Source organism: Rattus norvegicus, chromosome 9, assembly GCF_036323735.1.
Source record: "Rattus norvegicus strain BN/NHsdMcwi chromosome 9, GRCr8, whole genome shotgun sequence".
NCBI lineage: Eukaryota > Metazoa > Chordata > Mammalia > Rodentia > Muridae > Rattus > Rattus norvegicus.
The window spans coordinates 19,125,866-19,197,954 of NC_086027.1; the positions used below are offsets into that span (position 1 = coordinate 19,125,866).

Sequence of the window (72,089 nt, forward strand, 5' to 3'; positions counted from 1 at the left end):
GAACCATCACAGGCCTCAATCAATGTTGGTTCAAAACTCCGCTGGGGATGGGCAAAGGAAGTGACCAGTTTCTTACTCACAATGACACTGCTCAATAATTGTTTCTGGAGGGGCACCACATGCCTTGTAATGAGGCGATAGCTACTTCTCTGTAAGCAAATCATCCAAGGACCCCTTTAATAGAATTATACAGCAAGCAGCACAAACACAGGATCAGTGGAGGAACAGGGGCAAAGGCCGGCATGTAAACAGGTTCAGGTGACTTGGAGACAACATTCCTGCCATCCAGTCTGACTCTCTCAGGAGCTCTGGAATCATGGGTGACTCTGCTTGTTGGTAGTGATAACGTTCACAGATAAGGGAGCAGGGAGGTAAGGCTAGGGAAGGTTGGGAGAGAAAATCAATGTGTGTGTGTGTGTGTGTGTGTGTGTGTGTGTGTGTGTGTGTGTTCGTATAATGAGAATTTGATTAGAAGACCTAATACTTTGGAGATATTTCTCAGTGGGTAAAAGCATTTACCACACAAGCCTGATGATCTAAGTTCAATGGCTGGGATCCACAAAAATCTGGATACAATGGGACACAGCTGCAGTCCCAGCATGATGACAAGATGGGAGGTAGAGACCAGAGAATTGACTGGACAGATATGGACCAGCTAGTTTAGAGTGCAGAAGCAGAGAAATAAGAGAGACCCCCCCACACACACACACCCCAACAAGGTGAAGGTGACAATTGAGTTCAGAAAGTTGCTCTGCTCACCTGTGTCCCGTTGCATGCGTGAGACCGTACATGTGTGTGAGCACATGCACATACACAATAACACACAAAGAAACAAACAAAATACAAAATAGCATTGATTGAATATAGTTTTAAATAAAAATACCTTTCTAATTACATTTCTATTTCTCTCTCTCTCTCTTTGTGTGTGTGTGTGTGTGTGTATGTGTGTGTGTGTAGAGATCAGAAGTACCTTTCCTCATTGAGCCATCTTGCCATATCTTTGCGACAATTTCAAATATTCACATGTATATTCATATGTCTAATGTAATTGGTAGGTATTTTGCTTCCTCATTTCTTCAGGTTTATCTGTTTAAGAAATCCAGGAAATACTGGCAGCTTCTTGCTTGGAAGCGGAAATGCCTGTTTTTACTACCACCTTAGACTTCTCTCTCAGGGAGGGGGGTTTCTAAATAAATCCTGGTGGTGGTCGCACATCCTGTTTCCTGCCCCTTCCCTGCTTTCTTCTGGGGAATCAGAGCCTGTCTGCAGGCTCTCCCTGCAAAATCCCCCTTCTTCCTCAGAGGCAATAGGAAGGGACCCCAACTTGGCCTTGGAGTGTGATTCTCCTCGGAGCCCTCATCATGTTGTCTGCCTCTGGTACATGGACCATGAACGTCCACCATGCTGCTGTCATTTGATAACCCTTCTCAAAAATTCTCAGCCCTATCAATCTGTCTCTGTGTCACTCTTAAGCTCCACGTTGAAAACAATCGAAGTGCTTATTTCTATTCGTCCTCTAGTTTTACTTCATAATGTGGCCATTGTAAAAACAAATCATTGTAAAAACAAATCAATTCTCCCAAGAAATCTGCCAAAAGAATAATTGAAACTACCAAGCCTGTTTCAGGGAAACTTGCTATTAACACTACAGATCCTTTTCTTCCCTGCTATAGGCGGTGCCTTGCTATGTTAGCCACAGTTTTTTTTTTTTTTTGTTTTGTTTTTTTTCCGAAGCTGGGGACCGAACCCAGGGCCTTGCGATTGCTAGGCAAGTGCTCTACCACTGAGCTAAATCCCCAACCCCCCATTAGCCACAGTTTTAAAGGTTTGCTATTTCTGGTAAGTCCACATTAAGCCTACAGAGCCCAAATGTCTATAGTTCTGCCTGCACTATGGAATTCTGTGACTCTTACTCCAGTGCTCTCAAAGATGCCACTATGCTTAACAATAGATGTTCAGGAGTGAAAGCTAATAAAACTCCATATACCACTGGGGAAAAACATGGTTCCTTCCAGCTAGGATATAAACTGCTGGGATACGCTGGAGACAAAGGGCCCAATCCTATCAGCAGACCCTCTGGCAGATACCAAGCGGAAGAAGGAGGAATGAAAGAAATGAGGTTTAGAACAAGTTACGTGGTGTTGGAGGGTACTATACGGCCGGATGAAAGAATAAAGGTTTTGAACATCCTGCAGAGTGTGGCATCACCAGATCCCTCTTCAAAGATGGCATACACTGCAAATTACTTAGGTTAGCGGTATTCAACATGAAATGGCCCTTCATGGAAAATACAAGTGAAACCACTGCTGCTACCAAGGTGAGCGTCCCGCTCCAGTGGAGGGGAATCCTCCCACTATTCTGACATTCCTAGGTAAGGCAAAAGCTGGGAACATGCCCACTCTGGATGGAATGAATCTGATAAAAAGAAGACCTAGTTACCAGAAGTCACAAATGTCTATACCATGAGAATGCTCCACTATAATCTAGTTGAGGAAAGAAAACAAAAGTCTTTTTAGATTTCCTGTTCAGTGCTTAAGAGCTGCTCTTGCAGAGGACATCAGTGTGGTTCCCAGCACCCACGCGTGCTGGCTAACAAATGTAATCTTCCAATCAGCTCGCAGCAACTACTGAATGATGGGGGTAAGTACATTCCCGAAGAGCTAGGGATCTTAGTGTGATGGGTGTGTAAACAAGAACGTGTGAAAGGAAGGCCCATCTGGCTGTGAAGGAAAACTCTTGAAAGACACAGACTGCGTCTCTTCAGAGAGCGATTGGCTGACTGGAATTTGCGTACCGTGTGTAAAACCCAACCAACCCCGTTTTTGAAGAAACTCCATTTTGTGTGAGACCAGAGGCTAAACTCCAACTCCAGGAGGGAAATCACACCTGAGCAAACATCCTATGACAACAGTAAGGCTATAATAGCAGGTCCAAGGTACATATAGATAACATAAGACATCTTGCAGAGAGTCCCTATAATTCAGTTCCTGCAGATTATGCTAGATATGCAGTTTCTAAAATATTAACTTAGTGATTTATATGGAAATCTCCTGAGTTTTCTGTAACCACAAGAAAACCTCTAAACCCCTGGTCTCGGGCTCTCCCTCTGACCTGCTGTGATGGTGAGAGTCTGAGAGACCTTGCTCAGGAGTTTGCAATAAAAGACCCTTGTGTGTTTGCATCGGGATTGGGTCCTTGGTGGTCTTTGGGGGAGCCTGTGACTTGGGTATAACACTGTGGAGAGACTGGGATACTGTGGGTCCAGAGGCTAATCAGCCACCCCTCCCTACTTCTGGATCAGAAGTGACATATCATGACAATGATAAAAAACAACCAAGCCTTTTAGACCCTGTGGACTTAGCTTTCTTCTGCTAAGTAGACCCTACCAAGTAGCATCTCGGGCCTGCAGAACCCTCCCCATCTCACTGCACCTGCCTCTCTAATGTTTCCACCCATGTATTTTTAAATTGCCCTGATTTACAATTTTCTTTGTTCTGTAAAACTATTTTTAAAAAAACTTTATGAAACTGCTCCTAAGTTGGAACATGGAATTTTGGGTAACCTAAATCTGTGGTTCTGGACCCTGTTCACTCAAAGTGGAATAAACTATCTGTTATTCCCTGTAAGATTTTGTGTGTGTGTGTGTGTGTGTGTGTGTGTGTGTGTGTGTGTGTGTGTGTGTAGATAGAACTATAGTTACACTCTTTCCTTTGGGCTTTCCAGTTTCTAAACTGTCTCAGCTATAACAATCCATGCTACTAAGAATCACAATGAACTGAGCTTAGAAGACTTTTAAAAAATGCTAACTTGCTGTTTTGAAAGTGTACTTTAGAAAACCAAACATTTTTATTTACGTGATTAACATATCTTCAGAATTAGCGAAGAAAGGGGTTTGGTACTATTAGATAGTTAAGTATTCAGTGCCTATAGATGACATTTTGTGTAAGAATGTCAAGACAACTTGATTCATTAATATGGTAATAACCAAGGATGCATGCAGTTATTTTCCTCTCTCCAGTCTGTCCAGATCAGTCCACTGACTGCTTTGCATCCAATCACAAGAAGACTTTCAAGATATCCCATTATTCATTAATCTTGATTCATCTGAGTTTTACTATTGCTGCTTTTTCTAATCTGACCTTTAATTTTTTTTTTAATTTTCAACTATGTGTCTATGGGGTTGAGGCTATTTTTGCATGTGTGCAGGGACCTGCAGGGGACTAGGATTCCCTAGAGCTGGAGTTACAGGTGGTTGTGGACTGCTGCATGTAGATGCTGGAAATTGAATTCAAGTCCTCTGGAAGTGTTCTTACGGTCTGAGCCACCTCTCCAGTGCCGTATTTCATTGTTGATGACTCCTTTCCCTTGTGCTTTGGTTCTGATGAATAACTGTGACCCAGGATCACATGCTCAGGTTACTTCAAATACTGTGTTCCAGGGAACAGAATGAAAGAATTCACAGATCAACTATTCAAAGCACAATGAAGATAGTGTATAAGTGGGTTACAGCAGAGCCGAATGATCTACTACAGGTTTCAAATGCTACCTGGCGGCATTCTTTAACCTTTGGGTGGTAGAAGCGTGTGTTCTTGTTTGTACCCTCCAAAAAGGTTTACCTAATAGCCACCATACTAGGTCAAACAGAGAAGTGGGTAGTGAAAGATAGCCAGTACACTTAGGCCCTATACACGCAACATCCCAGCTGTCCCCACTTCTCCGGTGCAGCACTGCACCTCTGGGAAACTCTTTGGCTTCTATCAGTCGGGCCAGTTTTAACAAATCTACCACGAACCTCATTGATATTGGAAGCTGATTCCTTTCATATAGTTTAGAAGCAAACTCAATCCTAAACCTTTGTTTACCTCATCTGAGAATTAATAGGGTAGAAGTTACTCTCTGATAGGCAGAAGCCTCGAAGCCTTCCAGAACCGATAAATTCAATGCGATATCGTTACTACTTAATTCCACCAATCTACTCCTACAAACTGGAGTTCATATGATTGATAGATATGATCATGTCACATTTGTCACACACTCTTGCAAATCTACCTGCATGGTTATCATAGGACAGGGCAACTGGTAGTCAGGACAGGTTGATCAGTGGCAGAAAACACAGGCAGCTACAAAAGGTTGATCGTCTTATCCAAGAATTTGTTTTATCTTATTTCCCTAGAGCTGCAGTTACAGGTGGTTACGAGCCCCTCAGTATGGGTACTGAAAACCAAACTCAACTCCTCTGTAAGGGCTGCAATTGGTCTCAATTTCTGAGCTATCTCTCTAGTCCCATAGATAGAAATATGATAAAATCGGAGAGTTATATAGGTTAATAGGATGACCTGAATTTTAAAAAAAATCCTGGAGAATTTTAATTGGACTCAAAATACACCCCAATGTTTTAGCTCAGCTCTCATTCAGGGAGTAGAGATGGTATTTACCGGCCTCCCTGTGGTGGCCTGGGTAAGAATGGTGCCCTATGCTTATAAGTTTGAATATTTAGTCCACAGCTGGTGGAAATGTTTGGGAAGGCTTAAGAGGTATAGCCTTGTTGGAGGAGGTGTGTTACTGGGGGAGGGTCTTGAGGTTTCAAAAGTATAAGCCATTCCCAGTTAGCATTCTCTGACTCATGCTTGTGGATCAAAATGTAAGCTCTCAACTACTGCTCCAGGGCCCTGCCTGTCTGCTGCCATGGTCCCTGCTAGAACTGCCATGGACTCTGGAGCTGAATGAGCCACATAAACCTTCTTCTACAAGTTGCCTTGGCCATGGTGTCTTATCACAATAGAAAAATAAGACAGAGACCACAACCGTCTTTCCCTTCAACACAGAAAATAGGAGACTCAAGATCAGAAAAGACTAGAGTACAGAAGTTTGGAAAGGGTTATTTTTCAGAATATTCAAAATTAATATCCTCTAAACTTTTGTCAATTTCCTATTTTTAATATTTCCTTTGAACTTCGATATGGCTTTGAAAATTATTGAAAAATTATTCAAAAGCATTGAAAATTTAGAAAAGTACCCAGCTTATCACTTATTTATATTTTAAAATTCTAATGATAAAGGCTAGAGCGATGGTTCTGCTCTTGCAGAGGACCCAGGTTCAGTTCCCAACCTTCATATGGTGGCTCACAACCATCTGTAACTCCAGCTTCAGGGGATGCCCTCTGCAGGCCTCTGTGTGCACTGCACGTATGTGGTGCATATACCTGTCCAGGCACGCACAGTTATAGTGTGTTGCTCATTCATGATCTTTAATTCTATTGCCTAAAACTTAAGTTAATTTAGGAATATCAAGTATACCCCATTGAGAAAACCAGTGAAGCCAAAATATCTTTAATTAGATTTCCTCTACTTTCCCAAATACTTGTAAGTTAAATTACCACAAGCATCAAACATAAAAACAGCTGGGGCACCAAATGGCAAGATTTTTCTCCAAACATTTCCTACTTCCTTGGGTCCCTGGTTCACATTTTCTCTTAAAGACTCTCCATGTGAGCCAGAGATCCATGCTTCAGCTCGGGCTTATGTGTCGCTTTCAAGAGTGGCTCCCTGTGGTCATTCCTTCCCACTGTGCCTCCAGCCTGCCCAGAATGCTTAGGAAGGCACAGGTCGATCAACACTTATTTGTATGTGTTGTGTCCTGGCTGACCCAATGACGTTCCTTCCAAGCAGAAATAGGATGTGTTTTGCTCAGCGTCCTTAGGAGGTCGTTACATACACACCGTGAAGCATTCCCCAGCCTACTGGGTTGGAGGAAATAAGTGTCTCTTATCTTTAGTGTCTTCGTAATAAAGCACGATACAATCCCTCAACCAAAGGCAGGAGAAGGCACAGGAAAAAAATGCAGAGTTAGATAGCCGAGGAACAATAGGATGAATGTCAGACAGTGAGAATTTTGAAAAGAAAAGTCAATGCCCTGAAACTGAATGCTGTCAAAGAGCTGAGTGTTACGTGCTGGAGGCACTCAGTTCCAAATGGAGCAGCCTATGCTCTACCTCTAAGGCTCATGGAACATGAGAGAAGAGGGGGGCAGAAAGGACATAGGGACCAGAGGACAGGAACTGGGCAGCGGGAAGGCCCCTTCTGTACATGACATGGACTCACTTGCCGTTGTGGTTATCTGCACAAAATCTGCCCACGATTGGGCCTGTCAACATTTCACACAAATGGGGGTGCCCAAGGATGCCTTTACCATTTAACACTCATTTCTTTGTTGCCATATTCACAGATGAGTTGCACTTGGTCAGATGAACAACCTTCCATCCATGCTCAGGCAAGTAACTAGATTAAGAGGGCCACACAGAAAAAAGATGATTTGAATGGAGGAGAGGACTTGTTGAGAGGGGATACGAGAAGGAAATTGCAGTGGAGGTCACTAAAATTCATTGTGTGAGTGTCAGAAGCCACCACAATGATATTTAAAAATCACAATGTGTATGTTACAATGAAGACTTTGAAACATATATGGAAACAATATAGGATCCAGGTAACCAGCTCAGAATAAATCAGTAGACCGTCGACCAAATCACTGGTTATCTAGAGCCCAGTGACATCAGCCCAAAGGGGCAGGTTTTGCCCTTGTACCTTCAGGTGCCTGAAATTGTCAAAGCAAACCCGACCCTCACCTCGAAGGGAATGAGAGCTTATTCTGAAGTTAAGTGTGAATTTACTCTCTGACATGACCACAGCTTAAGACCACACAGTCAAACTGCCCACTAGTATTGTGTTCCAACATGGTGACAGTTTCATGCAGTTGTACATTTCTAGAAAAAGGAAAGTCCTAAAATCAAGTAAATGATGGAAACATCTGGAAGGCAAGTTATACCACAGCAGGGACATAAAGGTCTCGGATACTATCTTAGCATCTGTTAGAAGTCTGTGGTCTGTTAGTGTAGTCCCAAGGGATTTACAGTCATAAACATGACAGATCAAATGCAAGGATGGGCAATGCATGAGGGGATAGAACAGGTCATCTGACTCGAGACTCCCAACCTTCCAGAGCTCCAGTCGCATAACTTCTAATCAGTCAGCTTTGTAGAACCTTTTTAATTGTGGCTTTTCTGGAAATAAGGAATAGCTGTAGGAGCCCTCGAGCCATCTAAAAGCAAAGAATGAGTTGGAGGACCAGGTAACAAAATCAAATATGCTAACATCAAGGAGAGTGGCTTAAACAGCCTCTTTCCTGATAGGTGCAGATCAGAAAAGCTCTGGTGGGAGACTTAAGGCAAGGCTAGGGAGAAGAGCAACATCAGACCACCTCCAGCAATTTTAGACATAGGGAACAGACCAAGGGGGCTTGCAATGGACAAGACTGGGGGACATCACCAAGGCTGCTTCCACGGACTCAGCACTCTCATGCTTCTTTTCCCCCAACATAATACTTTCATTGATTATTTGGAAATTTCACATCACTGTACCCTGATCACACTTCCATGTCCTCCCATGCCCACTACCCCACACTTGTTTACCTCCTCCACAAAAGAAAAAGGAAGGAGGTACATTTTAGCACTCCTATCACAATGTTCAAGAGTTCTCCTTGTAGTTTTCTTTTTAGGATGCTGCTTTGGGGTGGGGGCAATGTGGGGTAGTGGTAGGGGTTGTCACAGAAGCCTTCTATGCCCTTCTTTCTTGACTGTGCATCATCTGTAGCCATCAATACCACTGCAAGAGTGGCTTCCTTGCCCTTTACACTCAGTGGTAGCATGGATCCTGGGTTTCCTCATGACTTCTGGCAACAGCATGGACCACGGATATCCACATGATCTCCAGCATCAACACATGCCAAGAATCTCGTTCAGAGTCCTTGAAGGATATCCAATTCATTAGATGAACCATTCTTCATCTTGAATATTCTGTCACTGTTAAGAACCAGGTTGATTGTTGCCCACCATCACCTGTCATCTCTATTCAGCAAGAGCATGTTTCCACCACAGTGTTCTCTCATACATATCACTCCTACTGTGTATGAGTTCTGCCTTTCCCCACCATGCAAGCACCACTCCACCTCTCCATCTTTCTCCCACCTCTCCATCACATACTCCTTTGTTATAGTGGCATTGGAAGATGGCTGTGTGTCTCACAGTAGACCCTTTTACCCAGCAGCTTTACATGTAAATGTTTGTTACAATGAGACATTGGTTTGGCTCAAGGCCTCTCTGGACCCTTCCTGGTACTCCTCTCAGATATTCTACTGTTGCTCAGAGGAGAACGTGGAGATCCCGCAGTTCTGTTCTGTAGGACCAAGCCCTTCACATGCTCCAGCAGCTCATATATGGAGTAGATGTTGGGGTGGACCAACTCAAAGCCCTGTATCTGGGGCTGGGTGGTAGATGAGTTGGCCATCCCAGGCTTTCACCAGGCCAATCAGAGCGCCATTAACCCTCCCGCCATGCTTTCTATACGGACTGCATCAGTTCACTTCTGCTTGGTCATACTTGGCATAGTAGAAGTTGCTATTTATGTTTGTCACCCAGTCTGGAACCTTGAGGTTCACTAGGGCCTTCAAAGGTCTGCATCTGCCAGAGTCTTCTTGCTCCAGGTCAAATTTTCGTGAAACAATCCAAGCTTGATGACGGAGTGAAGATGAGAGTCGTGGGTGGACCTGACCCTGGGGCCCCACATATGACAGTTACGGTAGTAATACTCAAATCAGAAATCTCCTGCTGTGTTTGATGAAGATCCTCTGGCCTGGTTCAATGTCTGAATTCTATAGCTGTCCAACCCAAACTACCCCAATTTCTTTCACGGGAATGGATACCTAAATGATGTCTCATTCAAGGGTAATCGCTTTGGGAAGAACAGGCCACAACTCATTCTGTGTTTATTGATGGTTATTCTAGATTTCTTTCATCTTGGCCTTCATTTGTAGGCTCTAGATTACTTATTTGATGGCAAACCCAGACATCATCCTTATCCTTAGACCTCCTCTGGGTGAGACCTGGTTAGCAATCTTTGCCAGACTTGGCTACTCGAATTTTTATTTTCCACCTTCCATAGGAGCACTGAGTGTTATCTAATGAACCCAGGGAATCCACTGGGACTCATGTGGCAGCTGGCTTGGCACTTGACTACCACCATTCCATTATATAAAATTTTCATCTTTCGCTAATTTTTTGCAAGATGACCTTGCAATACTAACTTTAGTGGAGCTCTTATCTCTTGCTAAAAATATATCCTTTCCTTCTTGGTACTAGAATTTAAATATTTACAGCTATGTCAGTGAGTCTGAGGTTTCCCATGTGTGTCCTTCCAAGAGGTAAAAAAATGGCCACCCCTCATTTCAGTATCTATACTCTATCTACTGGTCACAACAAATGATGGCTGTTCGTTCAAGTGACATGGACATTGAGAAAGCTCATGAAACAGATTTGGACAAGGGGTCATCCCTGAGTCTTGGCCAGCAGCCTCAGCAAGAGCAATCGTCTCTCGGATCCCACACTGGCTCCATCATCAACTACAGTGATTGATACCTGCTAGTGTCATAGAGCCAAGCTGAACAGGGGACTGAGGGAAAAACCTACTCAAAGTTTAAGGTGATGGGGAACTCTTTTGTTCCATCCAGACCCAGTGTCTGAGACTGGCTCACTGCTGTAGCTTCTCCTTGGTCTTTCATACTTGCTTAACTCTTAATTTAATCTACAGAAGAAAGCAACAATGTAAGCTTACTTTCTAAGTCTGTCCAAGTCATTCAGACTTTCAGAAATTGATCTGACCACAAAGTTGGTCCAATTTGAATATCTGATCGTCTCCAGTGAGTGTCTGGATCCACTGAGCACAAGGTCTTATTCTAACAGAAAAGTCATCAATGGTTTGAGCTTTTCATATCAGGAACATACCTAGCATTTCACCTGGACAATTGAGCACTGTCCATTTCCCAGGATATAGTTCCTCAGGAAGGACATACATGTTATAGTACTGTGGATTTCTTTAAGTGGGCATTGAATAATGCTTGGCAAGTTGAATAATGGAGAGGAATTTTCCATTTTAGTCACTTGTTATCAGACTCCTCAATTCAGTTTTTTTCAGTACTGCTTTGTGTTTAAACCATAGACACTGTGGATAAATGTGAAATGTTTCCTGTAGCTGTTTGTGTTCTAGTACTAATTATGTTTCCCCAAAACACTGTTTGCATGGGAACATGCGCACATAGGTTCTGGGAACCTGCCACCAGTTGGTTCTAATTGGTAAATGAAAATGTCGGCAGCCAATGGCTGGGCAGAACAGACGGAAGCGGAACTTTAGGATTCCCAGGCTTAGGACCAGGAGGAGGAGGAAAAGGAAGAAGAGATCTCCTAGTGTGTGGAGTAGAGAAGAAACAAGATCCTTGAAAAGAGTGCAGGTCAGAGAAGCATAGCCACCATGTGAAGGAGCCGGGATAGCATGATCTAGGTGGGCAGCCCTCTGGGTCCAGAGCAGACAAATAGAACATAGAATTACTAAGTAATAACTTGGGATTAACCCTGTGGAGGTTCGGCAGTGGCCTAGCTGTTGAGCTTTTAAGGCATATTGAAATATAAAAGCTGTGTGTGTATCTTTCATTTGTAATATAGACCATTGAGGCAGGTAGCGAACCTACTGATGGGATTTATTAATTAAAATATATTACTAGAGTTTCCCCAAAACTCATGTTTTTAAACATTTGGTCCCTGGCAAGTGGCACTGTTTGGAAAGGTTATGGATTCTTTTGAGGTAAAGTCTTGCTGGAGGAAATGGGTCAATGGGGGTGTGGCTTAATGCGGAACAGTGAGGCCCCTGTTCATTCTGTTCATCCTAGGGAGATGCAATGCTACCTGCTAGCTGCCTGTTCCTGCCTCCAGCTTCCCCTACTGCCACGATCTTCTCTTCACTACGGTAGACTGTGCCCTTTGAACTATAAGCTAAAATAAAGCCCTTTCTCCGACTTTCATCATCCCTGGACCACAAAGGACAACTATTGCAGCTTCTCAATGAAGCTGGTGTTCTCTTGTGTTTTGCTTTTGGGGGAAACGAGTGATCCTGAGGTATCTTGGGTTTGTCATGACTTCCATGGTCACACACAATGGTGCTCTATCCATCACGGCTTTGTCTGAGCACCTGACCCTTTTCTCAAAACCGTGAAGGTGGTGGAATATGCTTGTTAGTTTTTCTGTGACCTTGTCTCAGGAAGCATTCTATTGTTGTGAAGAGATGGCATGACCAGGACAACTCTTATAAACAAGAGCGGTTTCAGAGGTCTAGTACATTATCATAGTGGGGAGCATGTCAGCTTGTAGGCATGTGCTGGGACAGCAGCTGAGTGCTATACCCTAATCCATAGACAGGGAGAGAGAGAGAGAAAGTGAGAGGTCAGGGAGATGGGGCCTTATACAAGATTTGAAACCTTATGGTCTACCTGCAGTAATGTACTTTCTCCAACAAAGCCACACCTCCTCATCCTTCTAATCCTTTCAGAGTTCTGCTCTTCGGTGACTAAACAGTCAAATATATGTGCTTATGGGTCATTTTATTATTTAAATAACCCATTCATTATCTAACCCACTGTAGAACTTGATACAAACTAGAATCACCTGGGATGAGAAAACGCCTCTATCAGATTGGCCTGGGCCTTTCATTAATGATTGATGTGGATGAATGCAGCCCACTGTGCATGGTGCTACCAGTGGGAAGGTGGTTCTGGGTTTTATATGAAAGCAGCCATGGTGAGCAAGACAGGTAAGCCATGAGGGAAGCAGAGGTTAATTCTTAATAGGGAGATAGCTTTGAAAAGAGCCCCAGGATTGGACCAGGCTAACCCCCGATTACCTTTTGATCCAAGATGGGTTACTTCAGGGTTCTTTCTTCCCAAAGAAACCTTCTTGTTGGCTCGGTTTTTTTCTCCCTCTCTGGCAGACTGGCAGGCTAACACACATTTGAGACGTACACGGACCTACACACATAAAAATTCTATGAGTCCTTAAAGAAAATGTAGGCACACAAACAGAAGTAGATCCAAAACACATTACAGAAAAATTTACATAAAGACACCAGTTAAGCCAAAGTAGAGGATATCACAGCTATCATATCTTAACATGTCAGGCAAGACTAATGGAGCCAAGAGGCAGTATTGGAGATGATCACTTCGAAATCAGTTGTTTACCTTGAATGTATATCACAACCTCATGTTGGACTACAGCAACCAACTTACAGTTCAAGGTGAAAAAGACAAAGGCCTTAAGTGTATTTGGCCATTAATATATCTCCCTAGTAACTGATGGGAAAGTATAATCAGTAATGATATTGATTTGACCACTGCACACCACAGCAGTGCACAGAATGCCTTCTTTTCAAGAGAAAAAATAAAAGCAAGTTCAAAGCAAATTATACTGAATAAGCTTCAGTTAAATATGAGTGAAGATCAATAAAAATCATTGAAAAATCATTCTGTTATCTGGAAGATAAGAAACTCGTTTATAATATAATCCATAGGTCAAAACACAAGTTTATGGCAAAAACCAGAAAGCATTTTTGGTGCAAGGTACTGTTTTTGTTTACGATGTAGGGAACCAAGAGAACCTCACCATCTCCTAACAAAGCCAGACACTCTCCACAAACCTAAATTCCTTGAGTTGGTAAGACAGCTGATGTCACTCAATAACTTGATGGAATTAGATTTCAAAGAGCATTAAGATCCTTGGAGAAGCTGGACATAACCTAGCTTTACTCTTGGCATAAATTAGTCATAGAAATCACTAAGGGAAACGTAAAGGAATTTTACTGCCAAATCTAGACTGAAGTGTGAAGCTCCTGAGGGTAGCTCCTTTTTACTTTGCCTTGGTAAAACTTCTTGACAAGAAACAAATAGATGAGGTAGCATATATCCTGGTTTATGGTTCAGAAGGACCATCCAACATGACAGGGGAGATGGTAGAAGCCTCCTGATATGGGTACTTGGAAACAACCCGGTTCTTCTGCAAGATCTCTTAATGCTGGACAGTCTCTCCAGCCTTGAGCTATTGATTTCTTAATGTCAATGGACTGCCAGCACTCTGTTGTCCCAGTGAAGACCTTGGCTGATAAAAAGGTCCATTTCCTAGAGAATTTCTAAAGGGAAAAGGAGGGATGCCTCCAAAGCTAGCATAGTCTGATCCATAAATAGAACAGGGAAAGCATGTGGGTCAGCACCATCAGTTAATGCGGACCCAAGAAGTCTAAACATATTGGAAAACCAAGCAACGAAGGAGTAACAGATAGGGACCTAGTAGGATGTCTCAGAAATGCAAGGGAGATCAATATAGGGAGAGGGGATCAATAACTTACTCCATTAACGTGATGAGGCAAAACCCACATCTCAGATCTTATGCAAACATTTATAGCTTTTCAAAGTCATAAATAAATAAATTTTGTCAGGTTAAGAAATTGAAAGGAAATTTCTAGAACTTGATTTAAGGAATCCCCAGAGCTGCCTGACCCCCACCTCACCCTCTTAGGATGATTCATGGAAAGCAACCCAAGTTTGTCAGGAAAGTGTTACTGCTCGTGTTGCTGTTTCCATCATTAGAACGGTGCCCTGGCCATCAAACGAGAATACTGCTCATGTTAAAGGGATAACTGTTTAACTATAATTGCTTCCAGGTCCAAGGTTGTGCTAACATTTACTGTAAATGTCAGTGTAGGGAATGAGGAAACGTTGATAAATAACATAATCATGTTTTGGATGAAGTCCAAAGATGTGCTTAGCTTAGGCCAGTGCTGTGAGACTCCTTGGACAGATCCTAGTGGTGAGTAACACAGACAGACCTCTGCCTAGGATCACAGACACCTCCTACCTCCATGGGGAAGGCCAGCAATAAACTCCTGTGGTCCTTGTGCAAAGGCAGAGAAGGACCCATTACCATCTTAGACTTGGTTCCCCATGCACCTACATGTACTCTGACTTACTGCTTACCAAGACTAGCTCAGTGCTAGTAGCTTGTGTAGCCAGACCCCCTAGAGTTCCCTTTAGCTCAGAGTAAGCTTAAACAGAAAGGAGAGAAGCAGTTGTTTCTAAGCTAAGTGACCGGTTATAGCCAGGTTTCTGGACCTAAATCCCATCATTTTTCAAGCAAAACATGTCTATTCCATTACAACCAAAGACTCGTGGTAGGCGCCTACTCTCTCCAGCCCCCAGCAGAAGCTGCTCTCAAATCTATAGCCTGATGTGTTTTACCGTTCTTGCTTTGTTCTTTAGTAATCTTAAGCAGGGGAAAAAAAGGTGGCTTATGGAATTGACTAGACCTATAATTAAACTCAAGTATTTTGTAATGTTTTTCAAAAACATGTGTTTTCAAAAAGACAAGTATTTAAGGTTATACATTTACCTCTGGGTATTTGATTTATTCTTTGACCCAGTAATTATGAAGCAGAGTATTTTAAATTAACAGGGTGTGGGAAATTATTTGAAATTGCGTGAGTTCTCTTTTATGCATGGATATGTAATTCCAGCTTTTTGAAATTTGATATTCTTTGGCCTGGTATAGAATTGATTTTTACTCAGTTTTTCACGGATGCTGAGGAAAATGTGTGCCCAGTTAACAGGGTCCAAAGTTTAATGTCTAATTATCAATTTACCATAAATCTCCATACTTTTTTCTACTCTGAAACATCAGATGGGGGACGAGCCAAGGAAGGGTAGCTGCTTGACCTAGTAACTATATTTCTAAATCTTTCCCAGAATGTTTTCACATCCTTTTTTTAAAGATGACTATTTTAGGCTATTCATTTAATGTTGGGAAATGTTAGCAGCCAGGTGATCGTCAGAGAAAATGAGGCAAACCCACAGGAGTTAGCAACCACGAGCTGTCAGGTCTAACAAGCGTGGCCAATCTCAGTGTTAAATTTAAGACGATCTTCATGCAAAACTATAGAGCTCAATGCACCGTGTAAACGTCGCTCACCACATACCTGAAGCCAGGCCACTCCGCCCTGTCTTTGATGGTCAATGCCATAGCAGCCACAAATAGACTTTTGTAGACCCAGCACACACCATACCCATCTGGTTTTGTCGATATTATACTGGTGAAGTAAATGGCACTATGGTTGCCTACAGTCACCTCTGTCTCCTTTAGGAGTGTCAGTCACCCTCCCCTTACTCCTGGGATGTGACTTTGCTTTGGTTTGTCTTTTCCACAGATGAAAATTGTGGCAGGAATGGGGAATATAGATAGCCAGTGAGATAACTGTTGGATAGATCTATAACTTAGACCCATAGAATTGGATATTTAACTCATCTATAATCGACTGTCAAAGAGAGTTAAGAGATAAACACTTAATAAAATTTCACCTCACTTAAGAAAATAATGTGGCGTCTAACAAGAAAAGGTTGGCTTGGCAGCTGGCTTGGTTGACAGCTGCTTGCTATGCACGCAAGAGGCCCAGAGCTCAGTTCCCAGAGCGTGCATCACAGAGCTGGACATAACCACATGTACTTGTAGTCCCAGCACCAGGGAGGCAGAGACCAATGTTTCTGCAAGGCTTGCTCTTCCCCACCCAGCCAGCATAGCTTAACCAGCAAGCTCCAGGTCCAGTGAGAGATCCCACCTCAAACACAAAAGACCGCTCATATGGGATGATACTGAGGTTGACCTCTGACTCTGCAGGTATAAGATGGGTCATTTTCACAAATGAATTATTAAGAACCATTTGAAAAACTTAAGGGACAAAAGAGGACATAATTTGGGAAGACTTTTAGGGGACACATAACAAAATAAGCATTTTAGAGTTCCTGGGGAGATCCCATAATTCACAACATAATGGGTCTGACAGGTTTGCACCTCTGTAGCCAGACTTCCAGTAGAGGGGTTGAAAGTTCTCATAACCTAAGGAATGCTCCTCTTATCTCAGGAAACAATGGCTCCAATTCCTCATTATACATGAGTTCTGCCTGCTCCGTAAACATTTAAATGGGGTCATGAAATACGCACCGTCACCGATCTGTGTCACCACACTTTCCTCTTTGGTTTCTCAGTCCTCCATCACCTCACTCAAACACACAAAATCAATTCTCTGCGCATAGTCCAAGCGAAGGGAATTTGCTTTGCCAATTAGACCTTACGGAATATGCCAATGCTAAGTCAAGCTTACATTCCTGGAAAAAGCTTCTGACTTTCTACTTTGTATTAACAAGAGGTGATGCTTGTATTTTATTGATGAATTTTGCATCTGCGTGGGTGAGACTTGGCCTGTCCCCCACTGACAGCCATCATCCAAGTTCTGCTTTTCCTTGTTCTTAAATTCTTCAGAGTCCCCACTGTTTAACTTTCAGGGGCAATGCTTGACCTCTCCTTCAGGGTATGTGTGCACGTGTATGTGTGTGTGTGTGTGTGTGTGTGTGTGTGTGTGTGTGTGCGCGCGCGCGCATGTCTGTGGGAACCAAAGACCAATGGCTTGCCTTAGTTTATAAAGTCATTTTAACCTCAGCATGGGTTAGTAAACTCCTTCCTGCCTTTAGTCTGGAAGGTTTTGGGAAGGAAGATTAGCTATGAAACAGTTTGAACCTGACAGAATTACTCTCATGGCTATAGAGAGCTTCGTTTCTATTTGGTAAATTTCTATAAGGAAATGTGTTCACTTCATCCAAGTATTTAGGGTTATTGACAAAGTGACCTTCAGTTTTTCAAGCTCTTGACCTTCCTGCTTTCGGTTCCTGAGTGCTGGATTCCCAGCATGCTCTATCCTACCGGCACACATCCATGCAAGGTTCTGCTTCCGGGTAGGATTATTTTACAATAGCCTGCTTTGAATTTTGTTTAGTAGCAGATGCTGGGGCCTCAAATGCAGGTGTGTTACTTGGGAAATGGAAGAGTAGTGAGGAGGAGACAGAGAGAAGCCAATACACTATGCAAGGATACCCACGCGCTCACCACCTGAATCAAACTTCAGGGGCAAGTTCTCAAGCTGTCCCATTTAAGGATGAACTCGGTTACTGTGATGGTTTGTATGTATGTGCTTTGCCCAGGGGGTGGCACTATTATGAGGTGTGGTCTTGTTGAAATAGGTGTGTCACTGCGAATGAGGGCTTAAGGCTCTCATCCCAGCTGCCTGAAAACCAGTATTCTGCTAGCAGCCTTCAGATGAAGATGTAGAACTTCCAGCTCCTCCTGCACCTTGCCTGCCTGGATGCTGCCATGTTCCCACCTTTATGATAATGGACTGAGTCTCTGAACCTGTAAGCCAGCCTCAACTAAATGTTGTCCTTGTAAGAGTTGCCTTGGTCAGGGTGTCTGTTCACAGCAGTAAAACCCTAAGACAATAACTTTTCTGTCTCTGTGATAAAGCACTGACAAAAGCAACTTAATGGAAAGGAGGCAGGATCTTCTGGTTCAAATTCAAGAGCACAGGCCATCATGTTAGGAAAAATCAGAGGGGCAGGGCCTGGAAGCAGCTGTTTACATCACAATCTAAATTAGAAAGTGAAGGGTAAGGAACATTGCTATCCACCTGGTTTTCCCCTTTCTATGCATTCCTGGGCCTAACCAAGGGAATGGTATCACCCAGAGTGGGCAAATATTCCTACCACAATTAACCCAATTAAGATCATCTCCCAATTAAGATCAAATGTCCAGGGATTTGGATTTTGTCAACCTGACACTAAGTACCACCAATCACAACTCGCATGGTACTGGGATATTTGTACATGTGCACCAGTCTGTTACTCTTTCAAATCTATTCCAAAGACTGGAGGAGTCCACAAGTCATTTAGCCAGACCTATGCAAAGTCAAAGGGGCTTTTATCTGGTTTTAGTACAGTCCTTGGGTATACATGCAAGACCGGCAACTAATAATAACCCGTGCTCGCTGATGGAGTGAGACTTGGGAGGTAGGCAGTGGTAGCAGAGTCCAGCACACTGACAGTTTATTGTAGAATCCATCAGTCCACTGTATTTCAAGGGAATCTGCTAGCTTATGTATTCTATGTCATACACACACAGCATCCGAAGAAGTAGAAAGAAACAAATTTGATGGTAGGAAAAAAAACTGACGCTAGTTCACTAACAGAAAATGAATGCCTGACTTCTCTTTTCTACCCTACATCCTGTATCTGGAGTTGGATACTCAGCAGTTATTAATGTATATTCCTAAGCTCTACACATTTTCATGTCAATCTGATCTTTCATGAAGAATTTCAATGTTTCCGAAGTTCCAACCATGTGGGAGTCAATCTAGATGAGGGAGGGAAGTAAGCCTTATTTGGGTCAGTGAGGGTGGTAGCTATGTATAGCAGGTCCTTCTGGTGGCCGGATTCCTTTCTCTGGGTCCACAGAAGACTGTGCACACCCATGGCATGCTTTCTCTAGAAGGTCCGAGCTCGCCCAATTTACAGAGCAGCTCGATACAGTAGTTAACACTTCTCAGGAAACTATCAGTCATTAGAGAATGGGAGGTGTGGGATGTGTGTTGCCTCCCATCCTACAGAGGGTCAACCCAACTATTATCCTCAGTGATCTGTGCAGGAGATCCAGGCCCAGATGTCCATAGCAAGAACCAGCTAAGCAATGTTCTTTTTATTGATTTTTATTTTTATCTTTCTTCCTACTCATTATGCCTACTCTGGGCTCTCTTCCAAAATCAACCTCCTGCACGCAAGTTTTCTCAGACCCTGGTTTCTAGGAGGGAAAAAAACATCAAAGAAGACAAGGTGATGAAATGCCTCGGAGTCTATAAACTGATGTGTCTCCTAGTCGTTTGTAAGTATTCCACATATATTTGAGAATATATAGTTTGAGATGTTGAACTTTATCTGCTGAGCCATTCTGCCAGTCCAAAGACATTTGCTGTCAAGCCCGATACCCCAAGTTCAATGGGTAGGACCCACATGGTGGAAGGCGAGGACATGAGCTGTGCAACACACACACACACACACACACACACACACACACACACACGCACACACACATACATACACACACGCACACACACACACGCACACACACATACATACACACACACGCACACACACACACATACACACACACACGCACACACACATACATACACACACACGCACACACACACACGCACACACACATACATACACACACGCACACACACATACATACACACACATACACACACATACATACACACACATAAATACACACACATACACACACATACATACACACACATAAATACACACACACATACACACACATAAATACACACACACACACACATACATACACACACATACATACACACACATACACACACACATACACATACTCACGCACTCACGCATGCGTGCACACACACACACAGAGAGAGAGAGAGAGAGACAGGGAGAGGTAGAGGGAGAGGGAGAGGGAGAGAGAATTTCTCTCTCTTGTATGTGTGTACAAAAAGTGAAAATAAAATGTATATTTAACAAAATATTTTAGGAAGATATTGCATTCAGAGACCTATGTGGGTCCCTCATGTCTATGTGGGTCCCTCATGTCTATGTGGGTCCCTCATGTCTATGTGGGTCCCTCATGTCTGTGGGCATCCTTCGGGTCATATTAAGTGCTTGTTTATATCTTCAGTGTTCTGACCTTTACCTGCCTGACCTATCATGCACACAGCACATAAGAGACCTGAGAGGTCCCATTTCCCCTGGCTCTGGGCCCCTGCCGCAATGGCTGATTGACATCCTCTGCTCTGACCCACAGCATGTTCATCCTACCACTTCAGCTCCTACTCTGAGTTTGCCTGTTTGTGTGGGGATAAACTATAGCAAGCCTAGACCCCTGCGCAGAGCCCATTCCTGTGCAAAAGGGATATAAAAATGGAGATGTTACAGAGGTATCTACTGATGGTGTGGCAGGAGGAGCTGAAGATCTATTCTTTCCTTCTCTCCTCAAACTTTCGGGATTGTTTCTATTACATTGTGAGAAGACCTGTCAGTAGCGGGCAATGAAGAAAGAGCATTGCGATGTGGTTCCCTAGCTATGACAGGCACTCTCATCTCGAGTCCCATCTCTGGTTCCTTACTCATGTAAGCTAAAGCCCTCAGTTAAGCTTGGACTCACACGAGTGGGCAACAGGAGTCAATACAGAAATGTCCCTGTTACCCTTAAAAAAACATGTAGGGTGAGTACAGGTGCATGCATCCCAAAGTGTGAATGTGGAGGTCAGAGGCTAACGTGTGGGAGTCCGTTCTCTCCTTTCACCTTCCCATGGGATCTGAGAATTGAACTCAGGTCATCAGGCCTGCACTGCAAGCGCCTTTGCTTCCTGACTCGGCTCACCCGCCCCGATGCCCATCCCCCAACTCCCACGAATGATTGGGAAAGACATGGCTCTATTGTTTCTTAGAGATCCAAGGAGAGATCAAGGCCCTGTGTTATAATCACTTCTGAGATCCTCCCCATTCCAGAATGAACTAGATACAGAAAGGGGGTGTGCTGGGCAACGTGTGGTGTTAGCTCCTGAGACAATGAAGACAATGATTACACACAAATTTGGCTTTACAGCTTTTATTATATATTGATTGTGTGGGGAGGGGAAGATGTGTACCATGAGAAGGTCAGAGGACAGCTTGTGGGAGCTGGTTCTCTCCTTTCAAATGTGGGCTCCAGGCATTAAACTTATATCGTTAGGTTTGGCAGCAAGTGCCCTTGCCATAAGCTATCTCATGGCCTCTGTTTGGCTCTTTAAAAGAAATGCTCCTAGCAACCTTGAAGATAGACTGGCAGGCTCAGGTGAACCAGATCCTCACAACAGGAGACCCAGACAGCCTCAATGACCCTATTTCCTGGTACCTTCCTCTCCTGTTAGGACCTTCCAGATTGAGTTAATCAAGACAGAACGACTCAACTTGAATACAGGCGGCACTGTCCCATGAGCTCGGGTGCTGGACTGAATTAAAGAGGAGAAGCAAGCTGAGTACCAGCATTTCCGCTTTCCGATGCCACTTATTCTTGTTTCCTTGTCTTCACTGTATGTAGCATGTAATTTTAAAAACCCACGCTAAATCTGGCTAGTCGCCGGTATCTGCGGTCTCTGTCCCTAGCAATGGCCTGAGACCATGACCACAGCCCTCATGTTTCATCTAGCCAACGCCTCTCCCACAAACGCTGGCTTTGCCTCCCCAGAGCACTGAGATGGCTCTCCCACCAGGCTAGGCTCCACTGTGGTTACCTCTCCCCTGGAGCTTGGTCCTTTGCCCAATCTTCCCGTTCCAAAGCCTGGCTGAATTCCACCCTGGCTATGTTCTTTCCCTCTGGCCCATCTGAGTCGCCACAAATGGAAAACATGAGACAATCTTAGCTTAAAACCAACAGATGACACAATGGCTGCGCTCAGAATCTATTGTCCTAAACACATCAGCTATTTTGTTAGAAATCTTCCCAGGTGGAGGTTGCCACTGGGTCTAACAGTTCCCAGCCTACATTCTGCCCCTCTCACACTTTCTGCCTCACCACAAAAAAGTCCTTCGCTCCTCCTGGGTTCCCTCTTCCTCTCTCAGACCCAGAAAGCCCACCTCCTCTTCTTTGCCCAGCAATTGGCTTCTTGTTGTCTTTATTAGCCAATCAAATAATTAGGGGAAATTTCCCTACACTTCCCTGCCATGCCTCCTTCAAATCATGAACCCAAATAAAGACCTCTTTCCTTATGTTGCTTCTTTTCAGACATCTGATCATAGTAACAAGAAAAGCAACCAACATAGGTGAGTTTTTGCACGTCTACTAAGAAATACATGAGCGGAGGCTGTCTGGTGTCTCCTTCCTAGGCAGGTACCAATGGAATAGAACATGTTCTTTGAATTCTCAGATAGTCTAAGAGACAGGTGGGTTCACTGTGAGGTGAGATTGTCTTTACAGACATGGTCCTCCCAAGTGTGTCACACACTAGCCCTTAGTAATTTAAAATGTCTAGTTTGGCATTTTGTCCTAGTTTCTAGGGCGTCTACTTCAGAATACTACCCAGAACTCAGGTTTTCTACGATTTATTAAATTAATGAGCAACTAGATAGGGATTTCCCATCTATATGGTCACCTCAGAAATATGTAGATGATGATGTTGTCTTTTATCAGCCTAAGGCCTTGCTCAGAGATGCCTGTTCAGCTTTCTGGCTGACACCCCTGCCAGGAGTGACTCAGTGTTTAAGAACACTGCTTCCCCAGCATGCCTCTGTCCCTCCTGAGTGAAGCTGTGGCCTTGGAGTGAACCATGTTACCTCTGCATCCATCAAGGGTAGAAGATCTGGTCTGGTCCCATGGATAAGGACCAAAATGTCTGTGGGCAAGCCTGTGGTACTTTTTCTCGAGTAATGATTGGTGTGGCAGGCCCTAGCCAAGGGCTTGGATTGGTGGATGCTATAAGAAGGCAGACTAGCAAGCCAGTAAACAGCACCCACCCTCTGTGACCTTTCCACAGTCTCTGCCTTGACTCTTTTCATGATGGGACTGCACCACGAGGACTTACAAGCTGAAATAAACACTTTCCTCTCCAATGCTTTTGATCAGAGGGTTTCTATTGTTGTCAAGGTAGTTGCCTCTCTTATTCTTTAAGCTAATCTCTCTTAAAGCTTCTCTCAGTTCTAAAGGGAAGCATCTCCTTGCTTTTAAGGCCTTGCTCTGATTTTGTTAAATGTTATATTTTCTTTTCTATAATGTTCACACAGAACCCTGTCATGGTCAAGGTCACTTCTCCTAACAAGCTACGTTGGTTATGTTGACTCCTTTCCCCAACCAGCAGCCATCTGGCTTCTTGTCCCTTCTCTAACAATGACCTGCTTGGTCCTCACAGCATTGAGAGACCAAGTCTTTTGGGTTCAGACTCCCTTAGAGAACCTGACCTAAGGTTGAACTGAAGTAAACTAACAGACCGGAACCTAGCACCAGTTTCCAGGTTATTTCCCAACATGTCTGCCTCCTCAGGTTACAGGCCTGTCCTTGGCACTTCACTTCCTAACAACCACCAGTCAGGAGGAAAGCAGAGTTAAGTTTATGGTTTGACTCTCAACACCAGACAATTATGTATTCCGTAATGGCCCACCAATCTGTGTGTACCAGGCTGGATACCCCTTTCTTGCCTCTATAAATGCTTGCCTAAAACTAGGCTCAGGGCTCTACCTTCCTGCTGCATCAGGGTTGGCTGGGAGCCCAAGCTCGACCTTGAATAAAGAGATCCTAATGCGATTGCACTGGATTCCGCTCTTTGGTGGTCCGTTGGGATTCACAGATGTTTCCTGGCAACAACGTTTTAGTGCATTGGCTGGGAACTCCAAGGTCTCCAGGTTACCACCTGGAGGGTCTCAATATCCATGAAGTCTTTCTGAGTCTGTGCGTCTGTCCATGTGAGTATGTACTGTAATTCCTGTCTGTGTTTTTATCTGTTCATAAATTCTGAGTGGTGCCACATCTGTAATTCTGTTCTGAAAAAAAAAAAAGCCTTAAATCTGAATCTATGGCCAGAGGCAGTTAAATCAGACATGGTAGGCACCACCTTCCGGTTGGTTTTTTTTTTCCTTCTGGTTGTTTTTAAGGTGACATGTGACAGTGCAGAATACTTGGAACTTTTCTTATGTGTTGTCTTTGTTGCCTATGTTATGGGGTGACTTTCTGACGGACATTTAACATGGGACGGACGCCTTCAACTCCACTATGCTAAAACTAGGGGACAGAATCTTTCCATCAGGAAAACTTTTTCTCCCCAGACAATAGGCAGCCCCACCTTATTCAACCGTCGGGTGGAACAGCAACTCTACAAGCAGCCCCACAGCAGGCAGGGGCGGGGAGACCTGCTGCAGAGACAAGCCGCCACGGTGGGCTGCTTCCCTAGCCTGAGTCTGTCCTCCTGCCCTTACGTGCAACAAAGAAACCAACTGTTGGCATCAGAACCAGCCTTACAGTCATGGTCACAGCTGCCTCCCAATCCAGGGATGCTGTCAGCCCTAGGTGACAAGACCCTCGTGTGTCTGTTGCCAAGGCAACCGCCACACATTTCTATCATTCACTTCACCTGTGCATCTCACCGTACGCAGTGGTGGGAATGACTACGCAGAGACGCCAGCCCCTTTCCCCCTTATTCTTCACCCCCTTTTCTCCTTCTACTTTTCCTCATTTCCCCCAATAAACCTCTTCTCGTGGAGCTGTACTGGCCTGGTGTGATCTGACCAGATACGAGCCGCCTTCTAACACAACACCAAAGTCATCACTATTGGCCCTTTGCCTCTAGTAACCTATATAACTGGAGAACTCAGAACTCTCCCTTTCCAGTAATTAATCTCTTGGAGACAGTCCTCCTCACCCACCAGCCCATTTGAGATGACTGCCAGCAGCTTTTGCAGGTTCTCATCACCACAAAATAACATAACATAACATAACATAACATAACATAACATAACATAATATAACATAACATGACAGAGAGAGAATCCAGGTAGAGACCAGGAAACTGGTTCCTGGCCCCATGAGGAAACCCACCCGATTAGGACTTCAGCACCATTAAAGGTAAGGAGAGACTCCAGTTCTTACTGCCAGTCTCTGTTGGCAGGTCTCAAAGCAGCTATAAGACAGCCCAGCAATTTGGTCAAAGATAGATAAGATATTAGATAGAGAAATATGAAAGTTCTTCAGCTTTCTTAAAAAGGGTCACAGAGACATTCCAAAGAGAAAGCCACAGCAGTTCTAGCTTTTCTCAGTCAGGTAGTACCAAATATTAAGAGAAGAAAAAACAAAAGAAACAAAAAACAAAAACAAAAAAATCTCCAGAGGCTTGAGAGATTAGGAGAAAAGGTTCTGAGAAACTTAATGATAAAGGTAGAAAAATGTTTAATAAAAGGGAAAGTGCAGGAGAGACGGGTGAAAGAGCAGAGGCAACAGACTCATGACCTGGCAAATATCCTGTTGCCATGTCATATATGCCTGTATCCATGGTTACCATGGATGCCATGTTGGCATCCAGAGGACTGTAGGAGACTTCTGAGACAAATGGTTTCTAGAAACCAATGTGTTTACTCAGACTCTGGCACCAGGCCACTGGTCTATCTGTGTAGATGTCTAAAACAAATGGCGTCTAGAAAAAGATGTAAGGGGAGGCCCTAAAAAAAAAAAAAAAAAGGTCCCACTTGGAAAAGAACCAAGGTAACCCTAAAAATAAAAGAAAAACCCACAGGCTTCCTTGTGGATAACAGAGAGTAAGGTTCAATCTTGCTAAAACCTAAAGATTAAAGTCTCTTCAACTGTTTATAAATGACCTCCTGGTGCAGCAGAAGCCAAACAAAAATGCCTAGAGGAGACCCAGGACTTCTTGGAGGCCCTGGGAAATTTGAACTATGGAGCTTCCGCTAAGAAGGCCCTACTGTGCCAAGCACAGGTGGCCTCCCTAGGTCTGGGGAATACATATTAAGAAAGTCAGAGGCGACTCCCCGAAGCCAGAAAGAAATCTCTACCCCAGCTTTGGGGTTGCTAAAAGTGACTAAGCCTTTCCATCTCTTTATGAACAAGAGATCTGAGGTAGAGAAAGGGGTATGATTCAGACTCTGAGGCCTGGTACCAGCCAGTGACCTACCTGTCAAAGAAATCAGACCCAGTTGCCAGGGGCAACTGTTCGTACATCATCACAGCTATGGACCTCTTGGTCCAAGATGCTGGCAAACTGTCACTGGGCCAAAGTCTGACCATCACCGATGCCAGAATGATTCATCACTCGTCTCTCCTTTTAAATGCTCTTTTAAATAACTCTTCAGGGCCCAGCTTCCCTAAGCCCTGCTCTCCTACTGCCTGGCCCAGACCTCAGTGGGCCTCCATGACTGCTGTACAGTACATACAGTACATGGACAGACGCACAGACTCAGAAAGACTTCATGGATATTGAGACCCTCCGGGTGATAACCTGGAGACCTTGGAGTTCCCAGCCAATGCACTAAAACGTTGTTGCCAGGAAACATCTGTGAATCCCAACGGACCACCAAAGAGCGGAATCCAGTGCAATCGCATTAGGATCTCTTTATTCAAGGTCGAGCTCGGGCTCTCAGCCAACCCTGATGCAGCAGGAAAGTAGAGCCCTGAGCCTAGTTTTAGGCAAGCATTTATAGAGGCAAGAAAGGGGTATCCAGCCTGGTACACACAGATTGGTGGGCCATTACGGAATACATAATTGTCTGGTGTTGAGAGTCAAACCATAAACTTAACTTCTGCTTTCCTCCTGACTGGTGGTTGTTAGGAAGTGAAGTGCCAGGGACAGGCCTGTAACCTGGGGAGGCAGACATGTTGGGAAATAACCTGGAAACTGGTGCTAGGTTCCGGTCTGTTAGTTTACTTCAGTTCAACCTTAGGTCAGGTTCTCTAAGGGAGTCTGAACCCAAAAGACTTGGTCTCTCAATGCTGTGAGGACCAAGCAGGTCATTGTTAGAGAAGGGACAAGAAGCCACATGGCTGCTGGTTGGGGAAAGGAGTCAACATAACCAACGTAGCTTGTTAGGAGAAGTGACCTTGACCATGACAGGGTTCTGTGTGAACATTATAGAAAAGAAAATATAACATTTAACAAAATCAGAGCAAGGCCTTAAAAGCAAGGAGATGCTTCCCTTTAGAACTGAGAGAAGCTTTAAGAGGGATTAGCTTAAAGAATAAGAGAGGCAACTACCTTGACAACAATAGAAACCCTCTGATCAAAAGCATTGGAGAGGAAAGTGTTTATTTCAGCTTGTAAGTCCTCGTGGTGCAGTCCCATCATGAAAGGAGTCAAGGCAGAGACTGTGGAAAGGTCACAGAGGGTGGGTGCTGTTTACTGGCTTGCTAGTCTGCCTTCTTACAGCATCCACCAATCCAAGCCCTTGGCTAGGGCCTGCCACACCAATCATTACTCGAGAAAAAGTACCACAGGCTTGCCCACAGGCTCGTCTGCTGGGGGCATTAAGTGAGGTTCCTTCTTTCCAAGTGACTCTAGCTTGTGTCACGTTAATGTAAGATTGAGTAGCACGACTGACACATTGTCAGCATCATGACATGTAAACATCACTATTAAACCGTGGCTTTTCCTTTCTGGTCCCCAAGATACCACATTAATTAATATGAAAACATAAACCATTCCAACTTTTTTGCTTTGTTTTGTTTTTCCGAGACAGGGTTTCTTTGTGTAGTCTTCGCTGTCCTGGAACTTGTTCTACAGACCAGGCTGATCCAAAATTCAAGAGTCCCACCTGCCTCTGCCTCCAAGGGCTGGGATTAAAGGCCTGTGCCGCCCATGCCCAGCTAAAACATTCCAACTTTTAAAAGTTACAATCTTTTTAAAGAATTCAAACCCTTAAAAGTTACATGTCTCTAAAGCATCCAAAGATTACAACATTTCCAAATGTCTATTATTTTTCTTGTTTCTGTTTGATTTTTTTGAGGCAGGGCTTTTCTGTATATCCCTGGCTGTCCTGAAATTCACTCTGCACACCAGGTAGATGAGGCTGGCCTTGAACCCAGAGATCAGCCTGCTTCTGTCTTCTGAGTGCTAGGACCAAAGGGGTGTGCTACCAAAGCCCAGCTCCAAATGTCTCCATAAAATAAAATAAGTTACTAATTTGTTACTTGGAGACAGCACAGTGTCAGTCATGTCAGAGCAAAAGCAAAGACCAACAGTGTAAAGTTCAATGCTAAGACTTATGGCTTTCATGGTTTCCAGACTCCCAAGCACTGGCTGTGGCACATCTGTCTCCGCCATCTATAGCACATACGTGTTGTCTCTACCAACCATAGCACGTGCAGCTTGTTTCTTAGACTGAGGCCGGCCCCACTTACAGTTGCTGCTGATCTTAGTGGGACTGGCATCTACAAAATGATGGGAGCTCCTCTGAAGCTGAGGGTTGCCTTTGCAGTAGCCTCTCTTGGACTTTCTTTAGGGACATTGCCACACGGTGCCAAGCCTCAGTCTTGCTCCATTACCCGTTCAATAATAGGGCTGAGCCTTTAGCAATGGCTTTTCCTGACTTTTCTTCATGGACTTTAGGAAAAATGTCCCAGTATGTTAATTTTGTAAGCCCAAATGATGGAACCATATATGATCAAAGACTTGGATTATAGATGAATGATAGCAGAATCTGTTGCATATAAGATGCTTAAAAAACTGATGATCTGAAGTTTAACAGCCAGACCACTGTTGGAACCAGCACTGGAAGGGGTTAGTGGCATCATTTACTTAGCCAGGAACTTAGCCGGGAGCTAAAAATGGGGAACTCGGTAGTAATTATGGGGTCAGTGGGGGAAAAGGTGAGACTGTTCTAAAAGGGGTGACTTATCATTAAAAAACTTCAAGTATTTTCTGACTATAGAGGAACCAATAAGAAGGTGAAACCTGGACTGGTGAGATGGCTTTACAGGAGAAGGTGTTTGCTCCCAAGACTGACACCTGGAATTATTCCTTGGGTCACACATAGGAGAAGGACTCAAGAGTTCATCTGATCATCACATGTGTGCTCACAAACACACATGTGACTAGAATTTCAGTTGTATGTACAGTAGAGAGTATGTTCTGCACCACAGGAAAACCAAAGTAACAGCACTGGGAGATAGGAAATTGAAGGATCAAATTGTGCCCATTGTGGGATACAGGACCAGAAAGTCAGATGGGTTGAGAGTCAGTGACGAACGCCATGTTTGCAGGATACCTGCTCAAACACCTGCCACGGATCACTCATCTCAGGGCTGCACGGTAGTTCAGATTCTTAGAAGGAATAAAAAGGGTCAGGGATATAATTCGTTGCTAGAGGACTTGCCTGGGATGCACAAGGCCTTGGATTTCACCCTTAACACTGCATAAACTGGCACGTGCTTGCCTGAACTCCCAGCATTAGTGAATGGAAGGCAGGAGGTCAGGGCTAAGGTGCTTGTCACTCAAACGTGGGACCTGAGTTCAAATACCAGCACCCACATATTCAAAAACACTCTGAAACACGGGAACTATACAAAATAACTTTCAAAACTTCGAGGTCACAAACCAAGGAAAGAGGGACCGGTGAGCTGGCTTAATGGGTTAAAGCATTTGATGTGAGAAGCACCACCATTTACGGGGTTCATGGTTTCCAGTCTCGCAAGGCTGGCTGTGGGCCATCTGTCTCCACCGTCTGCAGAACATACGTGTTGTCTCTATCAGCCACAGCACGTGAAGCTTGTTTCTTAGACTGAGCAACCGTCTCAGTCTAAGCAGGAGAGAACTGTCTCCACGAAGCTGGCCTCTGGCCTCCAATGTTCACCACGGGAGGCCCATATCACTCCCAGTGAACGCAATGTTAAAAAAGCAAGGTAAGGAAAACACGACTTGACCAGAAATGACAGGAATCTTATACATTTGGTGTGGTAGAACTAGGCAGAAAGATAAAATTAGCCTAGCAAACCCTTGGGTGCTTAGGTAGCATGCTAGAGACTTAGGTCAAAGACAATAAGCCTTTTAAAAGTGGATCCTTCCAAAGATATCTTTAAGACAATCGCTTTTGCTTCCCCTCTTTATCAGTGACTCTTCCAGTCTTAAGGCTCACCCTCCTATTGAATGGTATTCCGAACAAGTAAGGCCTGTGTGATAGAGACTAAAAAATAATAGCTGTTGTGGTTAAGGCAGGGAGAGGTCTGAGATATGTCTGTTCCCCTCACAGCACGTCTCTAACTTAGATAACTCTATGGTAAGTTAAAGGATTCCTTTAAAATACCCATCAGCTTAGCATAGTAGTCTACACCTTTAATCCAAGAGCTTGAAAGTCAGAGGTGTGGGGATCTCTGAGTTCAAGGATAGCCTAGTCTACGTGGCAAGTTCAAAGCCAGTCAGAGTTACTTTGTGTTTGTCTAAAACAGAACTGTAAGCAGAATGAAAGATATCTAATTAACTTCTAATTATTCTAATTATTGTGTTTTGGGGAGAGGATTTGTCATAACAAATGCCTGCGAATCTCCATACTCACTAGTTGGTTCCCTGCGCATCCACTTTCCCACCGGAGTTTACTGTGGTTCTGGGATCTGTGAGTCCGACCGGCAGTCCAGGCAGGCTCCTGTGCTGTGAGGAGATGGCAAAAAGCGAACAGCCAACTCCTGCGAGCTACACAGGCATCACAGTTATGTACGGTATCTTGGTTGACATAGGATTGGTTCAGGGCAGGCCTGGGAGTCTATGCTAGGAACTGTCAGGAAATGAGCAAAGGGAATGAAGGGCGTTTCCAGCCTCCTGCTTTGCTCGGTTGAATCGGAGCAGCAATCCAAGCTGGGCACCAATTGCTTCACTGCTCATTTAGCTAGAGTTCTCTCCCACGCCGGCCTCGCGATGCAGGTATCAGTAACCAGAGTTTTCTTCTTCCTGCTGAGTTCAGACTGAGACAGGGGACATGGGGAGAAGGCTGTTTGTCTTCGTGTTTGGTGTCAGTCTCAGGATGAAACTTCTTGGCACCGACAAGCCCAGCCTAAGGACCTCCAGCCTTTATGTCTGTAGTAGTCAAAGCACATTAGTACAGAAAGCAAGGCTGAACCAAAGTTTGAGCATTTTGGGGGGGGGGGACCCTGTCCTTCTTTAATCCCCAGGTTAAGTTCTGAGTCTTCATACCAATCTTTGCTCTATTGTTCACACCTGCCTTCATTGTGTTCATTCCGGTGTCTTTGACCTCAGCACATACCAATGGGATCAGCAATATATGGATGGACCCCTGCAATCAGCTCAAATGTTCCTTGGACTGACCTGTGTACCTATGGGAGGCCCCTTCTCCCATTCCACTGGACCAAGAGGTGGTAAATGAATATTCCCCAAACAGGAAAATGGTTAGCCTCCTAAATGGTGGAATAAAAGACCCAGATAAGGACCTTACCTGAGAAGCATAGGGACAGGCCAGCCTGTGGCACTTTTATGTATCTACCTGCTGAATCCAAAGAGAAGGGAACAAACTATTGTAGAGCCCCTAGAACAGACAAAAACCTGGCAAAAAACCACTAACTTGCTGACCAATGGACAAGACTAAGTTTCCAGTGTATGAGTTTCTTCCAGAAGATCAAAGTAATACGACTCTTGAGAAGTGAGGCCGGCCTTCCAGTTGGAAATCTGTCTCACATCCAGCCTCCTTGACCTGAAGGCATCACACGTCCGAGGAGCAGGACAATCTGTCTGAAGCCTTAAGGATAGAAGAAGGATTTGGACTTCGATGCCTTGAGGTACTATTTCCTCAGTCTTCTAGACTTTTCCACTGTACATGAGTCTGATAATTACTTAGGAAAACTGCCCTACCAAACTGATCTGGAGAGGCAGAGAGGTACAAACTAGGCTGGGGCCCAGTCAAGCTTGGATGCTTCAGGGAGAGGACAAAGCCAACAGGCAAGTCCTGCAGGCCACATTGGAGTCATAGCTCTACCAAGTTTAAATATGAGGTTGGGGGGTGGAACTGTTAGGATGGAGGATACTCGTGTGCTGAGAAGCCAAGTCTGCAGCCAGTCCCTCATCAGTTAGGCCTTTAGCCAACCCCAAATTATCAAGACAGTATGATATTTTAAAGCTATCTTTCAAGAGGTGACATCAGAGCCCGTGCTCCCCACAAGATACAGCCGCAATGCCTTTGAGCCAGGGCAACCCATTCAAAACACATGTCAGACGTATCACTCTCTTGGCTGTCTAATGGGAATCCATGTTGAATGCACTTTTTTTTTTTCTAGGAAAGTCAAGGCAAACCATCCTTCCCAAACTTGCTTTGAGACGGCAACAAAGGACCTTACCATGTTGGCATTGAAAGCTGGAATGGACCTTGATATCGTACCACATTAGTCTTTTCCCCGCCCACAAGGAGGATCCGCAAAGCCCTCTTGCCCAAGTACCTTGAGCTATATCGGTCATAGTCTGGTCACCACTATGGGGCCTCAGCATGGCCTCTGTGAAACCTGCTTTCTCAAGGCGACTCTGAGGTGAAAACTGGCTAGAACGTTGTATTTAAGCTCTCTCTGGTCACTTTAGAACAAGCATTTCAGAAAATCTCAGTGCAGCATAAGGAAAGAACACATGGGTCACGTTCCTCCAGGACCTTTTAATACATATTTCAAGTGGGATTTAGAGGTAACAGAAGAGCTGGCTTTGTAGTTAAAAAAACAAACAAATTGTGATATCAGTAATATGCTATCACCAGGATATGCTAAAATCCCTGGCTTATTTTCTTCACTAAACAGTAAAATTGGAAGTTGTATGTTACCACTTTTAATGTAAACGATTAGCATTTATATTTTATGCTAATTGCATACATTTGGTTATAATTGGTAGGTCTCTATATCATAGTTTTCAACTTAGCCTTTTTCCCTATGGCTAGTTAGATTGAATAATATGCTACCTAATTCTGTCCTATGGTTTGTTCAATAAAAGCATGGTTAAAAATTTAGTATCCTAGCATTTTCCAAGCCCCACACATATACATCTTAAATAGTTCTCTCCCATAAGTTGGCTTCTCGGAATCAAGTGCTGGGACTTACTGGAGCAAGCGAGAAAAGGCCTGCTAATGGCAGATAGTGCAGAAAGGCTCTCAGAAACACCCTAGCATGTTTGGGCAATATTGAGTGTGGGGCGGCCAGGCCCAATGCAGTCTACCAAGACGGAGCATTCATTTTAGTAACTTTATTTGCTTATGAAATTTTTGGTACGTGGCCCAACTTGTTATGGTTTTCCTTTTTGAACTACAATTCCATTAAATCACCCTGCTGAACCTTTCCAACCTGTAAATATGCTGAAAACCACTGTACTATATAGTTTAATATGTGCCCCCCCTCTTTTTCAGAGATAGGGTTCTTGTTTGGTAGCCCAGGTGTTCTGGCTAGTTTTATGCCAACTTGACATAAGCTGGAAACATTTTGGAAGAGGAAACCTCAGTTGACAAAAATGCTACCAGCAGACTAGCCTGTAGGCAAGCATGTGGTGCGTTTTCTTGCTTCGTTTATGTGGGAAGACATGGACCGCTGTAGGCAATACCAGCCATGGTCCTGGGTTCTGTCAGAAAGCATACTGAGCAAGCCTTGAGCAAACTAGTAAGGAACATTCCTCTGTGTCTTCAATATCATGGCCCGTCATGGCTTCTTACTGTGCCAAGCCTCAGCTGATCTCTATGACCCCTTTATGCTTTTAGAACTACTACTACCTGGGAGACTCTTACACTACCCCAAGTTGTGCTGCCAGGATGAGATGCAGTCTCAGCCCTTCTGGACCACAGCTTCTGTGTGCTGACTCCTGAGGAAATACTCAGATTTATGATCCTTAGGAATGGGGGTCTCTTCGTAATCACCACTAAATTATCAGCTTCAAATAACCAGTATTGATTATCACAGCAATGCAAAGACCACTTCAGTGGTCTTTAATCCCAAATATTATATAAGTGGCCCTAATAGAGTCTTTGTTTTCCTCCAAAATTTCACAAACGAGTCCTCTGTTGTCTTTACTGCTCTCAGAATTGTCTTCTAAGTTTTCACGAAACAGCCTACTAAGCTCTTAGCTCTCACTGGTTTTCTAATCCAAAGTTCAAATGCTACCAAAGTTCTCTAAAAAACATGATCAGGGCTGTCCTAGTGATACCCTACTCCTGGTACAATTTGGCAGGGTTCTTTATTTGCTTATGGTATTTTTGGTAGTGGCCCAACTTGTTATGGTTTCCCTTCTTGAACTACAATTCAGATTCCTTTAAATCACTCTTTTCAAACTTTACAACCTGTGAATATACTGGAAACCACTGTACTATGTAGTTTAATACCACCCCCCCTTCCTTTTCAGAGACAGGTTTCTTGTTTGGTAGCCTAGGTGTTCTGACTGGTTTTATGTCAACCTAACATAAGTCAAGGAGATGACCTTTAAAATAATGACAGTCAAATTCTGCCCACCCTCCAAAGGCTGAAAACCTATAATAGTAACCCAGTCCCAAGGATTGGAGGTGCCTCAGTAGTCTCAATCTTGTGTGAAGCCCAAAATGTTCCTAGAGAGTTGCTGGTCTCTATTCTACAGTGGTAACTCAGAAAGGCTGATTCTGAGATCAACCAAGGTACCAATAGGGTAAATCCACTCAATGGCTAAAAGGATCAAAAAGGCAGCATGATCTTCCTTCTGCTTTTTTGTCTTGGCTTTTAACAGAAAGTGCATCCCACAATCGGGGTTGAGGGTGGGCCTTCCCACATCAATCAAGGCTATTACAACACTTTAGATGAAGCTCCCTATTCAGGTGATTCTAGCTTGTGCCAAGTTGACATTGAAATAAACCATAATGATACCTGAAGACCTTTTGGCTTCATAAGGACCTTGGGTAGATACTGTACAGAAGAATCCATGTTCCTTTCATATCAATAATGGTATGTGATTACCTGGAGCAAAACCACCCAGCTATGATTCCTCAATGAAAAATACATTTTGTTTTAAATTTTTAGCAAAAGTTAAAATGTTGGGCGTGATGGCTCATGCCTTTAATTCCAGTTCATGGGAGGCAGAGACAGGCAGATCTCCCAGTTCAAGACCAACATGGTCTACAGTGCGAGTTCCAGGACAGCTAGAGCTGCAAAGAGAAATCCTGTCTCAAAACATAAAGGCACTGAGCCTTCCTGAGTCTTTGTGACTGAAACATGGCCGGAACACCACAGTGTTCACGCTGAGCGTTTTCTCCCTGCCTCCAGCATACATAAGTGAACATCAATCTCTCGTAGCTTGTGCTGTCTTTGACAACGTTCAGAAAGCAAGCTGCCCCTCCCCCAGAAGCATGATCGATGTTACTACTTAAAATCTCTCTGGTCTTTTTACACACCGGTTTTAAATGTTCTATTCTCCTGCACGCTATGGAGAACAGCTGGGCCCCTTTCCAAATCAGTCAGTCGTAACCTTCAAATGTGGAGCAGTCCTTGTGCTCTCAGTGATTTGTGATGCTTCCAACATCAGGAATTGATTTAGATGACGTCCCTGGTTTGTAAGCTTACTTTTCACGTGAGGTTCAAGTCACTATAGTAACGGCACCAGGATGAGACCTGTCCTTTCAAAACTAGTTACTTTAACACGCTTTTAGAGTTTTACATTAATCCATATAATCCAATGGGGTCTTTTTTTTTAATCTCTACTACTAGGTCTTGTGGCCTTGTACATTGGTTTTTATCTCTTCTCCTTGGTTCCTCCATGTACCCTCTAAATGGCCCTAAACTCCTCCAGGAAGCCTCTTCTAGGAGAGCATATTAATTCCCTATTGCCCATTGTTTTCTCGGCCCGAAGCATGAATCTCTGATGTGACTGTAGATTCTTCCGGCTCCTCAAATCTTTGTGCGTCATTGCCCATGTGACAGTTTTTCTTTTAAACTCGTTGGTGCTGGTTTCCTGAATGGACCAAAGTTAAACTACAAACTAATGGTTTCTTTCAATAGCAAGTCATTAAATTGCCTTCTCAATTGGCATGAATTAATCTTTAGGGCAAGCAAAAAGAGGTATCTTAGTAACTGTGCAATCAGTCACAAATACAAGCCTATCTGGAAGCAGACTATAAGCAAATTTATTTCTATTAATTAGCGAGAGCAGATAGCAGGAACTTCTCCCCTGGTGGGGGACCCTTGACATGAAGACATCCAAGAGGTTAAAGAGATCTTGCACTTGGTTTTCCATCAATGATCAGTTTTTCATTTAAATGCTGAACCAGTTCAATTTCCGGGATGGTGGGTGAAAGTTTAGTTGTCAAGTGGCTGATTTGACAGAGGACCCAAAAGTAGAAGGGAAAACTGCCATTTCCAGAGGCCTCAGGGGAATGAATTGTTCCAGAACTAGGGCAGAATGACACAGACCTGGGTTTTGCGATGCCATGAGAATTCCCCCAACCAACAGGCACAGCCTGGGAAAGGCACCAACCAAGAAGTGCAATGGTGGGAACTGCAGCTTAGTGGGCCTGGAATCTCCCAGGGATCACTGATAAGCCAGACCTGGTCGCCTGTGGAGCAGAACGCAGAACTGGAACATGTGGAGAAAGGAGACCTTAGTAAAGGTGCCAGGTCTCACACTGCTCAATCAGACTGACCCACCACAGAGCAGAACACAGCCTTGGGAAGTGAAGGGAAATGAAACAAGCAAAAGAGCCACTTCCTTTAGTAGTTTAAAACAGAAGGAGAGCTCCAGGCTTCATCCCTGAAACAGAATCTCGGAAGAGCAACTCAGCAATGGCTGCCTCTTAGGGTTCCTGCTCACTTCTGTCTCTCGAGTCCAGCGCTCAATGCCTTAAGTATGCTCAATTTCCAGACAGTCATTGTATGTGTGGCCAATGCAGGACAGCTCAAAGCATATTGCACATCAACATGTGAATACCCAAGAGAAATTTACAGATTCGATGAGCTTGGAAAGTGATTCATGAGTCCTCCCAATGTATTCTTTTTCACACAGGCAATGCTACAGAAAACCGCACCTCCATGGAATCACTGAACCTGAAGAGACATAAAAGTGGGCAAATTAGAGAAGAACTGTGGTGAGCATAAAGACCGACAAATGCTTCAGTTTCTGTTCAAATATCAAAGTCCAAGAGTCCAACCTGGGGGGAAAGGGGTACAAAACTACAGACTACTGTAAGTCCTCTGAGACCGAACACAAATTCATGCCAAAATCAAACTACAGTGGAGACAAACCACACCTATGCAGGAAATGTAAGAAAAGAATTGCTATAGGACCCAGTTGACACCAGAGAACACATCCCAGAGAGAAGCCCTATAAATGCAGATTGTTACCACTTAAGGCTTCACAGAAAAAAATCACTATAAGCCTGAGGAACTTGAGATAGAAAATCCTTGAGAAGTGTTGAAACCAGAGAATATCCAGAGTTTATACTAAGGGGATATTATGAAAATGGGACAATATTGGAAAATTTTTCATTATTTTACTTGTTCAACTTCAAAAAATTCCCAGTAAAGATAAAACAGAGAAGATGAAGAGTGTTTTTGTGAAGCAATTTCCTGGAGATAGAAACATTCCATCCTGACAGAAAGTTGATTTACACAGGACATAAGCATCTTTAAATGGCTTCAGGAAGTCCCTGAAACTGACCAGAATCACTAGGTCCTTCACTTTGGAATGGGATATCAAGAGAAAATACTAATGACAGTTGCTCTCAGACATGCCCAGCCACCAGAAAGATCTGCAAACAGCCTAACTTTCTGAGGTAACCTAGACTAGCCATACCTCCTAGAAGAGGCTCAGAAAAATTGAGCCATCAGGAAAGGACACTTTTCAACCTGTGGAGCTGCCTGAAAGTTTGTAGTATGATCCAGGTTTCCAGAGTTCATGAGCTGTCTTACACTTGGGTGGACTTTTCCTGATGAAGCTGGTTTTGTGTCTCTTCTATACCTGTAAGAAACAGTTTACTCATATTTCTGTAGGTAACCCCAAGAAAACCCTCTGACTCACAAATTTCAGCTTTATCAGCATGCATACCTAGAACTGTTTCATTTTTCCTTTTATGCTATTTTTATACCATTTATGGTATTATGGTGTTTTTATGATATGCATATGTTATATCTCCCCAGGAAAAGTCTCTCATACAACATGTGCCCAAGCCTTTAATTTTTACTTCAAACTTCTTCATAAGAAAGTTCCATATTAAAATTCTTGAGAAGCTGGTGGTGACTGCTAGTATCTGTGGGGCTGTGGTACCACTCTGAGGAACCTGAGAGACCCTCAGAGACTTCACATAAGACATAGCAACAGAGGATGAACCAGCAAGGGTGCACAGCATCTCCAGAACAACTGAAAAGAAGGCAGGTCTTAGGGGAAGATGTTAAAAGTGGCTTCATGAAGTTGAAAAAAAAAGACTATAGTATTGAGTGATAGAGTGATAGAGAGAAGCAGAGACACTATGGTGGTGACAGGTATGGGGGCTCCTGGGAGGTTCAGTTTACCATCTACTGGGTATGCCTTGCATGGAGCTATCACTGATGCTTGCCCTTCTGGAGGGAGGAGGACATGGGGCTATGGCAGATCCTGTCCACTGACATGCTGCCCAACCACAGGATCACCCTGACTCTGACCAACAAGAGATCCAAGATGAAGAATGGATTATTTTCTGAATTTAGTCTCCTTGAAAGACTTCTGTGGTCCTTGCAGCAGCTGGAGGCCATGGTAATGTCCACCATCCATGCTTCTGTCAGAAACCATGTGGAAGTTCATGACCCATGCTGTCACCAGCTGTTAAGGGCAATGAAGCTTCCTGGGCCGTGATATTTATGACTTCACACTGGTAACTGAGAAGGAGAGACACTGAAGGCTTCTGTGGCAATCCCCACCTAGAAGAAAATAAACAGTCCAGACAGGAAGCTGTTGAAGAGAATCCCTGAGAATCATGATGAAGATGCTGGAGCCCAGCTCCTCACAATTGATAGTTTCTGGTGGAGATAAAGGAGGCATGGGGGAAGACTCAGATTTCTTTAAGGGGCTGGCCACCGGGAGTTTGGTCATGCTCCACTGAGTATGGGCAACACAAATTGGACTTGTTTTGTTTGGCGTGGCTTTCCACTTTTTGGTGTGTGGGGAGGGGTGCAAAAGGGTGGACCAGGAAGGAATGGGAAGCGAGTATTGTCAGGGTGCATGAAGTTCCCAAACAATATAAATATTACGTTAGGAAAACAGAAAGTTCCTATCAGAAAGAAAGCATTTCCTTGTTTGCTGTTGTTTCGGATTCATGGCTGGTTGTACCTTAGAAATCACACACCAGAGAACCCTAAGAAATGTATTGAGGCTGTCAAGCCTTTAGCTAGTAATTAAATTATAGCGGCATCTGAAAAATTGATCCTCCAGGAAAACCCTTCTAGTGCTTTATTAAAGACTCATGTAAGGTCTGTGTGGAGCCATGATTTTGGGTTTTTATTCCACAGAATGGGGTTCGTGAAAGTTGTCAAGAATAAGGCCTACTTTAAGAGACACCAGGGGAGATTTGGAAGGCTGAGAGAGGGTCAAACTGACTACTATGTTCAGAAACGATTGGTGCGCCAGGACAGAAATAAGTACAGCACACCCGAATACAGGGTGATAGTTTGTGTAGCTAACAGGAGAGATGATTGTGTATTGTATTGTCAGATTGTGTATGCCCACATAGAAATCTGTGCAGCACATGCACATGAACTGCCAAAATATGGTGAGAAAGTTGTCCTAACAAATTATGCTGCAGCCTACTGTACTTCAGGCTTCTCAGTAGGATTGGCATGGACTATATCTATGAAGGCTGAGTGGAGGAGACTGGAGATGAACACAATGAATGTCATGGAAAGTATCAATTGTCAGCCTGGTGTCTTCACTTGTGAGTTGGATACAGGTCTTGCCTGAACTACAGGTGGGGTCCCTGGAGGGAGCTGTGGATGGAGGCTTGTCTACCCCTCATGGTACCAAATGATTCCCTGGTTATGACTCTGAAAGAAAGGAGTCCAGTGCAGGAGTACGTCTGAGGCACAGCCAGGGTCAGAATGTGGCAGATTGCATGTGCTACCTAATGAGGAAGAGGAGGGTACATATAAGAAAGTTCTCTTCGTACCTCCAGACATAATGGAGGACATGTGTAGGAAAGTTCATGCTGCCATCTGAGCCTGTCACACTGTGTCCTGCCTCTCCACTGGCGGTGCCCAGGTGCTGCCTCCGGCATGCGTTCAAGTGGAGGCAAAGCAAAGGCCACAATGGTACTGGTTTCCTTTCTAGGTACTGTTGGGAGAGGGAGTCAGGAATAGGGGTCCTTGGTATATCTTTCCCCTTGGGGCATCTGCAGACCAGGTGGAGAAGGGGAGGTGAAGCCGGAACAAACAGAACACATTCTGATTGAGAGCAAATACCAAGAGTATTGGAGGGACTGGAGGAGAGAAAGTCTTCCTTGGGAGTCTCAGACCAGTCCTTCTCCATGGCAGATTCTGCTTAATGAATGACCCTTGTTTGTTAATATTGCTTTATTTAATGGTGAATGTAAATACATATGCTTTATTCAAGAGGAACCAGGGATTAAATTAAATTTTGGGAACAAGAATACCAAAGAAGAGAAGTTCATTGGGTGAGGGCTTAAGGCTATCTAGATACCTTGTTAGCATGGAGAATAATTCCAGGGGTTACTTTACCTTGACTGGCTGCCCATGGTCCTCTCAGAGGAGTTCCACAGCAGGCACAGAAAGAGGTAGGGAAGAGCTCAACTCCTACCAGTCTCAGATCTCTGAGATTCCCAGGGTCTGAGCTCACTCAACCTCGACAGACTTATGCCTGTCTGGTAGCATAGTCCTACATGCTCAAGAGTCTATAAGAAGCATCCCAGGAGAGAAATTAAGAAGACTCGAACTGTCCCAAAATGTCCCTTGTATAGAAGAGAGATCAGATTACGTAAAAGAAGGCAAGCTTCTTCAGAGCTCAGAAACAGGCTACTGAAAGCTAAAACAATTTCCTAAGAATTTTTTCATAAAGACAATAAACTTATTGGCAAGCCCTCTGAAAAGATGTATTTAATATTGAATAAAATTTCAAAAAAGCACGGGTGGCTGATTCCTGGTTATCCTCCATAAACCTCCACTCAGAGCACAGGCAGGCTACCTAGTCTTAGGAAGCCTCACTCCAAAGGCTAAGGTCTGACCAACTATCACTTCTGCCCCAGTTGACCAAGAACTCAATGTATTATGCTTTACACTGGTCACCAGTACTGTGAGCCCTCACTCTTAACTCAAGGTCTCTGTATTCATTCTGCTAATCTCAGTCCTTGCTGGCCAAACTCAGCCCTACTTCATACCTAGGCATATAGTAGTTCATAGAAAAGTAAAGACTTCTTGTGATGAGTATTCCCAGCATGTACCCTAATGCTTATTACAGGGAAGGAATGGTAGCATTTAAGATGTGGATCCTCGGTTGGGGATTTAGCTCAGTGGTAGAGCGCTTGCCTAGTGAGCGCAAGGCCCTGGATTCGGTCCCCAGCTCTGAAAAAAAGAAAAAAAGAAAGAAAAAGAAAAAGAAAAAAAAAGAAAAAGAAAAAAAAGAAAAAGAAAAAAAAAAGATGTGGATCCTTCCAACCTTCAAGGACATAAGGACATGCCTGGCTTCTACTAGGCCCACTCTTTTCATAGAATGGAGCAACAGAAATACTTGACTTGCACGTGTACAGAACCTTTCTTACGCTTGGTGCAGTGGTTTGAATATGTTTAGCCCAGGGGAAGTGGTCCTATTAGGAGATGTGGCCTTGTTGGAATAAGCGTATCACTGTTTAGGCAGGCTTTGAGGGCTCCTTCTATACTCAGGCTCTACTCAATGCAGGTGAGATCTTTATCCTGGTTGCCTGAAGAAGACAGTCTCCTTTTGCTGGCTTTAGATCAAGATGTAGAACTCTTGGCTCCTCCATCGCCATGTCTCTCTGCATACGGCCAGGCTTCCCACCATGATGATAATTGACTAAACCTCTGAAACTATAAGCCAGCCCCAATCAAAGGTTTGCCTTTACCAGAGTTGCCTTGACCATGTTGTCTCTTCACAACAATAAAATCCTAAGACACCTGGCGGCCTGCATTCAGTGTCCTGGCCCAAGTCCTGTTGCTTTTTCCATGGCTATCAGAAGAGTTTCTTCTCAGGGCCATTGTGGTGACTTTTCCATTGCTATGAAAAACTTAAGAGGAATCATAGGAGGTCAGGAAACAAACAAAGGTTAATATTACCTACACTCTCTAGATTTCTTTTCCCTCTTTCATTCCATTAAGCACCTTGCTATTAAAATGTTGTACTCATATTCAGGATGAGGAACCTCCCCCACGAACCCTCTTGAAGTCCTCTCAAACATCACCAGATGTATGCCTTAATAACCTAAGTTATTCGTAATCTGGTAAAGTTGACAATGATTAACCACTACAAGCCCACCCTTATCAGCAAGCATCTCCTTGACCACTGATATTCTCCTTTATTAAAGACATTCTGTCCCTGACACCTTACAGAAGGTTCATGGTCAGCTCAAACTGTGCATGAGCCCCAGAGGGTTTTTGGAAAAACTGTTCAAACTCTTAGACTAAGTCCTCTCTTTGACTCAAGGCAGTGTAGAACTGTGAGCACCCATGTGGAAAATGAAAATTATGTGCTTCCAATACACAATTGGTATCATAAGCATTTGCTTTTCAAAATAGAAAGAAGGCATAGGAAATTGGGATGGAGCAAAAGCAGGTCCAAAACCCAGCATGGCAAACATTAAATCCTATCTCTTTTATGCCTGGTACTTGAGATGTATGGGCATCTTGTGAGTTCCAACAAGCTTGGGCAGGCATTCCTTTCTCCAAGTATTGCCATTAACAGTCACAGAGCCTCTCTTGGGGTGACTCCAGTACTTGGCTGTAGCTGCTTGTGTTGTGAATACTAATTATGTTCCTCCAAAAACGCTATGAGAGAGTCTGCATGCAGCTTCTGGGAACCTGCCCCCAGTTAGTCCTGACTGGCAAACAAAGATGCCAGCCACCAATAGCTGGGCAGGGTAGGCAGAGATGGGACGTTAAGATTCCTAGGCTTGAGACCAGAAAAGAGGAAGGAGGGACCGCCATGCCATGAGCGTGTGGAGGAGAAGAGAGAAGCCATGCCTGAGAAGAATGCAGGACAGAGAGGCATGGCCACCAGTTGGGCAGCCCTTTGGGTCTAGGGCAGCCAAGATAGAATATAGAGTTTAGTAAGTAATAACTTGGGATTATTGACAGGAGGTGGATTATCCACATGGAGGTTAGGCAGTGGCCCAGCTATTGAGCAGACTAAAGCATATTAAAATATAAAAGCTGTGTGTGTGTGTGTGTGTGTGTGTGTGTGTGTGTGTGTGTGTGTGTGTGCGTGTGCATGCTTGCATGTGTGTCTTTAATTCAGGAACTTAACATTAAGGTGGGTAATGAACCCGACACTGGTATTTATTAATTAAAAAATATTGCTATACTTGTAGGCTTTTCTCAGTATACATCCCACATTCCTGACCTCTCTCACATCCTGAGTTCTCTTCTATGCCTTAGGATTCACCTTACACCGCCACCCATCACATGTGGGCATCGGATCCTACTCTACAATGCCTGGCATCCAAAGCCTTCTGTTGGTGTCTTGAGTGGATGCCTCCATGACTCCACAAGCCTTGAGTTTGAATACCTGCCTTGAACTTTCCTCTATCACCTTTAAACTTTGCCTGTCAACTTTCAAGGCATGTGGTAGAGTGTCATTTATAATCCACATGCTGGCCAAAAAAAAAAAAAAAAATCTGTCGATATTTTGTAGTGCTCCCAAGGGTCTTCATTCCCACCTAAGACCTCACAAGTCCAGGAGTTAACTGCCTACACTTCAATCAGCGTTCAGGATTTCCAAGCTTCTTCCACAATTACCCACTATACGTTCCTTTCCATATTGTAGGGTTTCCCTAGCCCACATCTCCAAGTCTTCAAACTTCCTCCTACAAACTCGTTTCAGATGCCTGAGAGCCACACAGTCAGACTTAGTTGCAGCTATGACTCCACTTCTGATACCAATTTTCTGTGACAGATTGCCTGACACAAGCAGCTTAGAGGCAAGATTTATTTTGGCTTAACGTTTGAAGGTCCAGTTCCTTATGATGGAGGGATGCAAGTGAGACAGCTCGGTCAGTTCACATCATGACGGGCCAAGGGAGCAAGGAAAGGACAGCGGCCACTCTCTGCTTTGCTCTTTATTCTACCTGAGTGGCCAGTCCATACAACAGTGTCACCCATGTCCAGGAGAAGCCTCTTCTTATCACTTCGTCCTAGGGAAAGGCGCTCTTGGGCATGTTCACTATCCTATGTGGCTCTAATCCAGTCAAATGGGAAGTGAAGATTAACCACAGAACTGCTCCTGGGCTGCGTACCTTAGCATCTATGCCACCTTAATTCACTTAAACCAGTGAGAAGCTTCGCATCGTGTTTGACTCCCCTAAGTGGTCTCTGGAAACGGATGTCTGTTGATCCAGGATGGTTTATTTTGCTATCTATGTGCATCAGCTTGTTGTCACCCAGTCAACACACATGTTTAAAGGATCCAATGAGAACAAGGGAACCAGGTGTCCAGATGTTAGTCTCAAAGACTGTCAATCGTTAGGCTCAGTGGAGAAGCAGCATCTCTTGTGTATTTGGGATTAACTGTCAGCTCCACGGAGAGCTACTAAATAGCACCGGGTGCTTTAAACATGGTACCCGCGGCACCTTGAATGAAAAATAGCCCCAATAGGTTTTGTGTGTTTGAGCACTTGCACCCCAGGAGGTGGTAGTGTCAGGGAGCTTATGGAGCCTTTAGGAGGCCTTGCAGGAGGAAGTGCCACACTGGGAGAAGGTATTTGAGTTTATAGCCTTGGCCCACTTGAAGTTTGCTCTCTTTTTCCGCTTGTAGTTGGGGATGTTTCTGTCTGTTAGCTTCCTGCTCCGGCTGCCTGATGTCACATTTCTCCCTCATACTACGAATGCTCCCTCCAGACCTGTAAGCAAAACAATCTTCCACAAGTTGCTTTTGTTTATAGTGTTTTACCACAGCACCCACAAGTAGCTGACACACCCATCACTCAAGTGTAAGCCCTGCTTGGACTATCTTTCCTAGGCTCCAACTTTTATCTAAGTAACCATACAACATTTACATGAGGCTTTCTACTTAGACACCTCTGGCTTTGCATATGTAAATTTGTCCAAAACTGTCATTTAGCCCTGTCATATCAGAGCAGCGAAACTATGAAACTATGCATCAGGTCTAAAGACATGAATCTTCGTGTCATTTCTGACACCTTGGGAAGCCAGTGTGTTTCTAGTGTGGTGTCTTGATTGCAGCTACACGTGTCAGTGGCTCTGTGATGCAGTAAATAAAGTATCATGTTGCTCTGTCCCTCCAAACGTTCCTAGTGGCTTTCAATAAGATCTGCCCTCCTATATGTCAGCATAGCACAGTTCCTGCCTGCTTAACTCACAAAATGCTTGCCACAGTCCTGTCTTGCAGGCCTTCAGACACACCAGGAGGAGTCTTACTTTGACTGATTTGCTATGCAGTATACATCTGAAACCATTTCTTCTAGGGCCCTTGCATTTCTAACATTTAAAAATGAAGCAATGGGAAGTCATCTCTGAAAAATTCCTGACTACCATATCACCTGGTTTAGTTATGGAAAACGTCATCAATCAGAAGCACCTGAACTTTTTCATCTCTTCCGTAGAAACATCTGATCCTACTCCGGAAGAACTCATCTCTTGGGACGATCGCAGACAGAGGCTTTTTGCCATGTTTTCAAGAACTCGGTTGAACTTTGGGGAGCACACGAGCCACCACATCCTCTATGGGCAACACATTTGGAATCCATTTTGGTACGTGAATACTTGCCATTCTCCAGGGAATAGGGAGCGCACTCATGATGGAGAGAAGTTGAAGAACAAAAAGTTTTGAGGACGTCCTCTGTAGACATTCTTTTTACAGAACTTGCTACAATATTGCTATTGCTTTATTGCTTTTATTCTCATTTATTTTATGTGTATGCATGTCTTTCCTATTTGTGTATCTGTGTACCATGTATGCAGTGTCCATGAGGGCCAGAACAGAGCATCAGATGCCCCTGGAACTGGAGTTTACAGTCTGTTGTGAGCCACCATGTGGATGCAGAGAATCAAACTGGATCTTCTACAAGAGCGGCCACCACTCTCTTAGCCACTAAGCCATCTCAGCAGCCAACGCCATGGCTTTGTTACAGATGGCCCTGCAGCCTGCGTGTGCTCCTACCCAGCCCTCTCTAGTTATCCTTTTTTTTACTGGTTTCTGAAGGCTTTCCTTGCCTATGCTCGCTCCTCTTGTCTCATAGCTTAGTTAACTCTTAGAGGTCTCATGCCTTCAAATGTGCTTGCAACCATAGTTCTAGTTGATAATAAAAGTAGTGAGATATAAAATGGAAAGGTGGAATTGGGGTATTGAATCATCTTACTACAAGCCAGAGATGCTGTGCCTGGCGGTTGTGACTTTCTAGAGGACTGTAAACAAACATCTATTCCTAGTAGTGCACTGTGACCAGGCTAAGGAAGCCATTTGACTCAGTCTGTCTTGCTGAACCAGTGAGTTTGAGGTTATTTACAGGAGCATGGATCACTCCATGCCAAATGCGCCATCAGAAACTCTACATGTGGTACATGGCCAATGATGAAATAAACTATTTTCATTTCAATTGCAAGATGATCAGAACAATTTTAACTCACAGAGAATTGTATATAGTTAGTATAGCCCAGGGGCAGATCTCTTTCAGGCTCTGTCGTAATATATTCAAAAGACTCAGTCACTCAGACAACACAGAACATATTGCTCCATCATAGCCTGAGGTCATGGCGGTACCCAGTGAGTAGAGAGCTGGTGCCCTGGAATCATTAGTGAATATTCACACTCACAATGTTCCAGACACATTCAGACTTCGAGGAAGTAGGTTTTTTTTTTCCAGTTTTCTAGGAAAACTGGAATTTTAAATTGTCTTTCAGGACTAATTCTGAGAGGTATTTTTCACAATTTGAGGGAATTGTCCATGCTCAACAAGGTGATGCTAAAAAGCCCCACAAAAGCATGAGCTACAAGAAACAACCCCCTTTTCACCCAAAAGTCCCGACTGCTTTTTGCACTTACGGAGAGAAATGTAGCACACCAAAAATATACCCCAGATGTGCACAAAGTCCACAGAACACTAATGAGGAGCTGACCAGTGTCCTGAGAAATACAGGCTCTCAGAGTAGAGAAAGCAGAAATATATTTAGAATTTACCAAAGAGAAGGCACAGTTAGATGGAAACCTGTCTTGATTTAGAGAAGGCTACCATGAGATAGCTGAGGTGTTCAAGAACTCAACTTTTATTGCAATGCACCTCTAAAACAAAGCTCCAATGTTACACGGGAACCTAAGGTCTCTTCCAGAGACTAGAGACTTTCCCATGAAGGTGAAATAACACAGAGAGCCTGAGAAATCTTCTACAAATAAATATCACCAAGATTCAGGGCCAATCAAGTATGAAGTATGGATATTACCCAAGACATGCTAATGTATGCAGCTGGTTCTGAGACTTGCATCTCTGCTAAAAGTTCCTCATCTAAGGACTATGCTGCAAAGACTTGGACTATCTAGGAAGTGAGCACAAGAACATGATCATGACAGAAGGCCTGAACCCTAAGTTCCGGTGGACAGCTTCACAATCCTCAGCCTAGGGCCCACAGAGGGCTTGAAGAACCGAGATGGTCTGCTCCAGGGACAAGCCGATCCCAGTCAGACTATCCCAATCAGCTGCTGCTACTCACAGGAACAAAGCGTGTGAAGGACAATGTCTTAGTTTGGGTTTTATTGATGTGAAGAGACACCATGACCAAGGTGGTTCTTATAAAGGCAAAATATTTAGAGCTGGTTAACAGTTTCAGGGGTTTAGTCCATTAGCATCATGGTGGGATGCATGGCAGGGTTCAGGCACACATCGTGCTGGAGAAGGAGCTGAGCGTTCTGCATTTTGATCCAACTTCAGTCAGCAGAGATGGGCTCTTCTGCCCTGAATGAAGTTTAAGCATAGGACTTTAATGCCCACCTCCAGTGACACATTCCCTCCAACAAAGCCACACCTATTCTAGCAAGGACACACCTCCTAATTGGGTCTCCCTGTGGGCCAAGCACTCAAACACATAAGTCTATGGAGGCCAAACCTATTCAAACCACCACAGACAGGGAAGAGAAATACACAAGCAGTGGGGCCAGACTAGCAATGTCTATACCTCACCTTCCTTGAGGTTCCATAGACAGGCGCCATCTGATGTCTGTTCATATCCCAAATCCTAGGTTAGAAAACCCCCTAGCAAAGTTCAAAAACTCTTCAGGGTGGAGCAGTTTGCATGACAGCGGTCCAAGAAATGAACAGAGGAAGAGACCTAGGCAGGGTGCAGTCGGTGAGAGCACACTCACGGCACCCTGTTCCTCTAGATAGGCCCCTCCTATTTTTTAATCTTCTCCCAATTATATCGTAAGAGTAACTCGTCAGGTCAGAGCCCTTATGACCTTTCTCTCTCTGGAGACTGCATCACAAACATAAAACACTGTGTGTTTTACTAATCCCCGGGGGCATTCTTTTACCCATTCAAACTGTGTTTCAAGATGACACCATTAGACCTAGCCATTATTCTTTGAGGACATTCACCTCTTGGGCAGCTATCAGCCAACTTGACGAGGGTACTATACCTACAACAGGCCAGCCAGAGGTTGTATTTGAAGAGATTGTCTCAAACCATGCTCATGTGGAACTTGGGAGACAAAGAAAAAGAGAGCAGGATTTGGTACTCCTTAGTCATTAAAGTAACTAGAATCTGAGTTACTATGTCCTCCCTCAGATCAAATGGTATCAAAGTGTAGCATTAGGGCTGGAGAGATGGCTCAGCAGTTAAGAGCACTGGCTGCTCTTCCAGAGGTCCTGAGCTCAATTCCCAACAACCACATGGTGGCTCACAACCATCTGTAATGGAATCTGATACCCTCTTCTGATGTATCTGAAGACAGCTCCAGTGTACTCATATAAATAAAATAAATAAATCTAAAAGTATTTTTAAAAAGTACAGGATTAAAGGCAGTTAACAGAGACTGGTCACTAAGTGTGGACAAAAGGTTCTGTGGTAACAGTAGCTCCCTTGAGAACTTCAGGAACTAGTCAATGCTCGTGAGGAGCAATGGTTTGGATATGAAGCCTCCCGTAGTCTAGGGCATTTGAGCATTTGGCCTTCAGTTGGTAAGAATGCTCGGGTTGATTTAGGAGGAATGGCCTTGCTGAACAAACTTTGTCATGAATATGAACAATCAGGTCACAATTGTCTAAGGACAGGAATCTTCAGGAAGGTGAGGTAAGGGCAGGGAGTGGGGGAGACTCCAAAATGTGAGTCCTCAGCTTCCTGTTCTTCCCCGCTTCCCTTCACGAACTGTAAGTCCCCAGAACTCTAAGTCCAAATAAACTCTTCTAGGTATTTGTTTTGTCATAGTGTTTTATTACAGCATTAGGAAAGTAAACAATACAAACAGGGACTTGAACGTCCCATAGGGAGAAAAGAGCAAGCTGTCACAGAGGGTTTATTAGGGAGTATTTTGCTTTGTCCTATCACTTAGCCATTTACTGATTGCATATCCTATAGATCCATGATGTAAGGCACTGTTTTAGAGATTTTTATCTATTAGGGCTCAATCACCTAGTTTCTGTGGAGAAGCCAGAAGAGGGAAAGCGACATATTCAGGAAATCTGTATACTATCATAGCAAATATAAATATTTGAAGTGGAAACTTCTGGATATGTCATATGATGCAGACTTACGTGGGGTTTTGCTGAGGCAAGACCCACGGGAGGACATGTGATGTATAATTAGGACTCAATGGACAGTGATGGCATGCTTGCACAGCTAGTTTTGCAATGCTTTGTTGATCCAATGTCTTTGCTTATCTTTGCTTTGTTGAAAGAGGCACATCAGAGAATTTCTCCTGGCATCCTGGCTGGTCCTAGTCACTCCCACTGGATTATGTGGATTCAGCAGAGGCTTGGCTGTTTCTGCTGGATCATAACACTGCTGCTGATTCCTGTTTGGTATCCTGACACTACTGAACTGGACTGCTGGTGTCCTGGCAACGGAGATTGGAATCACCTCAAAGAATTACTTCTAAACAGGTCCACACCCCCATGTCCTATTCACCATCTTTTTCCCCTACCTTTGAAAGGTGGGCTAGAAGTGGGGTCAAAGCATTTGGGAAACCTTATTAAAGCATGCTTTGAAAAATCAAAGCCTATAAATATTCTCTTCCTTTCCATAGGAATATATGGTAACTGTACACAGAGTTACATGTGGTGATTTTGGATAGGCTATTTGCCTGAACTGCAGTTGGTATCAAGGGAGACCTCAGCCATATCGGTCCCTTTGATACAATGAGGAGTATGGAAGCTAGACAACAAAAGACCAAGGCATCCTAAGAGTTGCTGTGGTGATAGCCTGTGAATCTTTTCCTCGTCCAAATCTTTAATTAGGAAGGCAACCTTCATGGATTCCCATAGGAATCTAAAGATAGAACTTGACCAAGATGTGGCTATTGTGAGCTATCTCATACTAAATTGCCTAAATTTAGAGCAATCACCTTCAAGGTAGGAAGAACCAAGGTGAGACGTCTAAAATTACCTTTGTCCCTTTCATGGCCCCAAATCAAGTGATAGTTATAATTTAATTATATAGCAGGGGTGGGGCTGCTTATCACCTGCTTGAATTACAGGATGGCTTCAAAGTCAGTCAAATAGGCGACCACAGCCATAGCACCGGAGGTGATATCTTTGCTACTGATCAGCTGCCTTGGGCACTCTGGAGTTATTAGCCCAGCATAGTTATCCTACAATCCTTTTCAGCAAGACAAATCCCTTCTAACAAGTACATGCATCACTCATTCATAGCCATTAGGTTCTGGAATTCTTCCTGACTCAGTTGCAATGATCTAAGATAATCGTATGCTTTCAGGATGCTGAAGACCTCCATTCTACTTCACTACATTGATGGCAAACTGTTAAGGCGGAGACTGGTCCATTCTTAGGCACAGGCATGATGATAAGAGAAAGAGAAGCTTTTGATATTCAGAGATTTTTGCTATCATTTATTTTGTGCCAGTATATGCATGAACTTACACATCACAGCATGTGTGGAAGTCAGGACAACATATAGCATTGGTTCTCCCCTTCTATCCTATGAATCTTGGGGATCCTACTCAGACCTGCCAAGGGTGCCTTTGCTCTCTGAGCAACTTGCTGACCTTTCACTTTTGCTTTTAACTCACCATACCACTAAAAATTGAAATTCCTGTGTGCAAATACTCCAAAAACATAGCAACAGTCTACATCAGAACGGTGTTTGGCAATAGGAAATAGGAAAAGGGCTTAAAGGGGCTAATAGTATGGCCTTACGGGTTTGGGTTTTGGTTGCTTTTGAGACAGCCTTACCATGTTGGCCAAGAATATCCAACCATTCCTTAATACCCCATGGATATTAGAATTTTCAGAACTGTGAAGAAGCATGAAGAGAACACCAGTAAGATTCCTGAAGGAATTTGAAATCTATATGGCAGGGTTAAGGATGACCCAGCCAAAGATCCAGCCTCAGCCAAAGTCTACCCTCCAGCTCCAGTTCCCAGCACAACTTCAGTTGTACCTCAGAAACAGCTGCCAAGGCAAATGGAAGCCCGAGCAAAACTCCACCAGGAAACAAGATTCCAGCCTCAGAGGATGTTCATGACAAACTCTTCATTGTAGACTTCTATGCTTTGGATGCCAGTGTAGAGCAAATGTCATAGCCTGTGGTCACTGAGACCTTCTCACAACTGGATTACTCTTAAAAACTCTTGCTTTAAGACATTAGTGTACCAAGAAAGAGAAGACACTGTAGACAAGCTCAGGACCTTTCTGAATCTATGGGGGGAAAATGGCTGCAGATGCAAAGGCCACATCCTGGTATGGACTTATTCCTGAATGCGTTAGCTGCCATCACTTGCTTTAGGTCACAGCTAGCTTGGTTGGATGACTCTACCTGGCTTGAATGCTGCCACAGTTCACTTGAGATTCAAGAGAGCAAACCTGTGGCTTTGTGGGTTCCTAAAACCAGCAATGTAATGTGGGGCACAGATGTCTATCCTTGAAGATGCCATTGTCCAGAGCTCCCCCAGGTCTTGGCCTGCATTCATTCATGAAAGGTGCTTTGCCACTCAGAACTGGGGCACAACAGTTTCTTCACCTCCCAACTTAATCACGGCCAAGCCAAGGCCTAATTTAGTTAATTAATTTACTATATGAGGATCTATCCTGATACTCCCCTGCATTCCTGTCTCAGAGTGTAGAGATTATGGGCATTTGCCATCACACCCTGGTTTTGGAGTTTAATTGTATGTAGCCCAGGCTGGCCCACACATTCTGGCTACAGTTCTTAGTCCTCAGTGTTGAGATACCATGGCAGTGGCTGCGTCACCATGTTACTGAGAACCGAGCGTAGGCCTGGGGGATTTAACAAAAGACACAGACTCAGGCCATTTGTCAAGAAAGAATGCCATTTACTTAGGGTTCCAGGGAGATAAATATATATATATATATATATATATATATATATATATATATATATATATATAATATATATTTTTTTTTTTTCTTAGCCCTTGGTGGAAAAACCCCAGAAGCACAGTGGAAAAACAGGTTTATGTTCTCAGGATAAAAACAGGAACACGGAAATGACTCAGGACTTTGTTGTTTAGCCATTTTAACCATAGCTGCTACACTGTGTGCTACAGTCTTGGGCAACAATCTAGGGGAGCAATTCACCCCACAGGGGTGGGAGCTGGGCCCAACAATTCCCCCCTTTTTATTTATAAATTAGAGCCTGTCTTAGGTGACTCATGGATGTCAGTTTCTGCCTTACTCATCATTAGGCAGCCCACCCAGGACTCATGGACACCCTGTCTTAGGTTGACAGACACTCCCATGGACTTACCCGTCCTTGGCTACCTAATTTTTATACATACACAGCCATATCTGAGCTGATGGAGTGCCTTCCACTAAAGATATCATTATCTGTTGACTGACAGCTTGGTTCTGGGCTTGTTTTCTGCCCAGGTGACAAAGAAGAAACACACACACAAGGGCAGCTCCAAGAGCAATAATGCCCAACAAGAAGGTGCCAATAGCAGCAGTGATGCCAAAGTCTCTCTTATGACAGGTTAGGATCAGTTGATTTTTCTCCCAAATGATTGACAGGCAATGGAACTATGCCTGGAATCCACACAGGCAGGGCAGAGTCCTTTGGTCCCCAGCAGCTTCATGTATTCCTGCAAAGAATAGTTAAGACTATCTCCAGCATAAGTACCATTCCAAAACAAAAAGAAAAATGGAGGAATTACACAGGTGAAGGAAGAGATATTAAACTTTTTACTAAACTTACTATTTTCAAATTTAAGGGAACCTTTAAATGTGATAGACGTATTCCAAGAGGCAGTGTAATTAAAAGCTACCCCCTGTCTTATCATCAGAGGAGCAGCACCCAGGCATGTAAGAGGACTAGAAAGAAACATTCCAGGGATTGGAGATTTAGCTCAGTGGTAGAGTGCTTGCCTAGGAAGCGCAAGGCCCTGGGTTTGGTCCCCAGCTCCGAAAAAAAGAACCAAAAAAAAAAAAAAAAAAAGAAAGAAAGAAAGAAAGAAACATTCCAGGGGGAAGTGGAGGGAACAATGTGTCCTGCCTGTAACTGTTCTTATACAAGTTTATGCGCTGCCTCCATTTTTATCAGAGAAAAGGGGCCACTGCTCCATCCATACAGGATCATAACAGGAAGCAACTTAGCAGTGACCCCCAAAATAAACTTCCTAATCCCATCCCATCTGCATTGGCTCGAATAGCTAGGTCACCATCAGACACATGTTGAGGGTCCCCCTGCAGGGGGGACCAAACCCTTATTGGGGGGGCAAATCCCTGTTTATACAGCATTCTCTGTACTGGTTGGGTAGCAACCACTGCTCCCATATCATCTAATATGTCCCTCCCCAATCCCGCAGCAGCATCTCTCTGAGCTGTCTGGGCACACTGCTCTTGACATTCCCCTCTCCACATGAGGCAATCTCCCCCAGACAGCACTGTCCTACATAATTGTAAGTAAAGGGAACAAGGGGACGTTAAGCAGAGCAACTCCTTAAAACTCAGAGGAACATGTTCTCTAATAAATTGACCTGCATTGTTGGGGTCTAGGACCTCAACAGCAGGATATGCCACTCCCTGTCCAGGGGGAGGCTCAGGAAAAATTACCCCTTTCCTTCTCTCCATAATACCACTCCAAAGAAGGATAGGATTCATGGGCAGGAGGAGCAATAGCTCCCTCTTCTTTAAAGGAGGGATTTTTACTAGGAGGACAAGATTCTGGTTTTTTAGCAACCCTGCACTCATTAAACTTCTTTTTAAGCTCCTCTATTTCTTTTTCTAATGTTTCTTCTTCATCCTCTTCTGAGCTTGAATCTTGATCTGAACCAGAGGTTTGTAAAGACTTATGAGAGGCATCATCCTGTGTCACTCCGAATCTTCTTTCTATCTCTGACATTTGTTCCTTTATTTTAGCATAGTACTCAAGAGAGCATCCTTGACCAATCTCCATAAAGAGAATGTGGTGACAGGAATGCACTCAGGGCCATCTTTCTGCAGTGATTTTTGCAAATCTGTCTTAATCAGGAATATTAAGTCCTCCTAAATGAACAAACCAGGGACTAGTCTTTTCTAAAGTTTTAATACATTTTTTAGCTGTTTTTAACCTTTATCCCTCTTCCCTGACATCTGATCTGTTAGCTGTAATGTGAAACGAGGTTCCCATGGCAGGATGATTTTACTTACTGCAAACTAAATTTACTATCAGTTCGCTGCTGTGCTGCTCACCCAATATGTTCCTTTCACTTTTTGGCTGGCTTCTTGGAATGATCCCGTCAGAGACTCCTCACTTTCTTGATCTCAGTGGAACCTCCACTTGCCAGTGCCCATCCCACCATGGCACTGAGAACTGGGCGTATGCCTGGGGGATTTAACAAAAGACACAGACTCAGGTCATTTGTTAAGAGAGAATGCCATTTACTCAAGGTTCCAAGAAGATTTATATATACAGTCTTAGCCCTTGGTCAAAAAACCCTGGAAGCACAGTGGAAAACAAGTTTACATTCTCAGGATAAAAACAGGAACATGGAAATTACTCAGGACTTTGTTGTTTGGCTGTTTTAACCATAGCTGCTACATTGTGCGCTACAGCTTTGGACAACAATCTAGGGGAGCAATTCATCCACAGGGATGGGGGCTGGGCCCAACAATTCTTTGAGCTAAGACACCTGGCTTCACTGTGAGCTTCTGTTATCAATGACACAATAGGAGCTCATTCCACTTTTTCTTTACATAAAGTGATTTTCATGGGGATAAAAATAAAGAGAATTTGATCCCTAGTTAGGCACGGTAGAGCATGCTTTAAATCCAAACGCTAGAAAGACAGAGGCCGTCATATTGTGTTTGAGGCCGGTCTGATCCAACATGTCCTGGAGCAGGTCATCAAGGGTTATGTAGATAGATCCTGCTTAAAAATAGATAAATGAAAATAAAATATTTCGAAAATGAATTGAGGCTCTGATACAATGGTGGAAGCATAGTAGGATCTCAAACTTGATCCAAAGCCCATGATCTAGAGTTAAGGTGAAATACCAAGGGCATTGGTACACAGAGCTGGACCCAAAGCAGGGACACTGGTGATAACTGCCTTATTGTTACTCTCCCTACCTCGTTCATAGAGACTGTCCATGCCAAAGGATAGGTCTCTTGGGTGAATCCAGACTAATACAGGACCCCTTTCCAATCCATGCAGGTATGCTTTAAGCACCTCACATCACTCTGAGTCAACCAATAAAACCAAGAATAGGGTTGGATTGCAGTGAGAGCCATCTCTAATCTTAAAGTGCCTGGCTTTTCAAAACAAAGTCACTGATGTCCATCCACTGACTTGCACTAACACTGCATGGGCCCAGCTAGACCGACCACCTTATATCCTAGGAAGATGTCACTGTAATGTCAGTCATCGGGATCAAAACATGGACCAGTGGGATAAGTGTGTTTCGGCACTTATGCTGCTTGAGGGGAATTTTGGTGTCCATTTTCTATATTTTTACGTTGACTTGGTTATCCACAGTATGGGTTCCCCATATCTTTCACCAACTGACCTGAATCTCTGAAGAGTCATTTAAGAAGACTCTACAACCTCACAGCCAAGGGCTGATAACAGCTCATTAGGAGATGGGTATACAAAATATCTCCCCACAAACTTTAAAAGAGTCGTCTTGAAGGGTATTGGCTTGGAGGTAGTGGTGGGAACATGAGACATATAAGATTTCTCCCTAGAAGTACATTAAACTTAGGTTATCAGAAAGGAGCTATATGACTTGTGGGATTCCTCAACAATATTACTTATGTGCTGTTTCTCCCATAGCTGTGTGGATGTAAAACATTTGGCTCTTCCTCACTTCTTACCACAACTCCTAAGAACCCTCTGCAGTCTCTGGAATAAGTGCTACCTTAGCTGCTAATGTGCTGACTAGGGGTTTCTTGGTAGCTTCAAGATGTAGATTGTTCACAGAAAAGAACTATTGTGATTAGAAGCTTTCAGCATTGGACCCCACACCATTAACTTCTGATGAAGCAGTAAGGGAATTATCAATGGCCAATGCTGTGACTCATTGTGCCTACAAACAAGGAAGCTCCTACAATAGGCTAGATAGAGGGCTCAAAAGATCAGAGCACGAAGTACTTTTATAAGGGATCTAAGGTAGGTTTCTCATACCCAGAACATGTGTCATACACCTATAACTCTAGTTCCAGGAGGAGTCTACATCTCTGGCTTCTCAGAGTACCTGTACCCAACTGCATTTCCCCATATACAAGATCTTAAAGAAAAAGTTCAAGCAGCATATAAGGAAGCTTCTGAAGGGCTACTACATAGCTAAATACAAGGAGATGTGTCAAGGCTTGTGTCCAGACTGGATACAGAAGTTCCTTCCTAGCTACTTTGCCTTGCTCTGCTCTACCTCTCTCTACTTATGCCATGTAATTCTATTTACCAACTTGTCACAAATGCTTCCTGAAATTGCAGGTTATCAGAGCATTTCTATCTGTTTAACACAACCAAAGAGTGCAGAGGATAAATCACAGCCAACTGGGCCATAGAGATGATGTCCGGTGACTGGCAATCAGCAGGAGGTGAGAATGGTCTTGTGGCGATAGGACTCTGATCTGTAGGCTGTGACTGTTGCCGTTTGGGGGTCAGAACCAAGTGGAATTTGGGGAGCACCCAGCAGCTCTGCACTGGAGAACTGATGGGTGTGTGAAGAATGATCACATCTCATGTCAGCGCCGCCACAGAATAGAGAGGATTCATTCCACTCACTCCGGTGGCAACCTTTGGTGGTTTCCTGTTAGCATGAGCTCATCGTCAGTCTGGTGAGCAATGGAGCTGACACTATCTTCCCATTATCTGCATTTGGAGAATTTAACTGACACTCCTAAGTATTGAGGGAACTGCTCGCTTTTGTCCCCAGAGTGCTGTTGATTACAGCTGATGACTGAGAATTTGGGGGGATACCAGGCCTAGAAATTCATAAAGGTTCTACCCTCTGAGACACACACACACACACACACACACACACACACACACACACACACACCATTAATGTTTATTAAGCATTTGCAATATGTAAAAAAGATATAGCTATTTTGAGACTGTGTCTCTGTCAGTAGCCCAAGGTGGCGTCTACATATTGGCTGCGTTCCTATGAGCTGAATGTTGAGATTCCAGGTGTGAGCTAAGGCACCTGGTCTCACTCTGAGCTTCTCTTGTCAACGTGTTATAAATGACCCAATAAGAGATCATTATACCTTTTCTTTAAATAAAGCGATTTTAATATAAAAAGAGAGAATTTGAATCTTAACTGGGCATGCTAGATTGTGGCTTTCATAGCTGCACTAGGAGGCAGAGGCAGTCAGATCTGTAAGTCTGAGGCCATCCTGATCCAACATAGTGAGTTCTGGCAGGTCAACAAGGGTTATGTAGAAAGACGGTTTTGAGCCTCACTTCTGGAAGATCTTCATGTTCAATGACATCATGACCAAACTGAGCATGTGTGCCTTCTACTAGGTGACAGAGTGGGAAAGGATGGCCTATCCCTTGCATGGCAAGGCTCCTGCAGAAGTATCTCTTCCACAAGTGACTTTTGGTGAGGGACTCTTGGGCTCAGGAATAGCCCAGATTGTGAGGAAGCTAGAAAGTGATACAAGGACCAAATGCTGACTGACACACATGACACACATGACTCAAACTACTGGTTCAAGGAATGCAGGCTGTCATAAACAGCTCTTTCCTCCAAGGTGGGTACCTATATGCAGTCATGAGTGCATACTTTGCCCATGTGGAATAAAGGGAGAGCTTCCAAGTAACAACATGCAGGGTACCACCACACATCTGGGAGCACAGCACCCAAGGTATTGCTGCTGAGAGGTCTGTGTCCATGAGCTTGAAGGACCTCCTAGACACCCAGGGATGAGGAGTACAACACCGTGGTCATGCTTGTCGTTGGCAAGCAACAGGTTGGCACTGGGGTGATCTACACCCACCAGAGCATTGTCTTCAGGCAGAGTGAAAGGACCTCCATGCCCACATCCCTTTCAGAGCCTCATGTAGAGAGCTCAGGAGGCTGAAAAGCTGGAACTGTCCCCAAGATGGATGTGGGATGAGTCACCCATACCTGATAGGTTGTTTCTCCATCTCTGGCCGTGCATACTTGTGTGCTGCACTCAGCTGAGGTCAAGGTCATACTGCAATGGGTAGTATTTAATGCAGTGACCTGAAACTATTCAATGTGCACAGAATAACAGACCAGGAGGGCTCGGCTGAAGATAACACATCTGTATCAACTAAGGTTCAGGGGAAGATTTCAGAAGGGAGGTCAGAAAGAGCGTTCGTGCTGTGAGATGCTGTCTTCTAGACAGGACCTGCCTGTTGTTCACATGATCTCAGTCCAGCTATGGTTAGCTGCACAAGATCAAGCTCTTGAAAATGCCCAGTGTAACTCTGGCAGAGTATTGCACATATAGTTGAGGAGCTGTTTCTGGCAGTTGACGATTGTGTGTGGGAGGAGTGACAGTCACTTTGTCACTTCTTTCTCGCAGGGTCGTTTGGCCATAACCCCAGTGGATGACTCCACACCAGTGCTTAGTGGCCAGCACTAATCAGACTCAGTAGAGAGTTTTTGTTTTTTTTTTAAGGGGGCATGTTGAGAGCATCTGGAACAAGTTGAGTAGAGGAGTAGAAAGGGGTTTGCCAAGATATGTTGCATACATGTATGTGGTTTTCAAAATAAAGGCACAGACACACACACACACACACACACACACACACACACACACACACACACACACACCATACCAATGCTTTAATTTGTGATTATTTGCCATAACAGTTATCTCAGGGTTTTGTTGCTGTGAAGCCCTGATCTTTTTGCTTGCCTTTCCATCCACCCAGCTGCCCTGTTTGCCCTTGGAAAAACGATATAGCATGTTTTTTTTTAATCAGAGATTGTGTGTGGTGTGCATTGAAGCCCAGAGGCAACAGGAATGCCGGACCCATCCTGAGAACAACGAGTTCTAACACTGGGAGGTACAGGCAGGGCTCTTTCTGGTAAACACCGGGGAAGAGCTGCATGCCGCTATATTGGTATCCTTGTGCCTTGCCCAGTGAGGAATATTTCCCTGAAGCCTCCCTTTAGCAATCTAGAAATGTAAACAAAATCAAAACCGGACTGTCGTGCTGGGTAGTTTTATGTCCACCGGACATACTCTGGAGTTATCTGAAAGGAGGGAAATTCAACTGAGAAAATACCTTCCTCAGGTCTGTTTGTAAGGCATTTTCTTAATTACTGACTGATGGGGGAGGGCTCACACCACCGTGGACGGTGCCATCCCTGGGCACCTGGGTTCTACAACAAAGCAGGATGAATCAAGTTGGTCATGAGCTAACCAGTAAGCACTACCGCCCTCCACGGCCTCTGCATCAGCTCCTGCCTCCAAGTTCCTGCTCTGTCTGAGTTCCTATCCTATGTGGAAGTGTAAGCCATGCAAATTCTTTCCTCCTTGCTTTCAGTCACTATGTTTCATTGCAGCAACAGTAACACTGAGACAACTGCCCATGTCTTTACAAGACTCTGATTGCAACAAGTATTTGGGTTGTGGTGGGAAGTTGGGTTTTGAAAAGTATCTTTTTGTTTTGTTTTGTTTTGATTTGATTTGTCAGCTTGTCTCAGGTTAGAGTACCTGGCTGGAGGAAACTCAATTGAAACACCACCTCTATCAGATTGCCTGTAGGCAAGTCTGCAGGACATTTTCTTGATGAATGATTGAGCGAAGGCCCAGCTCACTGTGGATTGTGCCAGACCTGGGCAGGTAGGTGGTCCTGGGCTGTGTAAAGCAGGCTGAGAAAGAATGGGGAGGCAAGCCAGCCAGCAGAGTTCCCCTGAGGTGGTTACTTCAGTTCCAGCCTTGGCTTCCCTCAACGGACTGTAACCTGGGTTATGTAAGACAAATAGCCCCTTTCCTCCCCAAACTGCTTTTAATCAGGGTGTCTTATCACAGCGGTAGCAAAACCCCATGGTTTCGGAATCACAATTAAGACCCAACAAAATTCCTTCTCATGGAGTTCACTGAGCACATGCTTGTGTGACAGGCTTTGCGCTCTCCCAGCCTCGAGGGATGTCAAATCTGAGATCAAGACATTTTTTAATGATAAGGAACGAACCCAAGTTCAGATCTAAGGCCGTATCCAGAGCCTAAAGAGAGATCTCACCCATAACCTATATCACCTTGCACATGCAGCTACATTTACATGTAAACCCCTTATACCTGATGCTGTAGTCAGCAGGAGGGCGACTAAGCCAGGTACCACTTCTTCACCACCCAGACCCTGATCCCTTCACCTCCAATTTGAACTGACATCCCCAGGTCCTTGAAGCACTTAAACTGGGAAGCTTCATCCAAACGTCTCATCCCCAGGCTCACACCTCAGGTTCACACCTGAGCTGCACCGAGGCTGGCATGGCTTGCCTACTTTTCCAAGACTGATGCTTTACACTGTGCTTCAAAGTCTACTGATAGGCTGAGCACTCCTTAGGCACATTCTCTCAGATCAGACCCACGCATAGTGGCCTTGACCTTTTTCCTCGCCTAGCACTCCCTGCTTGGGTTACTCAGACTTCACGTGCTTCCTCAACCCCTCTTTTGCCTGATATGAGTATTTGTCTGGAGTATGGATTTTCGGTCTTGTCCTTACCAGGACCTTGCCTACCACTTGTGATGAGGCTGCTCTTAGGAGCCAGTTACTGCATTTTCCAGGAGGAGTCTATTGAGAAGGTTAATGCTAATATGTGCAGATCTGAGGTAAATGGAAACTCTTTAGACTATGTCTTCCCACAGAAAAGAAGTCACCCAGGAGATCCGGGTCTTGTTGGAGGCCTTTGTTCATCCTGATACTGGGCCCTTGTAGACCACACAGCTCTTAAGTCTCTGTACTGCACCTGGATTCACTATGCCTCCCATTCTGTATTGAGCCTTCAATCAGGAGTCCGTCCCTACATCTGTCCAGAAGAACACTGGCTTTGAGGGGACACTCAAGAGCAACTGAAGCCCATGAGACAGGTAGATGCAATCATCCCAGAGGCTGAGCCGGTTCCTCATGCTACTTCTCCCCACCTTCTTTCCTTCAAGTGAACAGAAGTGTATGACCATCTCAGTCATGGGACTCCCAGAAAATGCTTAGCCATGACTCCAGGAGAAGAGTCATGGAAAACACTGCTCCTTAAGCAATCCCCTAAATCACATGCTTCTGCTGCCTTCACTCACACACCCCCTTTCTCTTCAGGGCAGAAGACACCTTTCAGCTCATCACCTCATTGGCTACCCTAGCAGCCCAGCTGATCCCATTTCTGCAAAGGAACTCTTCAGCAGCCTAACGTAAACAGAACACCAGGAAGCCTTAAAACAAAGGAGGAGAAAGCTTTTCTCCAGAAACATCTGCCATCTGAATCCAGACCACTCATTTTACAGAGTAGGAGAAACTCGCCCAGTTGGTAGAAAAGCTTCCTACCAACGGAGGAGCTTGGGCTTCTTGGTGAATTGACACCAAGCTGCGTGCTCAGGTCCACCACTAGTTTAGGCCTGTTTACCCTAGTTTTGTTGTTATTGTTGGTTTTCCTTAACTAGGAAAGCTCAAAGCTACTGTGAGTTTAAATAGATTGCCCCTTGCTCTCCTTCAGCAGTCAGGCCTTGATGAATCCTCAATGCCTCAATGTTAGAGAAAGATTATCCTTTGGATGAGGATAGGGTTCCCAAGTAGGATAGAGTAGAGCTTTGTTTTAACTACTTAAGAATTGAAGGTAGTCCCCGTCCAGTTATGAGTTTTTTTTTCCCACAAAAAAAAAAAAGAAAGAAAAAAAAAACGAAAGAAAAAAAAAAGCGCTATTTGGACTGAAACCAATTCAGGACGGCACAGGAAAGGCAGGGACAAGAGTTCTAGAAAACCCTAAAAAGACAGCAAGAGTCAGCACCAGGCAGGCTGACATCATTAGCGAGAAATGAGGCAGGGACAGTACTTAAAACTCTGGCCCACATTTTTAAAATCACCCAGAAAGATAATGGAGGTTAGCTTTGTAGCTGCAGGGTTTCCCACTCCCTCCCTCAACTCTCTTTTCCACACACACTTACATACATCCCCCACCCCACTTCTCTTTTTCTTTTCATTCTTACAATACAATCCCCAGCACAAGGTGCCACCCTACTGAGTTTCTGGAACAGAGTCAGAGCAGGCAAGGTTTTATAGCCTGTGGAAACTCGCGCCCACCTCTGCTCGCAAAGCATTCTGGGTGAGCAGCCCGGTCTCTGATTTCTCATAGGTGCTTCTTTCTCTCTATCCCTCAATCAGAAGCTAGATCCCACCTTTGTCCTGGCAAGTCACCAATAGCTGTAAAGGAAGCTGAGAATTTTACAACCAGGCTGGATGGCTGGATCTTGCCCATCCTCCCATTACACAAACAGCCGCTCCACATACGTAGCCATCCCTTAATTGAGACAGGCCAACCTGAACCTTCAACTTCTGTGTTTAGATATCCCCTGGTGTGCCCATAAGCCCAGTTTATTAGTTTTCCCCCTCCTTCGCTTTATGTCTCAGGCCTTGGAAAAGGGTACCAGCGTATGGAATTTAAATAGCTCCAAGAATTTTACCATCTAAGAAAACGTCTTCTAAGAACTTGCTCCTCTGATGGATGAGCCCAAGATTTCCTGTTTGTTTTTTGTGGGTGGAGTTTCTCTGGCCCCAGACAAGCACTGTTTCATGAAGAGGGGGATAGAATTCAAAACGATTGCCTACCACTTGATTTCAGCGTCCCTCTGCCCCACCTCCGAGATGGAATGGTCCACAGATGCAAAAGTCAGGTCGGCCATCAGTGCTCTCATCTGATCAGTTTAAGGAAAACTTTGGCTCCCTTATGCTTTGAGGCCCTGAGGACTTGACAGGCTGTGAGATAGCTTTGCCCAGGAGTGTCAGAATTGGGAGGGCAGGCCACGGAGCCCAAGGTCTTTGAAACTGAAGGGTGACTTCAACACGCCATGACTGGCGGCAGGTGAACTTAACCAAAGCTTCCTGCCTTGAGATTGGATGCTCCAAGGACAAAATACTGTTGGCTCTGTGGCCCCAGGTAGTAATTTTTCAGTTGCTCCTGGTAGTAATTTGACTGTTGGGTCTGTGACTACTCTTCCTTCTCGTTCAAGTAACTGCAACTCTCTCCCTGAGCTTCCATTGTTTTCCTGGCTCCTGAACCTTGCTGCCCACAAGCAAGGATACTGTTTACCTTCTCAAATAGTACCAAGGCCATCCTCCATGGCTGAGATGTGAAACTTTTGAGGATGACATCTCGATCCCACACGCTTAGCAAGTATCTGTCGAGCACCTTCAGAAGTAAGGGCAATGGGGGGTCTTGAGAAGGCCACATTCTGGTTCTTGCTTCATCACTAGTAGCTTGTCCTCGACTCTGCTCCATGTATGCCGGTCACCACTTGCACCTCCCAATAGCACCTGCTCTATTTGGCTGTTGTGTTTGTCCCTGTCATTTTATTGTAAGTTTCTAGGGCACAATGGCCTCGCCTCTAATGCAAGGGCGTAGTGTAAGAGTGATATCTCTTTTTAATTTTTTTAATTTCTTTATCGCGTATGGGTGTTTTATCTGCATATGTGTCTGTGCACCATGTGTGTGCTTGGTGCCTGCAGAAGTCCGAAGAGGACATCAGATGCCCTGGAACTAGAGCCTTAGATGGCCGTGAGCCACCACGCGTGTGTTGGAAATCAAACCTGGAACAGTAAACCAGTGCTCTTAACTCTCGAGCCGTGCATTGAGGCCAATGTCTGTTTTCTGAATAGAAAGGTGAAAGGCAGAAGAGGAACAGCTATTGTGGTGCTAGTTCTTGGTTGACAGCTCAGCTACATCTGGAATTAACTAAAACCCAAGTGACTCAGCACATATGTGAGGGATTTTCTTTTTTTCTTAGTTAAAACATTCGAAGTACAAAGGCCTATTTCTAATCAGGATCTTTGCAGCGAGAAGATACATATTTAATCCAGATGTTTTGAGGTGGAAAGAGCTTTCAGTCCAGATCACACCTGCTCGCAGCCTATAAAAAGGGCCTGGAACAAGGAAGTTTGCTGTCTTTGCTTACCCTCCTCCTCATGAGCAAGTCCTTTCTCTCACTGGCACTAGACCCTACTTCTTTAGGATACAGGCCTACACTGAAGACCAGATGAGACATCCAGCCTCGTGAACTGAAAAATGAATGCATTTGTTGGACCTTCCATTGGTAAGCTGTTGGGAGCGATGCCCTTGAAGCCCTCCATTGTTGATGTTATTATTATGGTTAGAATTAAGTATGACTAGGTTCATGGAAAATCCCCAGCCAGCTGCAAAAGACTAATACAAATGTGGTGGTCAAGATGAATAATGATATGATAACGTGTGACGTTAAGATACCTAATGTGATGACCTGTAACCTTTCTGAAAAACCAACATCCTGCTGACTAATAGATATGACAAACCTGTGACCTTTCTGACATCCTGTCAACATCAACCTACTCCCTGACCACACGAATATTGTGTCCTTGGCCTGCGTAAATGTTTCTTACTTCCCCTCTCCCTCTGTTACCCATGTTATGGTACAAATTCAGCCTTGGGGAAAAATAAAATTGTTGCCTTGATCAGACTCTTGTCTTGGTGTCCTTCTTTGCGCCCCTTGTCCCCCATTCTCTTCCAGATACCCCCCAACACCCCTCGCATACCGTAAGCAGTGTTGTAGAAATGACTTAATCCCAATCTTGGGGTTTCTACCCTGCCTTTGAACATTCAGTCCCTCTAAGGCTTATGTTGCGGTAGATATTAAATAACTCTTTAAGCCTTTTATCCCACGCTAGCACCAGCACCCATGGAACCGCATAGCACGGTGGGGAGCCTCTATCTCAGTGGCTCCGCACTGCCCCCATGTACTCTCTGACCAGGGTGGTCCATGAGCCGTTCCAGTATGGCACCTTGCCATGCTGTTTTGCTTTTACTCACAGTTCCCTTGGTGGGTTGTTTCCACACCAGGAATACACATCCCAATTCCACCAAAGGCTTGGTGCATCCTGCCACCACACCTTCTCTTGGACTCAATTAAGTCACCACATGAAAGAACACACCACACAATAACCTCTGATCCAATCGATAAGATATAATTTGCCCATCTAGACAGCACAAAATCCTGTACACACCCATCCCTTAAAAACATTCCTAACAACCTGTATCTATGCACAGAGGAGAATCTCAACATCTGCTGCCATGCTCTCCCAGCTCCTTCTGCTAGCCCTGCTCTTTCTCCTCTTTCTAAAACATTGTTCCCGCCCATCCTTCCTTCTCGTCCAATGACAGGCCTTGTTTTATTTTGTCTGCCTTCACCTGCATAATGACATCAACCTACGGGCTTAGACAGCACAAGAGCAAACATCTACCCTGTACTTTGCTATCAATAACCACGAGTTATTATTATGTTTCATCTGAGCTGCTCTAAATTCCAACTGGTCAGCCCTCAAGGCCATATTTTCTTGACTCCTAATTCATGGCATCTTTCCCTCCTCCTTTACCTTCTCTCCCTATGGTTTTCCTCCAAATCCCACCCCCCAGTCCCAGGAACCTTAAAACCTGTCTTTTGCCCAGCCATTGGCTATTGGTGTCTTTATTCACCAATCAGAAATAACTTAGGAGTAAGGTCACATGGTGTCACTTGGGTCTATGTGTGGACTCTTGTCTCTGGGACAACCAGGTCTTGAGGAACCAGGATTAGCATTAAAATACAAGCAACCTCAGTCCAAGCCACTACAAGGCAGTCAATATTGGGCTAGCTGAACCACATCCTGTAAGTCCCCTTCCTAGGTGTATATAGATTCATTCTGCAAGTTCTGTTCCTCTAGAGAATCCTAGCTTATACATACTTTTTTTAAATAAAAATTTTCCTCCCTCAGTCTTTGATTGTGGTGATGACTTTGGAGTAATTTATGGAATTCTTTAAGCTCCAGAAACAGCTCAGCTTCCTACACCTGGTATACAAGATCGGGAAGAACAAATTGCTGGAGGGTGGAGCAAAAAGAGATTTGTGACAAGAACTAGGCACGTTCTTCCCTGTGCTAAGCTTATGAGTCAACTCTGAGGCTGCAGGAGGTAGGACAGTGTAGTACCTAAATGGACATTGTCTGTGTCACTAGTCACATGACACGATGACCTTGGCATGCCATATGATTTGAGTGAGCTTTGACGTCTCTACAAATAAGGACGTTTATGATTATTACGTACTCACAACCTTTCAATGAGTGTGGTGATTTGAATATTCTTGGCCCAGGAAGTGGCACTTTAGGAGGTGGGGATTTGTTAGATTGTTGGAGGAGGTGTGTCACTGTGGGGGTGGGCTTTCAGATCCTCCTTCTAGCTGCCTGGAAGACAGTAGTCTTCCGAGTGCCTTCAGATCAAGAAGTAGAACTCTTGGCTCCTCCAGGACAGTGTCTGCTTGAACACTGCTATGCTTTCCACAAAGATCATAATGAACTAAATGTCTGAAGCTGTAAGCCAGCCCTAATTAAATGTTGTCCCTTATAAGAGTTGCCTTGGTCATAGTGCCTCTTCTTAGCAGTGGAAACCCTAAGACAATGAATTGACACATAAAAAAATACAGGAACAGTAATTGTATGGTAAGTCTTAAGTTGTTACCATGTTTTCTTGGCTACGTAACACGCAGTCATTAAGGTCTAACAGCTAACATGCACTGTCCTGGTTAATTTTATGTTAACTTGACATAAATTACAGTCATTTTGAAAGAGGGAACCTCAACTGAGAAAGGGGTTCTATCAAATTGGTCAGTAGGAAAGTCTGTAGTACACTTTCTTGACTGATGACTGAGGGCCCAGCTCACTATGGTGGTGCCACCCATGGGTTGGGTGGTGATCCTGGGTGCTATCAGGAAGCTGGCCGAGCCAGTCATGGAGGAGCAAGTCAGTAAATAGCATTCCTCTGTGGCCTCTGTACCAGGTTCTGTTCCTATCCTGACTTCCTCAGTGACGGGCTGTTATGTGAAATTGTAAGATGAAGTAATCGCTTTCCTCCCAAGCTGCTTTCCGTCATGGTGTTTATCACAGCCATAGAAACCTGACTGACCTCAGGTGTGCACTTAGCCCTAAATATGCACCACGAACTGACTGGGAATTCCTGGGAATGTTGGGGGAATCATGAGGGATCTTTAACCCGCCCATAGACTCCTACTAACAGTAGACTCTCAAAGACGAGGGGACCTTTTGTGTGGCCCTGGTGCAGAATCCGATTGATCTATTTGTATTCTTTAGGATGGAGGGAATGGCTTCTCATTTGCAGAGAAGCATGGCCATACGTGATTCGTGTGTCATACATGATGAGTTGACCTAGTGATGGCAGCTATTACGTAATGACAGACAAAAACTGTCCTGTTGTTCTCTAATCAGTCCTACCATCAGTTCTAAGAGCTGAGGGAGGATCAGGTGGTGGCCTTCTCTCAGGAGAAATGGATGAGTAAATGAAGTTGGAGCCGTGAGGCAGGTGAATATCTTTAAAGGGACAGGAATGGGAAGCAGCAGGCATGTGAAGTCTTCCCACCCACAGTATCTCCTGGGGACCATCTGTCCCAGGCTGGCTCTTACCAGAGGAGAAAAATGGGTGCCTATGGTACCTGTGATGTATGTGAAGAGGGGAATTAATGGATTGGTCTGAGGCTGTTGGTGCTTGTCATGTGTCTGCATGCTCCTCTCTACCTGCCCTATTTATACTTACCAGAAACTTCTATAGTCCAGGTTGTCTGATTGTGGCTTCTGACCCAGGAGGTCAGGGTGGGGCCTGGGAATCTGCATTTCCCACTGATCTCCATGCTGCTGGTATGTTGGGCAGACATTGAAGAGCAGTGTTAAAGCCTTGATGAAGAGCATCAAGTGTACCAGAGAACCTCTATGAATGCAGATTCTCAGGTCCTGCCAAGCACGCTGGGCAAACCTCCTTGCTCTAGTTTAAGCAGGGCTATGAGAGATTCCCCAGGAGCTATTCTCACAAAGAGGAAGGACAAGACACTTTAAGAGAATTTAGAATCTAGGAGCAGAGACCTGTCCCAGAGCTCTATGCTGTCTGCTTGGTGGTGGGCCCTGGGGAAAGTTCTGTATTCACGGGGCAGCCGGCACCCCAACGTTTCTTAGAACCCTCTATGGAATGGGCACTGACCTACCCACTCTGGTTCTAGGGATTTTCTGATGTGTAACTTACACAAACAGACCTGATTTGTGTTCTTCTGACCAGAACTGCCTTCTGCCCTCTGTGCCCTCTGCCCAGGGGTCTGAGACAAATGGAGATTCCTAGGTCTTGTGGGTATTATAACAGGAATGGAAGGACCACCTCTATGTAAACACTGAGGGCCGAAAAGCTGCAAAGGCATCTACAGGAGGACCTAACTGAGGACTGCCTGAGAGACCAAGGATTGCTGGTGCAGCAAATGCCAGCCAATCGGAAACTGCTGTTTAGAATAGACGCTTCCTTGGGACCAATAGGGTGCGGGTGGAGGTTATTAAAGGAGTTGCAACAGTGTTCAGATGAGCTTGCTGCAGTGTTTCTCACCTGCTCCAGAGTCTGTGTTATTAACTCCAAACTGCCTCACCTCCAACCCCTAAGGACAGTCAGGGTCGGGCGGTCGAGGAGTCCAGGGCATAGACGTCACCATATGTCAAGCCCAGAGGTCAGTAAGAGATGAGGAACTTGTCTCACAGAGCTCACTAGCTGCCTTATCATCCAGCTAATTAATTAAAAAAAAAGACATAAGGCTCTAAAGTCTCGTTGATGTTGGAGAAGCCAATTGATGCCTCTGAGTATGGATGGCAGAGAGATGGCCAGTGCTGGGCTGTGGTGACATCGCCCAAGGATGGCAGAGCAGCCGTCAGCTAATCTTGACGATTAAACTCCTTCCCTGGGAGTTGTTTTTGATTCCTGTGGAATAGATTAAGACTCTGTTTTGAATCCCCTGGGGTTTCCTGTGGAGCATAATTATAGCTGCACTAGAATCAGAATTCAGGTCAACAATTACTTTAATGAGATGTCTGAAGAGCATGGCCAGTGAGGGGGAGGCCCCAAGGGAGAGGAAGGGAGGGAGGGAGGGAACTGGGGGGGTGGGTGAGGGAGGAAGGAGGGAAGTTTTACAAAAAGGTAAATAGAAAAAAGGGAGAGACAGGGAAGGGGAGGAAGGAAGAAAAAGAGAAAGGGAAGCCAGCCAAGTGAAAGACTTGGAGAGGGAGAGAGGCAAGCCACCAATGAGAGACATGGGGAGGAGGGAGAGAGGGAGGCCAGCCAATGAGAGACATGGGGAGGAGGGAGAGAGGGAAGCCAGCCAATGAGAGGCATGGAGAGGAGGGAGAGAGGGAAGACAGCTAATGAGAGGCATGGGGAGGAGGGAGAGAGGGAAGCCAGCCAATGAGAGGCATGGAGAGGAGGGAGAGAGGGAAGACAGCTAATGAGAGGCATGGGGAGGAGGGAGAGAGGGAAGCCAGCCAATGAGAGGCATGGAGAGGAGGGATGGAGCCAGATTGTGAGACAAGGGGAAGAAAGGCTCCTTAGAGGCAAGCCAATGAAAAACAAGAAGTGACAATAGAAGGGAGCCAAGGAGAGACTTACTGCGTCCTACAGTGAGCCAAGCGGTTTTTCAAAGATGAACAGAAAACTGGTCAATAAACAAGACGAGGATTGGACACCTGTGGAGAGGTCTATGGTCTTGGAGTCGGACATTTCTGGAGCTAGCAGGAGGGTTGGAAGAATGACTGTTACCACCCATACACAAGGCTTCTGTTCCTGGATTTACCCCCTTAGAACTGTGTTGATTTGGTCTCATCTCTAGACCTGTCTGATCTTGTCCCCCAGTTTCTCAGGTAAATGTTAAGCATAAACGTTTGAAACCGGTACTGCCTCATGCGCCCAGGAGCACACACCTAACTGGGGATGGTGACAGTCTGGCAGCTCTTCTGACTGTTCTTTGACCTCTGGAATCTGCCTGTGAAAGCCTGAGGTTCACCCTGGCTACTTGCCTCTCCAGGCTGCTCCTAGCCAATGACACCCAACAGGGTTACTGACAGGGCCATTTCTCCCCACCCTAGGGAGGGGCTCCGCCCCCTCCCCCTTCCTCCCTCTCCGCCCTCTCTCTCCGTTCTCCTCTTCCTCCTCCTCCCCCTCCTCCTCCTCCTCCCCCTCCTCCCTCCTCCTCCCCCTCCTCCTCCTCCCCCTCCTCCCCCTCCTCCCCCTCCTTCCCCTCCTTCTTCCCCTTCTCCCCCTCCTCCTCCCTCCTCCTCTTCCCCCTCCTCCACCTCCTCCCCCTCCTCCTCCTTATTCTCCTCCTCCTCTTCCTCTTTCCCCCTCTCAGCTCTTTACCCTTCCTCCTAGCCTCCTAGCCCCTCTCTAGTCTTTGTTCCTTCTGCATCCATGCTTCCCCTTTGTTCCTGCTCTATCTCCTATCTTTCTCTCCTCCCCTCCCAGCTTCCTCTCGGGACCAAACATCATCTGTCACAGCCCGAAGACGAAACAAACCCGCCCACTTCACCTTTTCTAGGAATCTCCCTCCACAGCTCCTTTGTACCTTGTGATAGTTCATCTTCATCCTTAAACATGATAAGATTTAGAAGCACAATTTGGGCCATGTGGAGGCTGGCAGAGCACAGAGATAAAAGGAGCCTGGGTAGCCATGGAGCCACCTGCTATACCCATTGAGAATGCTGGATGAGAGAAAAATAGATTCCCGTATTTCCTGAGCCATTAGTATTCAGTCTTTCAATAAAAAAAAAAATCTGGATTTGTATTTTAACTGAAACCTCAATCTTTCTCTGTTTATCGGATGAGTTCTGAAGTACGGGCGGCATACGCCCTATGGAAATGTCAGGCTGACTCCTGACACAAGGATAATGGACGTGTGGGGAGCTTTGTCCCGGGTTGAGTCAGGGCCCCGTGTCTGTGTGTTTAGAAGTGCTGTGGTGTGGCCCGAT

General features: G+C 44.6%; 1 long non-coding RNA gene and 1 pseudogene across 1 annotated transcript; both read left to right on the top strand.

Moving 5' to 3' along the window:
* Positions 1-24,170: 24,170 nt before the first annotated feature.
* LOC108351887 (uncharacterized) lies at positions 24,171-50,653 on the top strand. The gene is made up of 3 exons (XR_001839732.3): positions 24,171-24,271; positions 46,055-46,202; positions 50,335-50,653. It is a non-coding gene; the product is annotated as an uncharacterized LOC108351887 (long non-coding RNA).
* On the top strand, positions 39,674-41,729 carry Rpl5-ps2 (ribosomal protein L5, pseudogene 2; annotated as a pseudogene).
* Positions 50,654-72,089: the final 21,436 nt, after the last annotated feature.